Source organism: Choristoneura fumiferana, chromosome 16 (assembly GCF_025370935.1).
Source record: "Choristoneura fumiferana chromosome 16, NRCan_CFum_1, whole genome shotgun sequence".
Taxonomy (NCBI): domain Eukaryota; kingdom Metazoa; phylum Arthropoda; class Insecta; order Lepidoptera; family Tortricidae; genus Choristoneura; species Choristoneura fumiferana.
This window is the reverse complement of record NC_133487.1, coordinates 12761843-12833931: the sequence shown is the minus strand read 5'-3', so window position 1 is coordinate 12833931 and position 72089 is coordinate 12761843. Positions and strand designations below refer to the sequence as shown.

Sequence of the window (72089 nt, the reverse complement as noted above, 5' to 3'; positions counted from 1 at the left end):
TTTAAAATCTAAACTGTTGGGTGGAAAAATTCGATTCCCATAAAAATTTGCACTTTAAAGTTGAATAATTCGCAAACAGATCACTGAATTGAAAAATTGTCTTAGCAACCCTCAATGGTTTTAAAACACCTATTTAACGATACCCCACACTAGTTACAGGGTTAGTCAAGTAAAAAAAAAACACCCACACTACGTCTATGGGAGGTACTTACCCTAAAATTTTTTTTTACTTTTTTTATTCTATCACTTTGTCGGCGTGACTGATATGTATATTCATGGCAAATTACAGCTTTCTAGTACTAACGGTCTCTGAGCTTAGCCGCGGACAGACAGACAGACAAACATTCAGACGGACAGACATGGCGAAACTTTAAGGGTTCCTAGTTGGCTACGGAACCCTAAAAACGGTTAAAAATTCTTACAGCAATTGTTATATAAAATATAAAATGTCTATGAGTATCTATAGTAGTTCCCGAGCCTCGTAAATCAAGATATTTATTGCGCTCCGCTTGTTTCCACATCATAGACCTAGAGTTATGAGCTCAAAGGGAACAAAACTCCTTAATTACCACATAAAGCAGTCTTCACCCTTTTAATCATATCAAAAGAGCAATCTTCCGGCCGGATGGACGACGAACGACAGTTTACAACTCACTTCATAATAATCTGAAAATATTCTACCAAACTCTATATCAAAGCAGTAAAGACCAAACTGCTTCAGACAAACCCCAATCCGCGACCAAGTAGTAATTAGAAAAGTTCCAGAAATAACGCTGTTCTATCATATTACAAAATCGTTTTTGATTTTTGAAAATCTAATTTTGAGATTAACTCGTTTGCCGCGGCGACTTATGTTTTAATTAATCTTTTGCCTGAACATTTTCTGCGCCCTTTAATAGGAAGATTTTAATTACGTTTTATTACTAACCGTTCAATTTTAGGAGGAAAAAATTAGAAATTACCAACCCCGCGTATTTCCTTAATATAATAATTTTACGAAAATTTTGAAGCAGTTCTCGAAAAAATAATAACATTTGCTTATATATTTGTGTATAAGATTGTTATGTAAGAACATCACTTGTATAAGTACATTAGTAGGTACACTAACCCGATTATACGCGGTAATAAAATTACGAGTTCAAATTATCGACACAATAACGCATGCTATGAATTATAGTAGCGGCTGCTCTCTCTGTTTATAAACTACTAGTTACATGTCTCACTAACCTTATCCTCCTCTCTTTCCTTCCCTCCAATTATAAGCAGGACGTCATATTAGATCCTATATACATAATACGAGCACAATGCCGTTTTATTGCATCATAAAGTTAGCATTTTATCATGCAAGGCTTTACTACAATGTACGCCGAGACATTCATATTAATAAATATTAATATAAGGGCATTAATTTTATGAAGCCTAAGAGGTGGAAACAAACAGGAGGCAAGTGAATATTTATAGCTTCACGTACTTCCGAAGTATAAAACGTGTGGTATGATGAACTGCCTTTGCATTATGTGGGAGGTAAGATTGCTGTTCGTTTCTACACTTTTATCAGGAGAGAGTAAATTTTCATTAAACAGGTATCTACTCGACGTGAGTTATTTAAAGCTAAACATGACTTGGTATCGAATTTGAAAAGTATCTTTACTTGGTTTTATTCAAGACAAGATAATAATATTATTATTTACTTGATACTGGATTTTTTCATTACTTTAAAACGTTTTCCATTGATTACAAAACAACACAATACAGTGAGTGACTTTTATTTAAAAATACAAGATTTATTTTAATTTAAGCACTTCATTTATTGTCTTTAATTGCATTTTAAATATCATTAAAGTAAATACATTTTCGAACTCTGTTAAAACAAAGTGAACGCTTTAAACTACCTACCAATCTACCTGACAACAGTTTTGGTCGTTAAGAAACTCGGAAATAAAATTATGGCGATAAAGAAATTCGTGCTAAAAATACACTCGAAATGTCAATAGATGGCACCGAGGGAGCAAAGTTTGTAAAACTGCTAAAGAATAACGATGATACCCATAACTCAGACACGAATGAAAGTAAACTAAACAAAAATAAAAGGCACTGTTTGTGAATCGACGTCCAAGTTTATTTTTCAAAGGGCCATAATCATCGAGAGGCGAACTTTATTACGCTTTACGAGGATCCTTAGATGTGAAAAGTAAACAGAGGCTAAATATTGAGAAAATTACAGTGGGAAGTATTTAAATGGGTACAAAAATGGGACATCAAAAGAAAGTATATTTAATAATTTTTCGAGTAATAACAAGTTAAATGTATGAAATTGTTCACGATCAAATCAATTCATATTTACTGTAAATGGGTTTTTAAGTAAAGGTAGATTATTTTAGTTTTCCGGTCTGTAATGATGGTACTTACATTTATAGTGTGACTAGTATTGCTTTAAATATTATGTTTACCGCATAATCTTCGCTATATTTTAAGCATACTTTTTTATATTAAATATAATGACCCGGATAACTCACGTCTTAAATCGAGTTTAGCTCGACATGTTTCGGGCTAATCCGTAGCCCTTCGTCTTCGGAGCAACGCGACTCAGCGGCTGCTGCAACACGCGCACTGCGCGCCGCCGCTCTGCTCGCGCGACTACCCGACGAAACTGACACCAGCACACAACTACCCGCGTTTTCATCATCATTACAACTGTCAAATGTAGGGTAGCACACAACACTAACAACATCGCTCTGTAAAGGTACGTTCACACACACCGATGACGCAGCACGAGTATTTAACACCGTTTTCCAACTCGGAGGTACCGTCCAACCACTATCCCGGTTGAAATTCGGCCGACGACTAATCTCGATGGCTTCACGCACTTTCCGCGGAATGAAAAATTTCTCTCTCGCAAGTACAGATACCCTATCAAATCTGATATAGTGCGTCGAATCCGAGTTCATTGAGTGCTCGGCCACAGCAGACCCCTTGTCGTCCTGTTTCCTCATACTGCGTATGTGCTCCGATACCCTTGTGGAAACGTTTCGTCCAGTCTCTCCAATATAGCTCTTGCCACAGGCACAGGGAATCATATATACCCCGGGGCCACTCAGCCCCCTAAACTCGATTTAAGACGTGAGTTATCCGGGTCATTATATTTAATAAGAGTGAGTCTCACGGTAGTTTCATACTTTTTTATTCAGAAATAAATCTTTTCGGAGCAAAAAATTTCTAACTACCAAGGTACTAACAAATTTATTTTACAATAAAAGTGACTAAGACAAAATTAACATAACTAAAACTAATTAAAATAGCTAAATAAAAATTAAAACTAAAAATTAATATCTAAATTTGGAATTAAGTAGGGTGCCCTTCACGCAGGCAGCATTCCCACGTTGTATTGCTATAGCAAGTTTTTGCGCGAGAAAGCAGCCTGCGCGAAGGTCTTCTGTTGCCTCTCTCAGGCGCTTGCTTAGAGCTCTGCTGGCTCTTCTGGTGTTGCAGGTGTCCAACGGTAATCATTTACCATCAGGTGATCCGTTTACTTGTTTGCTCCCTATACCATAAAAAAAGGCTTTACCTGCGGCTACATATGCGTAATAGGTATGTTAGACTGTTGAATTAAAATTCCGGAATGTTATTGAATTCTCATGGAATTTCCCAAAAACTAAAACACATCATGGTTTTAACTGGAGTTGCATATTAAATGCAAATTTTATATAATATAATATTATAAAGAACCCGGTGTTGGAGATTTTAAGATTCTCTCTCGATCCTATGAGGATATTCGGATAAAAACAGCCTATGGCCGCTTGTAGATGTCCGTTGTTTTCACCGGACAACGGAGCGTTTCTTTTTTGCCGGACTTGCGGTGTTTATGGTTTTGAATGTGTGTATTGTATATGCACCGGACACTTGTCCGGCGACTTAATTTTGCCGGATGCCCCTCGGCGCGACGGTCACCGGGCCGGCGTAAGAAAGGCGGTCATCCATGCCAGATTATTGGGGTATGTAGACGCTACCGGACGTATCGCGTGTTCTCTGTTAATTACTTGCTGACATTCATCCGGTAAAAATATTACATGTACCTATACAAGGATATCCATTTATACACGGTCTGTTGTCCAGTGAAAACAACGGACGTCTACAAGCGGCCTATGTGTTATTCCAGACATCCATCTATCCACATATTATGTCATGCAAATTTGGTCAGCTGTTTGATGTGAAAAGATCTGTGTGATCGGGTAAGAAATATATTACTAATTCTTAAGATTAGATATGGGGTATAAATAACAGTCATCGTGACGCCGTCAAAATGTGTTACTGTGATTATTCACAAAAGAACAACGTTACAAAATAACATACGTTCCTACTATTCCTAGCGCCTAGCGCAGTCTCTGTTACTCAAATCACGACGCTGTGCTGTGACTGTAACTCGGCTCTAATAGAGCTCAGTCGGGAGTGTTCGGCAGTGGCGAACATCGAACATCGGATGATGGTATGAAAAATATATATTTTTATACAAAACAAAGTCGAATTAAATTACAAAGCATACTTACCAGAAAATGCCAAAAAATCAAAATTAATAAAAAAGGTAATAAAAGAACACAAAAAAATCAACTACAATGTGTTACAACCTTATTTTTAAATTTGGTACGTTATTAATAGGTCTATTCTTGATTATGGATGGTATGACAATATCATGTGGTGATATGAGTAATAGGCGTGACAAAGTTAGGGAGATTTTTCACTGTGACTTTTTTGGAACGCGATCGTCAGTCACTGATATTAAAATGTAACGCTTTTCGCCATGTCTACTTCAGATTACATTAGATTAGTGTTGCCGGTTTTTTAATAATAAAATGCAACAAAAGAAGTCTAGCATTTCTTACCAAATTTTATAATTTTGATTGCAAAGAATGTAGTTACCGTAAGAACACACTACTTTTACTACCACCACCACTACTACTACCACTACTGCTATTACTACTAGTACCAGTCGGTGCCCTAACTTAAGTATCCACTTTTGTAATGCAACTAGTATGAGAAAGTGGATAAATAAGTTAGGGAACCGACCGTACTACTACTAACTACTAGTAGTAATAGAACAACTAGTAGTTAGTACTACTAGTACTAGTATTGTTACTAGTACCTAATACTAACGCGTTTAAAAATTCGGCTGTATCTTTGTTTCTTCTGAGCCGCAAGGGGAATATGCAAAATGTAAACAAATTAACGGACGAGATACCCCCGTGTATTCACGAACATTGCTCCGGCAGCTTTCGTTTAATTTTTATTTTCGCGTTCCAGTAAATTAACTAGTTGTAAACTGTATGAAGATAGAGCTCATTTTAATTTTTAACGCCACTGCAGCAATCTACGCCGCGCCGGGCAGTTAAATAAAAATGCAACGGTTACCTTTGTGTGTAAACGTATTTTATATGTGTAAAGTAAATTAAGTTAGCGGAATGTTACGGAATTACGGAATGTAATCACGTTTCCAGGGAGCCCCTTAATTCTTAAACATTTGAGAAAAAGCCTGTAAATAAATTCATAAATATAAAACATAGATCGTCCTCGTCAATCTGAACAACATTAGTTAGTTCAGCAACTTTTAAAAATAATGAAGTCTTTGAATTTTCCTTTTTTCATATAAATTAAATACTGCTAGCAATGTACGCCATCCTAGAAAGCAACTACAACTGACGTCGCCAGTCACGCTACAAACATCAAGCTTTTTGCTTTACATTGCTTCTACGAATAAACTTAAAAGTGTAATAAAATGTAAAAGTCCCTGAACTAATGTTTTTTAGTTTGACGAGTATGATCTATGTTTTAATTATTTGCTCATATTACAGGCCACACCCGTTAGAAGAGTATAATAAAATATAAATCTAGAACAAGTTAATTTCAATGGCCAATTTACCCTTCAGGGCTAAAGTAACCCGATTTTACGGTAGACAATTTATTCAACGCATTACTTGCCCTAACGATAAAACTGTCAGCGCCAGAAAGTGATAAAAAGTGTTTTAAACACTGCGTTTAACATCTCCATCCACGTGTCAAGTAACTGTCAAGGCGTCAAAAGATTTGCAGATGTATTCTAAAGCGGATTTACACTGGGTCCTTGAAGCTTTACCCATTTTATATCATTTTTGCTAATAAGGAATTGTTAATTATTTGTAAATAATTAAGTAATAATAATACAAAATAGAAGGGTTTAATACATCATTTCTTATGATTTGTGATAGTTGCGATAGATGGCACTACACACCAATATTGGCGTATGAAAGCGATCAGTATTTAAGGATGGGTTGGTGAGTATTGTGGTGCTGTTGGTTGTGTAGCCAGGTAAGTGTAGCTAGGTTTAAATACAAAAAAAAAACTTGAAATAAAACTAAAAAGCATGTCTAGTAATCTATCTAAAACTTTTTAAAGTATTTTGAAGTTCAGCAGTGGGGATGGGTCCACTGCTTGCACTGTCACTCGTAATAATAGACTACTTACTTAAACTTTTCATAATAAGCGGGCAAGGAACTACATAACAGGCAATTAGGCAAACCTGCTGCGTTGTTAGACTATAACTTCGTATAAAAAACACGTTAAATATTGTTTATTTTACCTACATTGCGCATTAGTTGACGATTTCTTCTAAGATCGGGAATAAAAGTATGAATAAATCCTTACCTTTTATTTTCCTTATAGGCGGAATGGTAAAACGCTGACGTTTTCATGCTAAAATATGGAGATAAAGTCATTAGCAATTTTTACTTTAATGAGATGATGTCGCTCGGGTCCGAAGGGCCGCCATTCATTCTCTTTTATGGTCAGCAAAATATTATCATACAAATTTCGCTATCAACCGACAAGCGAATTTCGTAAGAATGTTCAAGTTTTCTTAAATGAAAGTCGGGTTTAATTTTTTGAGTAGTGGTTAGGTGGTTGGTTTTATGAAAGTTTTTCCACTTCGTTCTATTATTGGAGTACTTTCTTACTTTGTTATAGTATGTACCTATTTGCGCAGCAAAACCTCTTCTCTTGCCTATATACATCTTACTGCTAAGCACGGGCCTTTTTTCAGACTGCGAGGGCTAGAATGTAGTTACTTATCTTGCGTGACCAGCTGATTGGACAGTTTTGCAGGCGCAGTTCTCGCAATTTTTTACCTTAGCTCGTTGTAAATTTTCAAGTGTCATTTCACTCATATATTTCGAAGAACTTAGAAATGCGAGCCGATTCGAACACACGGCCCTCGGTTTAATAGGTCACAGTTCAAACAACTTGGCTAGGTACCAAGTCCTTTTTTTAACACAATTTTTTATTAACTTCAGTTGTAACTAAGTTTGTAACTAAATATGTATGTATAATGATCAAATCTTGGAAGTCAATTTAAACCTACTTCTACTTGTCATATCAATTAGAAACTGCGAGTATATGCATTGTTATAGAGAGAGAGAGCGAGAGAAAGATTTATATGCCTAAATGCATTGTCATATTGTACACGCAGGGCTTTATACTGCCAATAAGATGCACATTTCGTTAATTCAGTTTTTCTATCATTTCCTTCACGTTCCACTTGCACCTTCGATTCCGGATTTCATCAGATAAAAGAACGAAGACAAGTGAAACAGCAGAGAACAAGTGAAGATCGCAGATACGATACCGCGTGTAGGTACTTGCCGGAATTTAACCTGTAATTTATAATAATTTGATAGTATCGAGCTAATCTGATAATAGAGGGACGAGCTCTAGACGGGCTGGATAAATATGTCATTTTTACGTAAGTAAGATTAAGGAAGCACATGCTTACCTTCAACATTCATGTTCACTACAGACGCAGGAACACTAACAAAAGTCACAGTCCCACGTTTAAAAATCCACGGCACTGCGACATTATTTTAACTCCCAGGCGCAGCGTATTTTTGGACGCTCACTGTTATTGTAGCATCCCCGTTGGATGACAGCGCCCTCTTAATTTCCAGTAAATCGAGCCACTCTTTAGCGATGGGCTGCATCTGGATAAACATTCCACGACCGCTGATTAAGGTCTTGGACAGACTGACGATTAACTAACGCCTATATTAAATCATCATACTATGTAGAGAGATATTGACGCATTTTTGTGTGCGCCTCAAGAAAACTTTAACTACTTTGTAACATTTTTGTATTTTCTTCTTAACTTTACACTTAAATTAGCCTAATGCTAATCTGGGATAGTGTAACTTAATATCTTGGAAAGAATTTTTGTTAACTGTCTACAAAACATACAAAGCTAACTTATTTAATATTTAAGAATTGATTACTTTAAAGAAATAAATGTCAATGACTAATAATTTTATGATCCGAAGCATCTCCTTTGAAAACTCTCCATGAGAACTGCCAAAGCTGAGTTCAGATGTGCTATGTCAACATTTAGGTAATTATTTTTGAAATAAGATTAACTTCTTTATGGTATACAATATCAACTAAGTATTTGTTTATACAGAACATTCTATTTGAACATCAGCCTTAACATGGTAATAAAAGTGACTACCAAACTCACTTCTTAAAAAAAAGTCTTAACGATGCATGGTCTCAATGTGTGATGCGCACTTGTCTGATTCTTCATAATGACAATATTAATTGCACCTTTGCGTCAGCTCTTATAGCAGCAGTGGATAATCTCATCAATATATCAAAAGAGCCTGACCTGTCCGAAAGATAATAACGTACTGCGTCCAGACGAGTTGCAAATATTTATTTTACGGTTTTGAATCGGATGTTATTTAAGTGTTATTTAATTTCAGGGAAACGGATTGAAGTTGTCTGATTGTTCTGTTAATTTATGGTGTTAAATAAAATGTTAGAGCTATAACTAAGTACAGTAAATTAAAGCAATCAAAAGCTTAGACCCGTACTGTCTAAATAAATAGCGACAATGCATTGTCACCACTCGCAATCGGCATTCGGCGGTCGGGCGTTGGAATTGTGTCTTAACAGTGGAAATAGCTTGTGTTTTGACTGGTGGCACAAATAAATATTAAATTCTACCTATAAAGGCTTACATAAGTGTGAGTAGCCCCAGTGTAGATTATGTTATCAGTGAGTAGGCGTCAAATCCTCTCTAACGGTGAACTTTCCTTGTTATGGTAGGCGAGTTAATCTAAACACATTCTCGTTATACTGTACCTATTTAGTTACCCTTATCTATCATGAGTCACTACAAGTGTGAGTACTTTGATAATCACATATGAGGATAGGGTTTGATAACCCTTTGGTACTAACTTAAGATGTCGTGACGTGACTCAACTTGATCAAAGCAGTGCAGAAAAACTTTTAATTCCTAAGCTCTTTCGAAAAAAGAAATGGTCGTGTGAAAAAGCTGCAGTCTATGGACGCTAGTAAAACCAGAGTTCTGGCTTCGGCGTTGGTGATCTTATTTACAGGGTGACTTGTATTTGTATTTGCATAGGAAGCATTATATTCACTTGTTGCTCTCAAAATGGTTTAGAGACTTCTTAACGTTTTCAAACGTTTAAATAGGGAAGTGTCATCTAAAATGTGTTAAAATGACAACTTTGTTTGACCATTACATTTTTGAAGAATCTCCAAATAGGTAATAATCGAGAAAATGTATTTCAATAGTTGCGCTATATCTGAAGATTCTTGATAAGCAACCATGAACTGGAAGATGCAGCGTTGGTGGACTTCCCACTAGGTGGACCGGCGACATCGTGACAGTTGCTAGTAACCAGTAGATTTAAGTAGCCTTCGTTAAACTGTGTTTATTTTAGCTGATGATGGTGATGATCTTATTAATAATAATTATACCCACAAGAAATATAAAAGAGCCAACCCTGTCGTAGAAACAGAAATGAAAATGTCCTCTTTCTATCTTATCCACACACGATAGTTTACGGGCACTTTACGTAATGACCGATTTCATTAAACGCCTCGTAAGACAGTCTGAAGCACTGTATAGTGCATCTCGATAACGAAAGCTCATTCTCGAAATGGTATTGTTAAGGCCCATGACACAGTGATAAGAGATGGTAGAAGTAATTTCCATTATTTTAGTGAGACTATTTGTAAAAGCATTTGCCGGAAATTAGGTCTTAGGTAGTATCTTAGTGGCCGTGGCAGCCTAGTGGTTTATCTCTCAAGCAAGCAAGGTCGTGGATTCGAGTTTGGGCCTGAGCCCGAGCATCTCTGAGTTTTTCAAAATTGATGTGCGATATTTGGTGCATTTGAAATTTACCATGAGCTTCATAGTAAAGCGCAGTGGGACTTTTATAGGCCGAGATGATGGTCTTTAAAACATTTGTCGAATTTTGAGCAACAATCTAGGTACTTAAACAAATATCGCACCACCATATCTCTTACTACGTACTTTTACTTTATCACGTCTACTTCTGCAGGCCCTATTTATCTGTGGTCTTATAAAACACGTTATACATAAACAGAAGAAAGTATAATGAAACTATATGGCTTTTTTTTCTATCCGTCACACTAATTAAATCGTGATTTATAAATTGATTTTGTCAATTTTCATAACGTTTGATACCAAAGAGTATTTTTTTTAAATAATCACGACTTACAAAAGGATTTAAATTTAACTTACAAGCCCAAACCGCTCATTTCAAAGCGCTGCGCTCTGTCGTCTACCTTAGAGACAACTGAACGCAAAGTGAGTAAGCGGTAATCTGGTGAGCGACACGAATAAACACCTCGTCCCGTGACAAAATGCATTCGGCCAAGAAACTGATGGAACTAGTGAGCGACAGGTTCAGTGCACTAAGGTACTAAAGGGTATGATGTTCTAGCTGTCAGCTATTTAAGCTATTCCTTAGTTTGCTTCGTAGGTTCGTACAGGTTTTTTCACGATATTTACCTTTACCGTAAAGCTCGTGGTAAATTTCGAATGTAATTTCGCATACCTATGTATGAAATTTTAAAATCTCAGAGATGCAGACCCGGGTTTTGAATCCTTTGCTTCAGAGTCCATTGGTCAAGCCACAAGTCCAACACACCTAAGAAAAAATACACAAGAACTTAATAAGTATGCATAAAAATAAAGTCAGTTTACTAATAAAAGAAAATTGATAAATTGAGCAGGCAGCGAAAGCTGTCTAAATATTTCCGTGCGAGAAAAATATTTATAAAAAATTGAGTCAAATTGAAAGCTAGCTATTGTTAGCTATTCCAAAAAGCTTGGAGCAATTTTTCGAATAAGAAAATTTATATTATGTTTTCTGTGTGTTGTATGTATACAATATTTAACTTCAAACAGGTACGTTAGCGCAGGTTTCACATTATCCATTGAAAACGTATACATATATAAGGCAAACAAATTAATGTAAATGAACATTTCGATATTACCTCCACCAACTGTATTGAAAAACCATTTTCATGTTACACTGCGAACGCAAGTATTGGGCTTGTATGTAACTACCAGCTGCCCCATGTTGGTTTAAATGAGTACTTGTATACAGAAAATTAAACTTATTATTTAAACACGCTTGCCTTGTTAATTGAATTTACTTTAAAGCTCCACAATAATCAACTTTTTATCAACAAATGTCACGGAATAATTCACAGCCGATAGACCGAATCCCAAAGTAAGCAAAATCTGTGCTATGAGTACTATTTAGCAATGAATAAACATTTAAACAGATAGATGCAGTCGAATGCAAAAATATATATACAGCCATAGCGTCAAAATGTGTATACATACATCGACCTTATGTTTAGTGACAAAGGTGTATAGATATTTTTGACGTCTTAGTAACGTATTATTTGATTTACAATTTTATTTATACCAGGGTGGAACCTTTTCATCACCCATTTCGCTATGATTTCTTTGGCAGATGTATGGGATGTCAACATGGCATTAGTAGCACAAAGATTCCTACCTACCTACCTGCCTAGGTAACTAACTTGATTCAGATTCCTTGACTGTACTTAAAATGAATATTAAACATCCAAAAATCGAGAGCAAACATTCGTATTTTTCTTACATTATAATATACCCAGACAGGATATATCGAACTCGGGATCTTTGTCTAAAAAAGAAGTTTTCAGTTTCATTCAAAAAGATGATGATGGATTAAACGTGACAGTAGTGAAAGTCGCCATCATAAACATAGGATGTGTCTAGGTCAAATATATCTGATGAAAAATTCACATGATTGAGAACGCCTAGACAGCTCCGATGTTTGAATGATGGCGGCTGTACAGTCAACCTATTTGATTCCGGAACCTTTTCATCGAGACTTTTGCGTCATTCATTAGTATAATAGTCATAGAATTAACAAATATGAAGAATATTTATAATGATGAGTTTTTATGGTGGCTCAGGGATCAAATTGGTTGACTGTATAAAGTAATTCTAGATACTGTAGATATTGTAGATACATCTACGATTCTTACACCAGATAATTTCCGAGTGAATCTTTGGAATTGCACAAAGTCGGCGTCCCAGACAAACGTTAATGGAATGAAATGAAGAACAATAAGGAATCTGATATAAGTGGTCCGAACGAATGTTATTTCAATAGCACTGGTCCCGGATCTATAAGTGAAGTGGAGCTCTCTGTTTGTCTTACCTTACGTGTGAAACTCGCCGTTTTAGGCTTCTTATTTGAAGCAAGGGATAAGGCTAAGCAAAAGCAAAATGAAATTTGGAAAAATATTTTTTCATCTCTCCTGTTCCTCTCTAGGGTGGAAAGTATTCTTTTTTTAATTTTTTGATTAGCCACGGAGTTGAAGATAATTGAGTTTTGTCAATGACATTTTTTTTCACGTTTCGGCATGGCCATCAAGATGCACGTCGTGACCAAGGAGCTTATATACAACACTGGAGGTTGAACGCCGAACATCCGTTTGAAACAAGAAATTTGATCTTTATTACGTCACGAACATATTTCATCTCTTTCTTTAGTTAGGTTAAGAAAGAGATGGAATTCATTCGTGAAATGTGAAAGAAAGGGATGGAATATATAAATAAGTAATAAAGGTCAAACTTCTTCGTTCGGCGTTCAATCTCCACTTTTGTATATAAGCTCCTTGGTCGTGACCAACTCGATTTTTTTTATAGTCGGCCGTGGCAAGTGGCCAGATCGAAAAGGTACCGTTGGAGGTTGGATATAAGTAAATTCAATTTATTATGATTCTCATTTTTTGTACTTAGTATTTTACTTTCCTCACAGGCGAAATGAAAAGTATACTTAGTGTCTAACTCGGGTGAAATTACCCATTTCCCCTCGAACTAGTGGCGCTCGAACGAAGTGAGAGAAATATCTCGGAATGGGTCACTTTCCACCCTTGGTTATCAATCTACTATTGTTTGTTCTTACCGTATTTTATTTTCTGATCAAACACTACTTATTAATAGCAATAAAAATCATTTGTACTTAGTGATACAACCATGATATGTTTTGTTAATTAACAAATCATAAAATTATATCAACCAGTACACCAGATGATCGTTTAAAATTACTTTAAATACTTATCGCAGAAACAAAACAAATTTTGTCGTAAGTAATTCCGCAACCGTTGAGATGATACAGGCGGTGAGTTATTAATACATAAAAGCTAGCGCGTTATTTGCTTTGCACTGCTAAAATACACATCCTGTTACGGCATAATGAACAATCCTGTGATCCTTAAATTCTGACGATATTTTTAAAATGGTAAAAAGGTCAAGTACCTAATTGAAATAAAAAGAAACTATTTGGTAAGTAATTAACTAAATATAAAAATGGGCTGCATTGCTATAAAAAAAAATTGAAACATGACTTATTTCATATAATCAAAACAAGTGCTGCGTAGTTTGATCTAGTTAATTACAACATTCAAACATTACAAATAAAACAGTTCCAATTGGATTTATCGTAAATAATCATATCTCTAGACTTTGTAACTTGGAAGTTTCTTTATATCGGTAAAAAGAGGAAAAAAAAGTACAACGGATCCTGTTATAATAAATTATAAACAAAGTTATTACCCTGTTGTTGACATAGACCAATTAGCCAACGATCAAAGATTTATGTTTAGCCTGGGAACCTGTTCCAAATGTCCAAAGTGCTCTTTTTTGAGCAATATTTATGGCTCTAGATTAATACGTTAGGTCGAGTTATCTCCCTGGAGCCTTAACTAGGGAATTATGGGTCATTTTGTCCAAAGTTCAAGAGCCCACCTACAGATATAATGAATCAAATTGTCGGCCACCCGCGCATTCCAAATAGTACAAGAGTTTTGAATGATATCTTTTTAATCCTTTAAAGAAAATATTGTTATTTAATATGGTACTGTGTACGTTCCTTGATTTATAAATGGTGTTTTATTTTTCTTTATAAGGAAGGTTCTCGCTAGATGGGTAGATTAAGGTTAACAAAAGGTGGTTAACGTTATTAAAACTAGTCAATCATTTGGCAAATAGAAGTCAAAAAGTATAAAAATCTCACATTACCTGATTTATAACGTATTGTGACCATGCGTTTTCTTTACAACATTTATCTTAAAAACACTGAAAGATACGAAGGAACTAGAATGTCGCTAAAATACAATAGCGATAAATACCTAAGTCAATTTGCATGTTTCAGTAAACAAAACCTTCCAAAACCATTTTCCGTTTTAACTTAACGTTAATGTCGCACTAAATAAACTTCAAATTGTCGATAATCACGAGCGTAGATAACAAGTATTCTGGGGTCCAATCAAAGTCCCCACTCTTGTGAGCTTTCCTCCTAGTAAAGCGTGGTTCACGTCATGTAACTCAATACACGTGACTTTACCATATCAGCGACGATGAAATAGAAATTGTACACCCTGATCAATGAACTACGCATTAAAATTCGCAATAAAAACCTTCTTCTCCTAAAAAGCAGGGTACAAATTTAATTGGTAAGATAAGTTACGTAAGGTGTTTCGAAGCTGACGAGTGACGAACGTTATATTGGCTCGAGAAACAAGCTTCAAAGTTTTGATGTGGCGTATTAGCTTGCAAATATAGAACCCATACAAAACACTTATTGATCGAATGTTACGTTGGTGCAAGTTGCAAACTGAAATTTATGAGCGTGCAGTAAGTAAGAGCTCTTCGAAAGCGGTTACTTCACTTCACTTGAGTTGGAAGTCTTTGTTTATTGCTTGGCTTCACTTCGCCTGAGAAACAGCATCTTGTGTTTATGAATATTGATAACTGCATTGCTTTTCGTTCCAAGTTTTTAAAACAACGGTATTAATATTAAATATATAGTAGTAAGGTATTGGTTACCTTGTTTATTCTGAGAACGGTTAAGATACGGTTGTTATTGGACGTTTTAATATTTTATCAAGCATATTGCTATCGATCAGAAATACGTAACATACTATAAAAGTTATGCAAAAACCTTCATTCGATTTGAAGGATATAACGTAAATTCTGAGGCTTCATATTGAGCTATGTATTTCGTTTAAGTATAAAAATAAAATAAAATAAAATAAAAGTCATTTAATTCGGAAAACAGGTTCCATTCCATATGTTGTCAGTTAGTGACGTTACATGCTTAGGATTAACAGCTTTAGAATAGTTTTGCAATAGGTAACCAATGACGCTCTACCAGATGGTATCAGATAGATACAGAATTGGGCTTCTATCTATTGATCGCAACATTATATATTCAGCAACAAGCACCCTTGTTAAACTTAGTGGATATCTGACTCCCCTTCCTTGATGTAGCTATCCCGTTCATTGCCATTTCACTTGATCTCGTTGGCCTCATCAAATATTTAGGCCGTTTAATCTTGAGTGAGATATACGTGGTACAGATAGATTAGGTGCACTGGCTTACAAACGTGATGTTTACTTCAAACAATTTTTAAGATAAGTAACCGTGACCTAGTGTTAATGTTTTTGAGAGAAGATTGCCTTGTCGTACATTGTTCTATTTTTGATAGTTACTTTAATTAATTTTATCGAGTTTTATGAAGGAATGTTTTATAAAATTAACTTCATTATTTTTTTAGGGTGCCGTATCTCTAAAAAACGGAACCCTTATAGGATCACTTTGTTGTCCGTCCGTCCGTCCGACTGTCAAGACCCCTTTTCTCAGGAACGCGTGAAGGTATCAAGCTGAAATTTATATCAAATACTCACGTCTACTGTCCCTTGAAGCTGTGAAAAAATCAAACTTCTAAGCCAACGCAATCAAAAGATACAGCCGTGTATGCCGCACCGCAAATTTTCGAAACTCGCAAGGGAATCAAAACCTACCGGTTACTTCCCGTAAACTCAGAATCTTGAAATTTGGTACGAAGCAACGTCTTTTAGCACAGATAAAGGAAAAATTGCGAAAACCGTAAATTTTTATTAACATCATCTAATAAAAATATTTTAAATAATTTTAAAGTTACTACCTACAGGTTTGTATGGAACCCTCGGTGCGCGAGTCCAACTCGCATTTGGTCGATTTTTTTATAACGTTCATACTAAAATAAGAAATTGTTCACATTTTTTGGATTTTGGCTAGAGCTCCCATGGAAATTTTGAAAAATCCCTTCTCAGTGCACCTCTGTGACCTTTTTAGGAATATACTCGTATGTCCGACAAACTTTAGTACATAATATAGTAACTGAAAAATATATTGTTCACTCCAAGGAAATATACACACGTTGGAATCACAAAATGTCTGCCAATTACCCGACCCTTAGTCCCTTTGCATGCTCATACATACTCTAACCCATTTAAAAGTTTTTCCTCGATGATAAAAATCTGGACCCCAAATGCGAGTGTCGAGTAAATTTGTTAGAGTCGTTATCCAGACGGGTTCAGGGTCTTTATTGGGCTAATTGCCACATTTGCATAGTGCGAGTGTGCTTCTATTAGGGGATCATCACTAACTCTGTGTTTTAAAACAAAGGGCTGAGTAGCCTCGAGCTTGTATACTAGCTAGCTTTGGGATTTGTGAAGTCAGTTATGAAATAAAAATATTTTGTTATCAAAAAGTGTCAATGTGACTGATTATAAGTTAATCCTTTGTGGAATTTAAATGTTAAATGACGTTTAAAAGGAATAAGTAGTTTTCGTGAACGACCTGATTGTTGCAAAAGTAAAATAAATGTTAATAAACTGCTAAGTAAACTTCACAAAACAACTAACTATCACAATGGCCGTTATCACATTAAGTTTATATTTCAAAGTTCCGACTATAAATTTATCAAGTGCAGAATCCCGGCAGTTCGGGGTTCGCCTAATGCTTTTAAAAGTTAATAAAAGGTGCAGCGCTATTCAGTTACCTCATTAAAAATATCACACGGGAAATAAAAATAAGGCTGGCCGGTATAAATAACCACGACCTCTGTATAAATCTTAGTTTGCAGTTACCAGGGCTGCCGATGGAAAAAGATTTTGGAGCTCGCTTTAGAGACCAGTACTCGAAAGTCCACAAGAAGGGTTTCGTAATACGCAAACGATGTTCAACGGAACACTATATAACTAAGCTTCAGTTGTGTGTCTATCAGTCCATTTCATCAGTATCTTTTGAAGCATAACTAGCTGATTTCAAATTTTCACACAGTTAGTGGCCGCTATTACAACAAATAATAAATATGAAATAAAGATTTTGTCTTCAGCTCGCACTTAGTCTAATGTCGTTTTAAGGAAAGTAAGTATCACCTTATATTTATACATAACATTCTTATTAAAATAAATGTTTCAAAATTACATTACAGGTCTATTTTTACTCACAAAATAATTTACCAGTTTAGTTGTATAATTACGTGGTATTTATGGTAAAAATATTTTCGGTAACGTGAAACGTCACGTTCGAGGTTGGCCTTAAATTACCAGGTGTGACATCCCTAACCAGCCTAGCTTGGCTACCCGCAATGAATACACGAGTTTTCTGCCTCAACTCTGGGGTGGAAATGTACGGGAATATGGGAATAAAATCCAGGATTTAATCTTCGCCCAAGTCGCCGTTTAATCTTGCAGTAGATATCGCAAGGGTAAATAATAAATGTATGATATGCAATCACGTTAAATTGCATTGTGGGGAGCGGTAGATACGTGAGCTTGGCCGTTTGAGGGTTAATAGTTAGTAGTTTGGTTAAAACTTATAATCCCTAGTGCACTTTGCATGAGATTGTTTCTAATTATGATACCCTATTATTTGTGTTTTTAGAACACCCTGCGGTGGAGTTCGATGTTGTGTTAGTTATGAGCGTTATGGTATTAGTGTTAATATTAAATTTTCACAACCGTTACCGAGGAATTATGAATAATAAACTTCATTCAACGATTAATTATCTCATGATCAAGTTCTTCCGAAAAGGCCGAAACTGGTCAGACCGTTCCCGACTTATGGTACGAAAATTTAAATGGGTAACATTGTTTTTTAATTATTTATTTATTTAGGTATAAATTAAATTGTACAGCTATGTTAATGGGTGGCACAATATAGTAATGTATTGAATGTCTTATAAATCTAATTAACATTACAAATAATACTTTAGGAATCTTCCAAAAAACAAAATTAATTATTTCTCAAAATAAATCATTAATTTACACAATAGTTGTGTGAAATGTATAAGAGGTGTGTGATTATGACTTTGATACTAAATACACTATCTGTATATTAGTTACTTTCACTTTTCTTCTATTTCACTACGAGTATATCGTTTAAGTAATCCTATCTTAAATTCTTTTGTTCACTACTAATTTGTTCAGTATTCTATTTTTGTTCCAGCTATTCACACACAAAATTTCAAAGAGTAAAAAACACACAATCTCAATTTTTTGCATTTACTTATAATAAAAGTAGAATTTAGTCCATGATATTTCTGTAGAACTTCCCTGGTGTCGGTACAAGCATCATCACAAAATTTCTTAGCAGAAAAAATCGGCCGGCACAAAATTAGAGTGTATTTGTCATTTAAGATTCGTTGTTCCTTGGGGCTGAGCACTCATTAGGAATTCCTTAGTCGGTATTTGTGTCACGAAAAGACATGAGCCGGCCAAGACACTGAGCCAACGGGAAGGGAGGGATAAGACAGCGAAACGAATGTTGGGATTTTTACCCATTAATTATCAATTTGTTTTGGAGAATGAGAAAAAATATGCCAAAATAAACGCTTATATGATAAATATATTTATTTATTTATTTGTAGCTACGTCTGTGCGCAAGACAACGTATAGGTAGGGGAGACCGAGGAGAGTTGTGACAGAGGAGAGTAGTGACAACGTCGATTTTTAGGAACTTATTTACTGCTAGCGAGCTCGCAATAGCGCGCGTTTTTTAGTTCAGTGCCCTTAGTGTAAGTTTTCGGTTACAAAATACGTCTCGACCGCGTTCGCGTTAAAATCTCAATTTTTATGGAAACACGAACATCGCAAACGTTCCGCTAGAGGCGCTGTTCGTGTTTGCATACAAATTGAGATTTTAACGCGAACGCGATCGAGACGTATTTTGTAACCGAAAACTTACACTAAGGGCACAGGTCTCGAGCTCGAGCTAGCAAACGCGCCTTATTGCGAGCTTGCTAGCAGTTAAGAGGTTACCAAAAATCGACGTTGTCACTTCTCTCCTATGTCACAACTCTCCTCGGTCTCCCTTACAGATGTCGTGAATAATGTTTGGCCATCGTATTTTGTCGGTAAAGTTCGTATTTACATATGTTGCTTTCTCAACTAGCTTACTGAAATTTACTGAAGCTAATTGAGCAAAATAAATACGAACTTATTCGATAAAATACGATGGATAAACATTATTCAATAGATCTGTATAAACTACAGCCACTGTAATAATGTCATAGGACATCGACGGTTGAAAGCCTAATAAGCCTAAGCGACATCTTTGTGAAAAATTCGAAACATTAGACACACAACTACAGAGAAAAATTCACTGATTCCGAACATGTAATAAATAACTTAAGTATCTCAAAATTGTTCAGAGCAAATAGCCTTTTAACCGTTGGCATGGATATCTATTAAAGTAATGCATAAAGTACTGACGAAGAAATTTAATCGCGTGTCAAGGTAAAACCTCTTCGCTATAAAATGTCTGTGCCAAAAATGTACCAAAGAAATTGTCGTGGAATTTATTTTATAATGAAAATATTCCCCTTCACGCGATTTAGATTTCCAATCGGTACGCTGGAAAGTATAAGAAATATACTGGCGTTTACACAAATGATATTAAGTATAACAAATTAAATTATAAATATTTCTATGAATCATTTACTAAAACAGTATTATAACGAACGAAAATTATCCAAGTAGGCCGTCAAATCTTAAACGCCCACACATGTGGCGTACGGCCGTGGTTGGTTTACACGACGCTTTTTAAACGCGTAATATATTTAACCAAATCAACTGAACAAGCAATCCCACCAACCGAACCAATCTCCAACCGAAGCAACTAAAGGTATATGTCCAACAGTGGACGTCCTACAGCTGACATGATGATGATAAAGATATTTATAGGCACCCCGGTGCGTATCGGGCAACGCGAAGTGTCAATACAGTACAGCCCGCGGAACGTAATTTTAGCGGTGATTTATTAAGTTTTGGCCGACTATTACAAAGCTGTGATATTTTTCCTTTTTACCGAATTGCAGCGAAGCCCAAAAAGAGGGTCATTTTGTTGATCTGTTAATATGTACATATGTACAAAATGTATGTCAGTTTCTAAGTCCGCTCGTAACTATTAAACTGCTGAACCGATTTTAATGGACGATACTTCATTAGTTCTTGATGACGCAAATGTCACTAGGTAGATATACTAACTTTATATCGAACATCTTTTAGACCTATGAATCGTTATACGCCATGAAATTATCTATTTTGGTGTTATACGAAATGTTGTATATCCAGTGAAAATATAATTTATATCTAAAAAATAAACTTCCGATGCTTATACACCCTTAGTAAATAGTATAATTAAAATACATAAAATACAGCCATATCAAGAATATTTTTTTTATTTTTTCTTCAATCAGTTATAGTTTAATGTTTAAAAACATTTATAAACTCAATTATTTTATACCGACGAAAGCATTGATAAAAGACATAGTGACCAGGCTCCATGAAAATTATTATTGATACAGTCGGGCTGACCGTGATGTGTAAACGGGACCTTATCACGAACAATACTCAATTACTTTTTCTACCTACTTAGATAGTCGAATCAGGCTTTATTATCTAAGTGTTGCAATAACTCGTTATAAATAACTTTTTTTTAAGTACGAGCAGGTAGTTTGTTTTTCCAAGTTTTTAGCGTATTATTTACTCGTACCAACTTGAAACTGCAATGCGTGAGTTTAGAACTTTCTCGGCATAAAAGCCGTAGAAAACATTACATATATCAAGCATAGGTAAACGATAACCGACTGCGGTGGAACAGGTGCCTAAAATTATTAATTCTCTATACAATATAAGGCGCAATCGAATTAATGTGACTAGGTAACTACGTAAATAACAGTTGCCTAATGATTTTAAAGCTATAAAAAGAACAAATAAACCCAACAAAGATTTATCTCGGCCCGTAAGATAAGTTAAAAAGTAAAACGTGTGCGGTACATGTCTTAAAAGCGTACAGGGTGTTGTAAAAAACAGCACCAAAATCAAGGATCGTGTTACAGAAATCCATTAGAGCGACCAATAAAAATAGATTCCGTGCGTGTAGCATTGGCCCTAAATTCAGTCATACGAAATAAAATGTCGATAAAACGGCGTCTCACTGATTTAGATGATAACGTGTTTTTAATGCTCGCTTAGAAGTTATTTATTAAATAAACGTTTGATAAAAATGAAAGAAGTGTTTTTTTCGTAACTTTTTTGCAGGTAACATTATTCTGTCTTATTAATTGTTAGCATACTGTATATTGAAATAAAAAAATATTAGAGATAACTGGGAAAGTCACATATTTTTATGATAGGTATATGTATTTTGGAAAAGCCGCCAAATACCAGTTGGATTGTTTTAATTATGTTTGTTACCCACTTCCAGTGATCGCTTTGACTTGTAATTTGGTACGGATTTGTACTTACCTACTTCGGACGACAATCCCTGTACATTTAACAAAGAGTAGGTAGGTACAGTCGGCAAAATTAACTTTTTACAAAACCTTATTTCGTATAAGGTATGATTCCTTATATCTCAATAAGGGCATAAACGGATTTATACAAGGCTTATCTTTAGAATCAACATGTCGCCGCCCACATCTCCCATAATGTTCCAGCGACGGACCATCGCCGTGATATGTACGTAAAGATACAAATTCAACAAGAAAATAAAATATATCTTAGGATAACTTATAATAATAAAAACTTTATTATACAATACAACAAACGCCATTATGACTACTATACAATGAATACAAGAATATGTATACCTATACTGTCACACACACCGATAAATACGGTATATTTCACCCAAAGGTTAACAAAGTCCGAATAAATACCCCTGCAACTACTAGAGGTACGACAGAGAATGATTCAAAATAGGGCACCTACTAAAAATAATCAAGAAGAAACGGATTTTTTTGTTGTTAAATACATTTCTTACCCGGGTCAACCTAACAAGTTCACCTCGGTGGACTAAGGACCTGTTCTGGGCACCGCTACAAATCTTATTCCTCTTATTTTGTGGACAATCATTTAAATAAACTTTGAAAGTTAAACATTAACTAAACAAATATAAAGGTATATATTTAAATAGAAAGAAAAAGATAACGCCCATTTTGCAAGTTCAACACTATACCGTTGAACAGAAATTCTAATGACAGAGTTATCGAAATTACTAATCTTGTTGTGCGTGAAATTTACACACCAAAAACAACCACGAAACTCAAAAACACATGTTTTCCCAGAAACAGGACCAACCTAAATCGATCGAGTGCTGTACGAAATTCAAACTCCTAATCCTGGTAGTTGATATCAGTCAGTTAGTTAGTCATTCAGTCAGCTTCTTCTTGTCGGTCTATAGTATATAGTATAGTATGTATTGACTCTATCTAATCTATTGAATACCTTTAAACGAGCAATTCTTGTATCATAATGTCAGCCAAATAAACACCACTGCTGGACACATACATATACATATACATTCTTGTATATAATATATTTATATATTATAATAATAATCTTTATTTAGCAAAATACAACAATCATTATAGGATTTTGCAGGTGGAAGGACCTTGTGCAAGGTCCGCCCAGATTGCTACCACCATCTTGCTCGCTAATCCTGCCGTAAAGCAGCAATGCTTTCACTGTTGTGTTTCGGCGTGGAGAGTAAGACAGCCGGTGAAATTACTGGCACTTGAGGTATCCCATCTTAGGCCTCTAGGTTGGCAACGCATCTGCAATACCCCTGGTGTTGCAGATGTTTATGGGTGGTGGTGATCTCTTACCATCAGGAGACCCACTTACTCGTTTGCCATCCAGTCGAATAAAAAAAAAATCTGTACAATATAAATGTAGGCTCCAACAATTTCGATGAAATTTGGTATGAGGGGGCTTTCGGGGATGACAAATCGATCTAGCTGTCTTATCTCTAGGAAAACGCTTATTATCGAGGTTAAGCCCGAGCAAAGCTCGGTACCAGGTACTTATTGTAAATAAAGATATTTAAAAAAATAAATTTAACTACAGAAATACTTGTAAGGGAAATTCTTCTTATCTGCCTGATTTGTAATCTGACTCAGTGTGTGCCAAAATTAGGCTCAGCCCTAGTTCGGTAATGCTCTTTCTTTTTGTAATCTTTTAATTTGTATTAAATAAACTATTCTATTCTTAACTACACTAAGGGGCTGTTTCACCATCCATTGATTAGTGTTAACTGACGGTTAAATGTGATGCCGTCTCCGTCTATTCGAACAAAAAAAATAGAGACGGCATCACATTTAACCGTCAGTTAACACTAATCAATTGATGATGAAACAGCCCCTAAGTTTCTTATTTTATACTTAGTTATCTCCAGATACATCGCGGACTACCTAGTGAGTGACTGAATTTTTACGGCTCACCATTTGTGAATGTTGACAGTGATTGTCCGACCAACAAACGGACAGCGTCGAACGTGTCGAATATTTAATCGGCGAGATAACAGAGATAATGTGAGCACTTGGCTATAATTTACTTTTTTGTCTATTTTAAGTCATCACCATCATCACGACGTCCACTGCTGAACAAAGGCCTCCCCCTTAGAACGCCACAATGAACGACAACTCGCCACTTGCATCCACCGGTTTCCCGCAACTCTCACGATGTCGTCAGTCGACCTGGCGGGAGGTCTCGCAATGCTGTAACAATACATAAAATAATTACCTAGTAATGTCGGGGCAGATATTTGTATGAAAATACGAATGTTTGTTCTCGGGTCTTGGGTATTTAATATTTGGGTATCTGTACTTACATTGATTTCTAGCAATAAATGAATTGAATTGAATTGAATTGAATATGTATTTAAGTATGTATCTATCTATATAATTATATTTATCCGTTGCTTAGTACCCATAACACAAGCTTTGCTAAGCTTACTTTGGGACTAGGTCAATTGGTGTGAATTGTCCCTTGATATTTATTTATTCATATAAGTAGAATGAATAAAATGAATATCATGGGCTACTTGACACCAATTGACCTAGTCCCAAACTAAGCAAAGCTTGGACTATGGATACTAGGCAACGGATATAAGTACTTACATAGATAAATACATACTTAAATACATAATAAACATCCAAGACCCGAGAACAAACATTCGTATTATTCATACAAACCCCCCGGCCGGTAATCGAACCCGGGACCTCAAGCTTCGTATAATTAGGTTCTCTAACCATTTGGCCATCCGGTCGTCTTAGATAGTTGGAAAAACTAGACACTGTTGTTTCTTTCAGTTTGTATCGTGCATTCTTTCTCTACTAGCGAACTATAATGGTGGCACTTCACTTGGTATTGCGTATTCGCGTTGCGTTAATGACATCTCTGTCACTCACGCTATATAAATATTTCTGCGAATATGCCAAGTGAAGTGCCAGCATAATAAGCAATTACTTTGCTCACCCGCGACGCATAAACGTAGCTATCATAAGGCCGCGGGTGAGCAAAGTTATTGTTTATACTTAGTTCATTTATGTCTTGGAATATTTCTCTACTAGATTCAATCAAAATAAGAAACCAAAGTATTGAACATGTTTTCTTTAAATATGTTCCGTTGAAGGAGATTTGAAACAATTAGTTACTCCTTTATTTTAAGTGGATAAAAGTTTTAGCAAAGAAATTTATGTTGTCGCTCAAAAAAAATAATACACTTTGCTTTCTAAAACAGGTCAACTGATATAATTTCACGATGATTGCCCTAAATAATAACGACAAATATCGTAAATAACGACATTTTCCCTTTAAAATTGTTTGATGTGAACGCATCCAAGGGTAAAAAGTTAATGGCCAATATTGATAAAAAATTGGATGAACATCTTTTTATTCCGAAACGCGATTCTTTTTTTTTATAAAGGTTGTTTTATTTGAACAAGTTTACCTCGGCTAAAGGTTATTTTTGTTTAATAATATAGGTATTTTAAGCGGGTGAGGTCCGGGTCTTTATGAGCCGCTCTTACAATTACGAGTAAAATTCCTATCTTCTTTCTATTATGAAAGGTTACCTAGAAGAGATCACCTCCTATTGCTTACTTAGTAGGTACTTTGTTTCTGTATGTACTTGTTTTTCTGCTGCTAGCTGCTATACGAGTAATGTCGCATTCAATAACGAGTGTTTGTAATTTATTGTATTATATTATAGTCTAGAGCTACTATCAATTAATATACCAATTCCCACCAGCGATATTATGCTGAGCCGGGCCTTTTTTATAACGGCAGCACTACTTATGTATTTTTTTTAACCTGTGTAATGTGTCACTGCTGTTATAAATAAATTATTTTCTTTCTTTCATTTGGAAATTCGAGTAAAAAATAATAATAATAATTTATTTATTTATCAGACAACATAGTTCCATTCATTTGTTAGTACATACACACTTTTAAACTAAGTTAGTTCTGTTTAAAATTAAATTAAAAATTAATTAAAAAGCTATCGTTATTAAGTATAATTTGACATCCATACCAGGTTATGGATGTAATACCTACTTACCCATTTTGCTTGATATGTTTCCTGCAAGACTAGTAGATACGAGTAACTTGACTTGACCACGACATCGTACGGGCAACTGGTGGATACAAGCGGCGAGTTGTCGTTCATTGTGGCGTTCTAAAGCCTTTGTTCAACAGTGGACGTCTTTCAGCTGATGATGATGACGGTGATGTTGTAGTAGATTAACTAAGTGATAACTTTCGAACACTTAACTAGTATAAAAAGTCGAGATAAAAATAATACTGTTTATTATCGATGACGTCATTTTAATGGATTCTGAGCTAAATTGGAGAACTATAATAAGATGACATACCAGTTAGTGAAAAAAGCCAAATTTAATATCGATTTGGTCAATTATTTAAGTGTTTCTTAAAATAATCGTGATGGTTACAGAAATGACGTAAGTTTGTTTGATCGATGATGAAACAGAAATAGCATCATGAGTCAGCAATAACGGGCTAAGTACTGGAATGACACGCAACTTAATTAAAATAAAGCTCACTGATGGCTATTAACATTATTTTAGTTTAATTCTAGCAGGTAGCGGTTAAGTTGGGAAAATTAAAACAAGTTTTGAATTAGGTACTTAATAAAGGGTTATTTTTATAATTATTGTCTAGAATTGTAATAGTTAAAATTGCGGTAATTTTTACCCAAATGCCCGAAGGAAGGAATATTATTGAAACTCATATCATAAACGAGTGCGATAGTGAAATAATTTTAAATATTGAAGTTACTTTGACGACTTTATTATTTCAAACGTATTTTCAAATTCACTTTCAATTTCATAAAATGTAATTAGTGAAGTCATTAACTAACTACATACCTTAAAACAATAAAAATATGCGCGCACGCATCGCAAAGCAAAATGGCGGCGGTGGGTGTGGTGATCATAAGGCGGGCATCCGATTGGCGGTTCGTGGCGTTTTATTATTTAATTATCATTCGTTACGTGAAGATAGATTGATAAACACGGTAGCCACTAGTGTATTTTTTATGTTTATACCTACTAACCATATGAGTATGACTTCTGCTCGTTTGTTGATTGTTAACTAATGCATAATGGAATTTGAAGTTAATTAGAATAGGAACTTATTCCGTCTAATCAAAGAATCTGTATTATGCAATACTTGTAGATTCTCTTTAATTTGTTTAATATGGTCCTGTGCCCGAATGGTCACCAACTTAAATCTTAATGTCAGGACGCTGCCCGCTTGTGTCACAATTTAAGACTGCAAGGAAAGCATATTAAAATGTTAGTTTTTAATGTGTACGTAGTTATACTCGTATTGTTGCTTTAGGTAATAAAACATCATCATGTCAGCCGAAAGACTTCCACTGCTGGACATAGGCCTCCCCCAAGGCTCTCCACTCATACCGGTCTCGTGCTTTCCGCATCCACCGCGATCCCGCGATCTTAACGCAGGTCGTCGCTCCATCTTGTTGGAGGCCTACCGACAGCTCCTCTCCTGGTCCGCGGACGCCATTCGAGAACCTTCTGACCCCATCAGCCATCAGTCCTGCGAGCAATGTGCCCCGCCCACTACCACTTCAGTTTCGTAATTCTTCGGGCTTTGTCGGTAGCCTTAGTTCTACTGCGGATAGGTATATGTAATAAAACATAATTATTCAAATTAAAAATTAACCAATAAAATTACCCCACATGGTATATTTATAATAGTATATTTTGCTTAGAAACAGGGATCTGCTAAACACTGGATATTTATAGATAACTGGATGTTTATAGCGTACTTTTTGACAATGTAGGTGCCGCATAAGTTTTCTCGAGAATTATTATTAGAATATTATACATAAACTTGGAATATTCCGTACAAAATACGAAATCCTTAGAAAAATATTACTTAATTTTTTCGAAATAGCTATGGAACCCTATTTCGGGCGTGCCCGACACGCTCTTGGCCGGTTACATGATTGGAGTTAACTTTAGTATTACGTTGCCATGTTCGATTGACTACTTGTAACGCATTGGCTGTCCGATTCCGCAATACAGGTATTTATACTTATACAATTTTTCCAACTGTGTAATTGCTTTATACTCCAACTACACTGGAAAAGACGTACATTTTATTGAAGTAAGTAATTATTTACTGAACCAAACGAAGACAAATAGTCTTTCTATTCATGTTATTTGTAAAGCAAAAGAATTGAAAATGTTAATTAACTGCAAGGCGGTGTTTTAGCTAATAATAGCTTTTAAGATCATTGACACAGAGTGCTAACTGTCTCGGTAAAAATACGGTTGGTGTCGTAATACAAACAAGACTTAACTTTACATTAGTTAATAAGTGTGTATATAGAAAGGTTAACAAATAAGGCATTCCTACGAAAAGATTCGTTTGTAGGCATCCATATATCTAAAGGGTAAAAACGGGACCCTATTACTAAGACTCCGTTGTCCGTCCGTTCGTCTGTCACCAGGCTGTATCTCATGAATCGTGATACCTAGACTGTTGAAATTTTCACAGATTATGTATGTATTTCTATTGCCACTGTGACAACTAATACTAAAAACAGAATAAAATAAATATTTAAGAGGGGCTTCCATACATCGTATATTCAATTTAAAAACAAATAATTAAATTAAAATAAAATAAATATTTAAGGAGGGCAACAAACGTGTTTTTTGCTAATCTCTAATTTTGTACAGATGGTACGGAACCCTTCGTGCGCGAGACCGATTCGCACTTGGCCGGTTTTTTATACTTTGAATTTAAGATAAATTGTACAAACCAGTGCAAAACTGTGACTTTTCCTAGTTTTTTTTTCTAAAATTACCCTTGTATTATGTATTTTAGAATAATAACTTAGGTTTCCTTGAGCATTATGAATTTCTAAATACCCATTCGTTGCAAGTACCTAGGAAGTGTTCCGATTATTCTCTTACTTTTGCTTTGCTCGCGTTAACGTTTAGACCCGTTATTAAAATAAAAATTCTGAGATTTGACATAATTCCCGCGGTAATTCCAAAAAAAAACATCGTGGACATATTTTATACATATCAATACAAATGACTCTACTTTTATTCTATCTTAACTCACCAATTTTCATTTACATGCAAATAACATAGGTATACACAAAAAAGAAGAACACAAAAACAAACCATAGACCGTACAAAAGCCCTAAAATAAAAAAATAAAAAAATTAAGCGTGTAGTTTTTTTTATTCCCGCGATTGATAATATTGTTTTAAAAAGTCCAACTTAATCATCGACATCTAAATATGCTTAGACTGCATGTAGCTTACATCAAAACGGTGCACAAAATTTGTTCACAGCGCGGATTTGTGAACCTTGATTGTTTGCGTCCGTGACAGGGGTTGTGTCAAAGTAGTCAAAGTAATATTAATGATTGATGCGCCGCGCGTTTTGTTCCAAACAGCCAGTCTACTGCTTTAAGGTAGGTACATATATGTCAACTAGCTTTTGCCCGCGGCTCCGCCCGCGTGGTATTCGGTTATCGCGCGCTGTTCCCTCGGGAACTGTGCATTTTTCCGGGATAAAAAGTAGCCTATGTCACTCTCGCTCGGGCCCATAAACTATCTCTATGCCAAAAATCACGTCGATCCGTCGCTCCGTTACGGTTTGAAAAACGGACAAACACACAAACACACTTTATATAATAATAATATTAACACACTTTAGTATGGATGAATTTATTACAATAAATGGAACGATCATATTTTTAAACTAAAACTGTAACATAATTTATACGGAACCGTTATTTTGTGTAACAAGTCTCAAACTGACCGAATTTAATATTCACGAAATCTCATAAAGAGTTCACTTACCTTTGAAATTGTTTACATCACGTACCTACTTAAGGCAGTCGTACTACTAGCGGAAACTAGCTTACGTCTCAGATACCATACTTATCTTGTGGGATGTTTGTGATAGTAAAATTCCGCGTAATAAATTTAACAATAAATGGCAGTCACTTTCTTTATGAGTAGGTAAAAAAATTGCATACTGAGACAAGGTTGTATGTACTGCAAGTCGAGCTTACAGCTATTTGCCAAATATTGCCGCATATTAATTTATAGAGTTCACCTAACCTAGAGCTGACCTGCAATTAAAAGGCAAAATACAACCATTACAGAATTTTATTTCATTGCAATGGCAAATATTTGTTTTCGCTGAAAATAAAGTTGGCTCATTGAATTGCAAACTTGTTAAATCAAAATCACATTAGTTTCGAATAATTTTATGACTCATTGATTCGATTAATCGGATCATTCACTCGTCGAAGCTTAAAATATTACAAAATCAAAACTATAGCAAGGTCATAACAAGTTCAATTAAAATCTGATTTATTAACGACTTGATAGACCGGTCAATTTTTAGTCCGATACTCACGCGCATCCAAAAACCACTTTAAAATCTAAAAGATGTCGGAAATATCTGTGCACTTGACTAGATAAAATGCATGTCCCCGCGCACTCCTCTGTACTTTGGCTTGTATTCACGTATACATTATTATTAAAGCGTAAACGCAGACGCAAGCATGTTGTATTTGTTTTATAATGGCAATATTTGCAAACCTTTAATTTACTATGATTTAAAATAAAGAGATGCACAGATATTTCCGACAAGTTGTGCCTTGAGATTAAATTTTCTACAATTAGCTTTAGGTAACTCTTAACCGGTGCGTAGCTTGTTACAGTTTTCGAAAAACGCAGTCCGGTCCCTCGGGCGGAATTGATAATTTACTCGTTCGAAGGGCTATCATTAGGGTCGTTATACATAGGATGATTAGTGGGTGCTGGCGTACCCACAAAGCATTCCGAAGGCAGTTTAGTTTGGTAAGAAGAACAAACAATGTCTTGGGTCGTTAACAACAAAAAATGCGGCGCGCACGGTTATTATGACATAACCCGGGTATCCGGATGAACCGATGGCCTTTAAATGGGTTTTTAAGAACAGTCTTTACTCTGGTTTCGCAAATTCTGGGAGATTATCGTGTGTTTATTAAGAGATAACTATGATTATTAGTGTCTTTGGGCTAGAAAAAATCAAACCAGCTTTATCTTATTGCAAACTAGGTCGTTGACTGCAAATCCGTTTACGATCCGCGGGTATAATGTTAAAATTAACTTTTTTTTTAATTCGTTTCGTTATTATATTCCAGACATTAAGGGGCTGTTTCACCATCCATTGATTAGCGTTAACCGACGGTTAAATGTGATTCCGTCTTCGTCTATTCGAACAAAACAAATAGAGACGGCATCACACCTAACCGCCTGTTAACACTAATCAATGGATGGTGAAACAGCCCCTAAGAATAAATACATAAACAATCAAAGTTTACCTTTCTATTATCTTTATATAAACAGACCAACTTAATATTCAGTTCCTTTTATTTTGACAAGATAATTGTTATTTTATAATTGGGCGTTTTCTTTAAATATTGCAAGTCGAATTTGACTTGGACTTTGGTAGCTACAAATATTTAAAGCATCTAAATTCAAATTCTTTATTGCATGTCACATTACAGTAACTATATGATCTATGTAAGATGACGATACAGGATAGTCACCCAAAAGTATAGACAGCAAAAAAAGATAGTCAGCATGGTATTAAGAAAAAATTGTTATCCGTACGTCACCGAGCAAACCATAAAATTATAGAGTCGTTTGTCAGTGAATTTCAGGAAAATAATAGATATTTCAACCGCAGTACTCAATACCCACAAAGTATTGTGGCGAAGCAAAAAGCTCATTTTTTCCGCGATGCTCGTGATCCCTGATTACACTGCCCGTAATAATAACGGTAATTTAAAAAATAAAACACAGCCCCATTCTAAGAAACGATTTCGCTCGTTGGCTTCTAAACTGCATGTGATTAAAGCTTTTTTTTAACCAGGTAGTGTTTCAATCTATTTTGTATTTTTAGCATAGTGACAAGCACCTATGTTTTTTGTATGTATACATTCGCAGATGGTATTTTCACATGTTGTAAGTCATTAACGCAGTTTGTGAATATCTTATTATGTAATTATAGTGTATTATTTACAATAGCTCTGCTCTTAGGCGATAAGGTCGCCTATTGCTTACCTTGTAAATTTCTCTTTGTATCTGTTTTCTGTATCGCTTACTATTTCTCGTGTATAATAAAGAGTAATTGTATTGTACTGTATTGTATTGTACATAACGAAAATAAATAAATATAGATTTTTTTAACAAAAAAGTAAAACCGACTCCAATAAAATAAAAAAAATAACGAAAAATGGAACCAACTACAAAACTCTTCAAAATGTTTTTCTAGGTACCTACTAGCTCGAAGTCGGTGCCTTAGCACGAGCCAGCAGGGAATGGAACAATAGTCGTCTACCTCACCTACATACTATGGGTTTCAATCCATCCTGCTGGCTGGGTCGTGCTGAGTCTACCTTCCGGCTTCAGCATCAGATCAGTTCGAAAGAATCATTAACTTAAAGCTCCTTCTTAGTCGCTTATCTAGGTATATTAATCATGATCGTTTATAGACGAGCGAGCATTACTTAACTTTGACGAGTTCCATTGGTCATCTACGGTCTTTTTTAACAGGTCCAGTTTACCAAATGATACTTTCTGAATGTGAATGATTATTTTAATGCTAAAAATGCCAAAATCGCCATAGGTGTACATATAAAATTTGAGGTTTGCCCTCGATTTCCCTAGGATCCCATCATCAAATCTTGACTTGGTGACAATGGGACCATCTCAGAAGAGTATCCTTTCGAATAAAAAACAATTTTGAAAATTGGTCCACAATTGACAGAGTAATCGGTGAACATACGTAAAAAAAATACAAACATTGGAATATAAAACCTCCTCCTTTTTTGAAGTCGGTTAATAAATATCACACAATTAACACCAATTGACCTAGTCCCAAACTAAGCAAAGCTTGTTTATGGATACTAGGCAACGGATAAACATACTTAAATAGATAGATACATACTTAAATACATATTAAACACCCAAGACTCGAGAACAAACATTCGCATTTGCATTTTGCATTTATATACTTAATAAAAAACCGGCTAGGTAGTTTGAGTAAGACTGGCATGCATGGAGAGGGTTTGGAACTTTCCTAGACATTCCAGATATTTCCTTGTAAAATAAATAAATAAATATCATGGGACACTGACACCAATTGACGTAGTCCCAAACTAAGCAAAGCATCTACTATGGATGCTAGACAAAGGAGAAACATACTTAACTAATACAGATAAATAGATACTTAAATACATATTAAACATCCAAGACCCGAGAACAAACATTCGTATTATTCACACAAATGTCTTCCCCGGCCGGGGATCGAACCCAGGACCTCAAGCGTCGTAGTCAGGTTCCCTAACCGCTTGGCCATCCGGGCGTCTAACCCCAACATGTTATCATCATCATGTCAGCGGTTGGACGTCCACTGTTGGACATGTTTCCCCCATAAACCTCCCGTATCCCGTTGCTTCGGTAGTCAACCCGCGGCTTTAACCAAGTCATAATATATGTCCACCTTATATATACCTACGTCAGTATGAGTCTAACATTTACGAATCACTTACGAACCAATATTATGACGTTGTACTCACTTTGCGCTTTTAGGAACTTGTTATATGCAAGAAAGCACCTAAGCATCAAAAAGAGGTGACGATCATAATTATTCCACCAGCTAGAGGCAAAGATATGCTACGCCTGCCACGAGTGCGATTGGCGAAAACTAGAAAATGTTTTATTTCCCAAAGTTTAAAAATGTACAACCATCGACCCGTGTCAGTTAAATCAATGAATGATGTCAAATTTAAAACCTTCCTTAAAAAGAAGTTGCCTCAAGAGGCTCTGTATAATATTAAAGACTATTTTGACATAAAATTTTAATCTGAAATAAATATTGTGTAAAAATGGACATATCTGCCAATTAAATTCATGTTATTAATTTTATATTTTAGAATTTTAATTATTATTATTTGACATCAAATTAAGATTACATATTTCGTCCAATTGTAATCAAATTTTTGTAATTTAAATATTTTTTTTCCTTTTGTTAACTAGGTACTTTAAAAATAGGTAGGTAAGACTTGTTCTAGTGCCTAATTTATTTGTTTCAATGGAATAAAGAGATATGACTATGACTATTTTTAGCAACTCAAACTTCGTTACTTAAAGCACGTAACATTATTTTTAGCTTATGCACTCCGGATATGGTTTCCGATGAATGGCACAATTGTAACCGCTTTCCTGTAAAGTGATACTGGGTTATCGTGGGTGGTGCATGTATCACATTGCCTCTAGGCCGGGTGCCATTTAATACTGGTTAATGCTAGTTCGCTATAAATAGGTGCAACTGATTGGTAATGTACGTATAATAAATGTTTTGTTGGAGACTTAATTTTTAGGGTTCCTTACCCGAAGGGTGACAAATGGAACCCTGTTACTGTTGCTTCGCTATCGGTCTGACTGTCTGTCATAGAGCGGTATCTCAAAAACCATAATAGATGATAAACAGTTGAAATTTAACCATAATGTGCATTTTTATTGTCGCTACAAAAACGTTTATTTTTAATTTTATTTACACAATTTAAAAACCTAAGACTGACCCTCGCTTGACTGGTTTTTTTATTATTGATATGACAGAAATAATTTTTTTCAAAACCTAAATTATACTACAATTTTAATCAAAATAAATTAGAAATAGGTAAAGATAAAAAAATAAAAACTAACGTAATTTAGGCACACACTTTAATAGTATTTTAACTATTTAAACTTTAGTACTACTGTTAACTCTTAAACATTCAACATAAATGATGAAACGTACTATGACACAAGAATTACAAAAGCCTCAGAATTACAAAGGCTCGCTTTACACTGTAGCTAGTTACAATGCAGTATTGTTGCATTTGTCAATCTCGAAAACTTAGCCTGTATTGTTCAATTATATCTTAAACTGTGTAACCACTGCAAATTGCTGGAAAAGATCCAAGATTATTGATCTTAAATTGTTCGTATTTCTTTGTGTGAAACTCTACACGAAATCTAATACATTTTGTTAGTATCACCACTTGCATTTTTGTATTTTTTTTTGTTTTACCTTATGATTATAGGGTAATATTTTAGCGAGCTTGCATACGAGTACAAGTGACAAGGTATAAATTACGATTGTAGAATTAGACATCAAGTTGAATTACTGACTTAGCAAACTGTTCGATTTTTTTCAAGTAGCTAGTTAAGGTAGTTATTTCAAAATAAATGCAAAAAACTAATTTAGAATAAAAAACGCTTTTGGGATGTCTCAAGTTGTAATTTTTTTTTTAATGTTGTATAAAAGTACAATCAACTCGCCCTGTGAATTTACGGGTGAATTTTTAGTATAGAAGTTCTGCATTTCTTATTTTTTTTTAAATTACACCCAGACAAGTTGCTAGTAAACTAGAAATAAACGAAACTAAAACAACCGGCATTCACAAAGTCAAACCTTGATTGCTCTCTTAGCCAATAACTACATAAAAAGTGCATCTTGTTATGCATATCGATGCAGCAATGGCTCAAATGATACGATGTGGTTTGATGCAACAATGGCCCCTCGTTAAGAAGCTACAGTATAGGAAAGTCTTGAATTTGGTAATCATTGTAGAGTATGCAGTCGCGTGTGATGCATTGAAAAACATAGGCATGAAAGCATAGAGCTGTGGATACCACATTTTTTATTACGGAACAAAATAGAAATCTCTGTGTACCAAAGGATGCCGTAGAAGTTTTTAATTTACTTTTGATGCTTTGGTAGGTAATCTAGTTAAGGTCTTTACCTAGACTATATTGTTAGGAGAACAATTTTTTTCTAGTTAGGTAGGTAAGTACATATTTTGTAATAACAATTCATAATGAACCTGGCTAATAAATTACATATTTTGAAGCACCTCTGTAAAAACTTGTTTATTTAAATTCATTTGTGTAGTAACATGTTTAAGTTTCACCTAAAACATAAAAGCTTTTTCAAACTAAAGCAGTATCACAGCGCAGCCACTCTATAAAACACGTCATTACAAATCCAGTAAAGCACCGCGTGATACAATAGGCCAGTAACAATATTTTGAAAGCTCACTAAGAATCACATTCATCGGATGGCACAATGTGTTGCCATTCACGGTCACATAAGCCTGGCAAACGGAAGTTGACATTTATTTTGTGATGTGGTAACTTTTATCTCCACTGCCTTTGTGTGTTGCCTTAACTAGTGACGTTAAAACGGTGTCATTGAACGTCGCTGCTTCTTTTAAGGAACAGTGCACTAATTGGACCTCTTTAAGATGTGATTTATGCTTGTCAATCTAATGGTTAGAATACTTAGGCACATAATGATACGAGACATTCGATGTACCTGCACAATGAATGTCCAGTGTTTTTTTGTGTTTGTGTATCTTGACCACTACTCTTTCAAACTAAAATTTGGTATTTTTAGGGTTCTCTACCTCAGTCAGCAAAAACGAAACCCTAGTAGTCCATCCGTCCGTTTCTAAGATCGTTTTTCTCAGGAACGCAAGGAGGTATAGATCTACTGAAATTAATATGAAATACTGTGGTCAATTTGAAAATTTAAGTCATCGCAATTCAAATTTATAGTAATAAAAAGATTCCACATAATATTAAATTGCCAAGGAATCAAAACCTATAGGGTACTTCCAGTAGTCCTAGAAGCTTGAAGTTTGGTACTTATACCTACAACCAATATGAAAAATATAAGAACCTTATTTTTTATGTCTGTGTGTTTATGTCAGTAACTAATATAAAATGATCCCACACTGAGTAAATTTTGCTTAGGAACAGGGCTCTACTAACACTAAATATTCATAGATATTTACAAAGTACGGAACGCTCGGTACGCGAATCCGACTCGCACTTATTCAGTATTCAGTATTTATTTATTGCAACACCTTTTACAAAAAATTATAAAAAATGATGCCCTGTTGGGGCGCGGCAATTTTAAAATTAATTACATGAATTAACTTATACATAACATATTATGCTATTTTAACCTCATGTATTTTTTAGGAAGAGGTTTAAGGAACACTTATAAATTAACTTTATATAATTAACGTATCTAAATAAACTACTTATACATTTATCTAGAAATAACACAAACTTAAAACTTATGTGGTATCACAGAATGAATAGATAATAGGACAAGTAATACCTAGTGTAATGAGATCACCTTAATGACAATAATAATAACAGTATAACTATTTTTATTTATTCTTCTAGATATTCATTTATACTGTAGTAACATTTCTGAGTTAAAAAATCCTTTAGTAGTCGTATAAATTTTTTATCTTTTGTTTCTGATTTTATTTGGGTAGGTAATTTATTGTATACTTTTACAGACATGGCGTAAGTACCGTATGAATGAATTTTGAGATAGGATGGAGGCAATTTTAATTTATTTCTGTGGCGTAGTGAGTAGGTGCTTTGTTGATTATCTCTCTGTATGAAATAATCAGGGTATTTGTGAACAAACTTGCATATTTCTAGTATGTAAATGGAAGGTATTGTTAGTACTTTATGTGCTTGGAAATGGGGCTTGCAGGTTTCAGTGTTGGAAATATTTGCTAAGATCCGGATCAGTTTTTTCTGTGCAGTAAAAAGTGTCTGAGCATCTGTACTATTACCCCACAAGATGATACCGTAGCTAAGCCACGCGTGGGCATAGGCATAATAGGTTAAAAGAGCAGCGTGTAAGTTAGTGGATTTCTTAATCTCTCGTAGAGCGTACGCAAAGCTAGATAGTTTACCTCTTATCTTTTTAATATGTGACTTCCAATTTAGATGGGTATCAACTACTAGTCCAAGCAGAGGAAACTCGTCAACCACCTCTAATTTAAAATGTTTGTAGGAATAATTTATGTCTAATGGGGGTTTTGCCTTGTTACTTAGCCGGTTTTGAGAAATCATTTATACTTATATTTGTAGAACAACGAAGGCGATAGAAATTTGCTAAGTTGTGATTCATTGGAGTCATTACAGGTGGTCGTTCAACCTTGCACTTTTGTGTACAGTCGAGGGCATAAATATCTATACAGCCATAGCGTCAAATATATGTATTCATCGACCTTATGGTTAGTGGAGTAAAGGTGTTCCTATAGATATTTTTGACGTCTTGGTAACGTTCATATATTTATGCCCTGGTCTGTATCTACCTATTTGTTTAATAATTTTCCGTCATGGATCGCTGTTCCGGCACTATCGTTATGTATGTACATTTGATACATTTTCTTAGTAACTTTTTGAATAAAAAATAATAACTAAGATTTTTCAAAAACATGTTCCCATGATAGATTGATGTTTAATCTATCTAAAAATGTAATAAAACCAAATTGCATTTTTTGGACATTCGTTCATCTGAATTAGGACGGCAGTAGGTATATAGCATTCAATGATCGACCGGAACCTACTTTGTTCCATATCGAATTGCTTCTAACTTCACACAGTCAAGTAAGACAAACATGAACAAACAAACCGAAACTAAACCAGCCCTTTTATCGTCGAACTACGGGTTAAAACGGCATACACTTTGTAAATTGTCGCGTATACGGGCGTTTGGGAGATTCGTCCAGAGATTGTAGTTCATCCATCAAGCCGAATGTCAAAACTAATACGAAGGTGGTCCCGCGAGAGAGAGGCTATCGTTCTCGTAATTATGCGTTTCAATGCAGCCAATATTATCAGATTAAAATTGGCAGGCGATAGGGGATGACGCGATAAATTAAATAGATTTGGAGTGTGATGCTTGGTTGGGGGACAGGCCTTTACTTAAATCTTATTAGAAATGTATATCAATTAGAATTTAACATTCTTTCAACTTCCTATTTAAAGTTGGTTAGTGTGTGCGTCTGCCTGTGAGTGTGTATGTTTTGTGCTATGCCTCTCTTTCAGGTTGGACGAATATAGGTAAAATTTATTTTGGTATGTAGGTAGCTGCATAATCACTGTATTGACACAGATTTTTTCGATCCCGATAATCCTTCCAAAATCTCACTCGCTGGGGTACCTAAGAGACATAAAATTTGGCAAGAGCGGGAGTTCTTTATGCAACTATAATGAAGGAGACGATGTGTAGTGTTTGGAGATGTCCATGATAAATTAGCGAAAAAGATCAACAAACAAACTCAAATGCCAGATTTACTGGTTAACGCGAGTGAAATGGCAGGTAAATGCTAGTTTCTAATAAGATTAATGTAATACGTCTCCGCTCTTCCCTCAATTAAGCATTTCACTCCAATATCATTATCTCCTCTTAATGAAAATACCTAAATAAACATTTTGTAGGCAACTAGCTTCTAACCGTGGTTTAAAGTTCTTTTCCTAACATTTAGCTGTAAATATGTACCAAATTTCATCTAAAGTTTGTCTAGATGTTACAACGTGATAGAGTAGGTAACAAACATACGCACGCACACATTATTACAAACTTTATTATATCCATGAGGTGCCTAAAATTAAAACCTATTTAAGTAGGTTCATTTAAATTAAAAAATCTTAGTGGATATCTTGTTAAAAATCAAACTTTGGAAACCGTTTCGATAGAAAATATTCACTCACCAGATTCTGTCTTAGCGCTTTTCCAAATCAAGAAAAAGTAACTGGGAAAATGTTCAAACCTTAGTAAACCAGTTACTTTCATGATATGAAAAAAAATGACATTTAACGCACAACACGATTACACACGACCATTGGCTTTCTATTGCAATTTCGTGAGTCACATTCAGCTGGTTTTTGTGATATCTCGACAAACGTTCATTCACAAGAGACCGCTAGTTTTCCCAACAAAATGTATGTCAAATTAATTTACGCTTCTTTACACAGTTTCGTTAGCGTAGTGTAAAACGCGTCTCTATTTGTTGAAGAAAATAACGAACTTGCATGTAAAACAACATGTTAAGGGGCTGTTTCACCACCCATTGATTAGTGTTAACTGACGGTTAAATGTGATGCTATCTCTATTTGTTTTGTTCGAATAGACGGAGACGGCATCACATTTAACCTTCGGTTTACACTAATCAATGGATGGTGAAACAGCCCCTAAAACTTCGTAAGTACCTAAAGCTTAGTCTTATTGTAAATACAAACTGAAATATAGATGCACAGAAAAACCAGAACAATAAGACCATGTTAAATAAGAAACAAACAAGCTGAGATATGAGGTGCATAGGGGAAATTCGTGTCGGTACCGTTGACCATCAGTGGTGTAGCGGTATAGCACGCGGTACGGAATACCGAGGACCTGGGTTCGATTCCCACCCCATACATCCCTGTATTTCTTTTATTATTATTTTTTTTTCTTTAATTGTATAATATAGTTTTTAAGTATTTTATTTGTAATTATATTTTTATGAAAAAATGACTTTTTGCCAAGTTTCTTGCGGCGCATTCTTCTTGGCAATGATGGTCTTTCCGAAAGCGCCGGTAGTTTAAAAAAATGACGTGTAAAAGTGCCCATTGCGGCCTATTTACTCAGTGTATTTACTGAATAAATCATTTTAATTTGAATTTGAGTGATGGTCTTATTTTTCTGGTTTTTCTGTGCATCTATATTTCAGTTTGTATTTTCAATTAAGGTTTTTAAAAGTAAAAATTTGGAATTGAAATAAAAAATACAAAAAGATTCCAAAAAACCAATCTTAGTCTTATTGTGCCTAAATACTTTCTCTTGCCTTCACGAAGTTAATCCTAAGGCACTTTATTTATATTAAATATATTTTAGTGACAATTGTATTTTTGTTTACCTGCTGGCGAAAAAAAAAAACAAATAAAAAAAAAGACAGAAGCAACAAGTTTTCTAGTGTGTTCAAATAAGATATTTATAAGATTCATGTATATATTAGGTCTTCATTAACAAGCGTGTCAACCGTGCAATGAATGTTTATGGGTGGTGGTGATCACTGATCACCAGGAGACCCGCTTGCTCGTTTGCTAACCAGTCGAATAAAAAAAAATGAAAAAATAATATACGTAAGTCGCCTGTAAAGTCTTACGTGAGATTTACAGTGTCCACTAACCAATGAACTGTGGATCCATAAGGATAACAAAACAGTTCAGACAATGGCTGATGCTTAATGTTATGATAAGCATATTGACTTACTATTAACATGAAGTTTGTCATAATATTATGATTAGTCATAATTTAATTACTGACCTAATCGCGACGTCAATGACCCGTTCTAGGCAGAGAACAATGATAATGTAGTTATAATATTTCTTTTCCTTATAGACATAACACGAGGAAGGAAACTGATACTCGGTTTAGTTTAATGATACATACATTACATTTGATATTTTAATCTATACACTTAACAGTTATTATTACAGAAATCGTTTTTAATAAAATTGGCTGATTACTAAGTAATAAAGAGAGAGAGTGATGAAACGACATTGCGTCAATGTTGCACGACTTAAGGCGGTTGTTCGTCCTGAAGCTGCATGCTTTACCATCGCCTCAACCTTGCTGGATAATGATTCCTTGAGGATAGCCGTAGCACCAAGGTATCTGATGGTAAAGCTTCTTCACTGCATCAACAGCCTCATTATGGTGCAAGCGAAGAGTTGATAGTACTTAGGCAATGCGACGTGCGTGAGTAATCTCACTTGGGTTGTACGTCGAGGTCAGCTGGAGCCGCGGCTGAGAATGCGATCTAAGAGTACTCAGCTTTGTATGATTGGTCCTTTAAAGGCTTGCGATAATACAAATTATTATATGAACGCAGGTTGTAAGTAGTTTACGTTAATTTTTCTATTATTTGATCACTCTTAATAAAGAATTTTGTATATGACAGTAACTAAGTAATAAAGTCTAATAAGAAATTAATTTAATGGAAATCCAATTAGATTTATACAAATTTAAATTTGAAACCTCTATGAAGCTTTGTCACAGTGACAGCATTGTTTAGTATTAACAAGCAAAATGAACGCAATTTGCATAATTCCATTTGTATCTATTTTAGAACGCATAAAATTAATACGCGTTATAGTAACCACGAGTAATTATAATACGAAAATCTTATGCATAACTTTAATACGCATAGATTAATTATAATTAAGCATAATATTAAATAAGCATGAATTTAATACTAATTGTAACGTTGATATTCCTAGACATCAAAAACTAAACTTTAAAAACATGATTATGACGTCAGTATCATAATATCAGTAAAATAGAAGTATACCTATTTAATAAGATCATAGGGGGTGAACAATGATCCTTACGCCCTTTGGCCTTTGAAAATATTTCTTACACAGTGATTAAACAGTAAGTAATGAAATAAAATAAAGCTATAAAGCTATTCAATGCAATTCAATGACTTATAAATTATGCGATAGTAATGATTGCTTTGGCTTATCTTGTATCTTTATTGACGTTACAATCAGCCAATTAGCGTGTCCACACACAAGTGGCATTGTCGACGCTTGTATCAATACAAGATTTTGTTTGTCTGCATGCAAGTTATTACCCTGTATGCATATGAATAACATGCGCATTTTAATACAATGAGCCTGTTGCCTTCTTGAATTCATTCAGCAAGGTTTATTGGACACCTGTAGTAATACCGCCTGACTCCATACAGCGGTGTAAAATGTTTCGTCATCAATTTATCGCTCATCGTTATCATCAACATTTTTAGTAGTTGCACTCTTGTCGGTGGAATAATTGAAAGTTATCTCTTTCTTCTGCCAGCGTGTTGTCTTCTTCTAATGACCTGGTATTACCGTTCTACTAAATTTAGAGGATGTAATTAAATTTTGTTTCAGTATAAATCTTAACATCTATGTAAGTCTAAACTGTTTATTTTGAAGTTTTTTTTTTCATAATATGTGTCGAATAAATATGCATTGCTGGAGAAGCCTCTTTTTAATATGAAAACCGACCAAGAACGTGTCGTACACGCCCGAAATAGGGTTCCAAAGCCATTACGAAAAAATTGAGTAACATTTTTCTAAGGATTTCGTATTTTGTACGGAATGTTCCAAGTTTAGGTATATTTTATACCTTAGGCTGCTATTTACTATACTTACTACCATCTAGTTTGATATACTTACTACCATCCTGAATTTTTTGAAATTTTTCCACTTACCAGTTTAGATTTTAGCGGGGGGGACGCTCGATTTTAATGAACATTAGCACTTTAAAGTTGAATATTTTGCAAACGAATCACTGAATCGAAAAATCATTTTAGCAATCCCGCAATGGCTTTAAAAGACCTATCCAACGATACCCCACACTACAAGGCTGGATGAGAAAAAAAAAACCACCCCCACTTCACGTCTATGGTAGACTAAAAAAATTTTTTTTTAAATGTTTTATTGTACCATTTTGTCGGCATAGTTTACATATATATTCGTGCAAAATTACAGCCTTCTAGCATTGTTAGTCCCTGAGCAAAGCCGCGGACGGACAGACGGACAGACATGGCGAAACTATAAGGGTTCCATATTTGCCATTTTCGCTATGGATTCCTAAAAAGGCTGATTGGCAAAAAAAAGCTGGTTGATTGACAGACATAAGAATTTTTTTATCCATCATCATCATCATCTCAGCCATAGGACGTCCACTTGAACATAGGCGTCCCCTGTAGACTTCCAGTTGCTTCGGTTGGAAGCGGCTTGCATCCGCCGTGAACATGCGGCTTTAACCAGGTCATCCGTCCATCTCGTTGGTGGACGTCCTACGCTGCGCTTAGCGATCCGTGGTCTCGATTCGAGAACTTTTCAGCCCCAACGGCCATCCGATCTCCGTGCTATATGGCCTGCCCGTGCTCGTTGCCACTTCAACTAGCTAATTCGCTTAGCTATGTGGAAAAAATCTTGATAATCCACTTTAAATAGATAGTTATTGTAAACGGCAATGAAAAGTAGAACACGGCCTTATTCAAAATAATTTTACATGAAAAATGTGAGAGCACAAAAGAACCAACTCATTTTTTTAACATGAATATACCTACAGAGTTATTTAAATACTATTATTTTTTTGAGTATACTCAATATTCAAATTTTTTATACATAAAAAATATTTAGTTGATTGGCATGACGTGAAAGTTAATAATGTTTTGCAAAGCCACACCACTAGAATCCCTCAATATAATCCAGAGTAAATTGTGTGGAATTGCAGATGTCAAAGCGAAGTTAAGAGCTCATATTTCACATTCTCACAGGCGGAGCGAGGATCCGTTAGGTACATATAATCTTTATAACAAATATGATTTTAAAATTAATCCGGATTTTTCTAGATCCGGATCGGATTAATCCGGGCACTCATATAAAGAACTATCCGGACCTTTTTTCAAAACGTAATGACGCCTTAGGCACAATTTGAACAAGGGAAGGGTATGGGAACATTTATCGATGACAATAAAAAAACAAACCATGAAAAACAATTAAAGCCATGTTCGGTCAAATTAACCGAACAATCTGCTGTACCTAATGTCCCAGATAATTTTTAAAACCTATGACAAGGTTAAAGTTCACAAATACAAGAAAAAACTAGCAAGCGACGAAATCTAAATCTTGTAATATTTATCACGATTCAAAAACTTTTTAATTTGGATTCAAACCTCACATTTTAACTTGTTTTAGCATTACTTTGTCTATACTCTTTTATGATTGGACCAATAATAAATTCTACTAATTGAATACCTACGTGAATCAAATACCCCGAATTGTACACAATTTACGAGCTGAATTAGCAATTATTTCTCAATTTGTCATACTGATAATACAATGAAAACATTTTAATTCGTTTAATAAGGGAAATGAGAAATTAATTAATATTTTGTTCTCCCATTCTCTTCGCAATTTAATAATTTTTTGTATTACCAAAATGGGATAAATTAAAGGCATTATAAGTATCAAAACGTCAGTATAATTTAATTACCGCTTTAAGATATCTTTGTACATATTTATACAAAACAATAATTTTTATTAAGACTAATAATTACAATCCAAAAATTACATTTATTAAAGTTTATAATTGTTAAATCTAGTATCACGATTTAGCTTAATTACAGAATAATAGGTACATAAAGCGATTACACCTAAGCCCATTAACTTTAACATCGCAAACATAGATTATATTACTGTTTTTTTTTTCATCATTAAGTTAGTAAGCACATTAATTATTTGCCAACATACACTTAACTTGCTTTTAGCTACAAATAATTTAATTAGCCATTTCCAATATAAAAAAAAACTTCTTTAAAAGCGAATAAATAAGAGCGACATTATTATTGTTTTTAATTTATGACTAAGTAACTTAAGCTGTGATGATAAATACATTTGAAATAAAGCTTTACATTAAATTATCAATAATACTACATCTTAAAATTTTAATATGATTACTATAGGAAATCAGAAAAATTATCTTAAACTATTTGGTGTTGCTTTACAGTGGCTGCTCAGTGAAAATTTTTCACAGCTTCAATAAACTTTGTAAATACGATTAATATTAAATTTAAATATTTGAAAAGTTTCTTCGTAATCAGACTCAACATTTTCACGCGATCTTTGTACAAAATATTGTTTCATTATTATTCGTACTACACGATAATATCGTACCATAAGATGCTAGATTACGTATGTGAGAAATTGACAGAATGGTACGTTAATATTTACAGTGTTATATACAAAGTCATATAAAATACATTAAGCAGCTATATAACAATAAGTAAGAACGAAACGAATGCGGGAATAAATAACAAGATTGTGTCTTAAACAAAATACGTGCGGCCTTTAGCAGAAGCGCTGGCCGTTATAGAACGAGGAACAGTAGGAGAAATATCTTCTACCCTAGAATATACGTGACCACTGCTGGGAGACAGCCGCAGGTCATAATTAAACCGAGGACATGTCCGGTTGTCGATCGACATGTAGCTATTGTTCGAATTGTTTCCTTCCCCATACGTGTTATCCGATGAGGGAGAGCTTTCGTTGTGCGAAGATTCTCCGTCGTTCCTCTTACAATACTGTAGAGAATTCGTGAAATTCTGCTTTGAGCAACTATCGTTTGTAACCGGCATTGTAGTATACCTCAGCGTTGGAGTCTGACGCAAAGATTTCTTGAAAACACTCTGCTCTGAACCTTTTACTGTAATAATAGTATCGGTTGAATTGAGGAGAGCAATGAATCGGTCCCAAAACCGAGGGTCGTTCCATGAAGCATTTTTGAACTTATCTAATACAAAACAGAGTTCGTCGTTTATTTGGTTGTTGTCCACTAACTTAATAAATATCACTTTGTTCAAGTCACTCCTATTTAACGATTTTAAATAACTATAGAATATATTTTTGAAATGAATATCGCATAAATCGCCACATATGAAATTTGTAGTTATGACAATGATTAGCCGCTTAGACAATTTTGACGACTTGGAAAAACTGTCAATGGTGAGTATATTGAGTGGTGACTCATTCCTAACTGGCTTCTTGGAAATCATTTTCCTAAACTCTAGTTCTGACATTATGTTATGATTCACAAAGTTATTATCTTTGGTATTACATATCACGTAATAATCGTACATGTGGTTGGGATTTCCATCCAAGACATGATCGACTTCCGGGCATGATTGTTCTTTGAACAAAGGTACACCATATTTTGTGTAAAACCAGTCACCGACCTCATACCGGAATGCGTAAAATATAGCACCTATAAGACAAATTACTACAACAATAATTATTATGCCACAGACGACAGCAAAATAATTATTTGGAAGAAATATAGATTTTGATACAATTTCATCTCGAGAAATACTCGGATCGCTTATAGATCCCATATATTCTTTACAGTGGCTCAGAACTGAAGCTATAGTTATCTTAGTAGGCTTGCCATCTGTGTCAGTGCATAACATTTTTTCCGGGTCTCCTGGATCTCTACGTAACCAAGAATCTAACTCTGCAATACTTTTACAGTCACAAGAATATTGATTACCTTCTATAGATACGTGAGCTAAACTTTTGGAAGCTGATGCTAACAATTTCCAGGGGAAAAAGTTAACAAGTTTGTTGTCATCGATTCTAAGGACTGAAAGAGATTTCAGCGAAGAAAATGTATTGTTCGCTACATGAACAATAGCGTTATGATCTAAATATAATTCATTCAAATTATTCAAATGTAAAAATTCGTCGCCTTTTAGTTCAACTAATTTGTTATTTTCCAAATGCAAAACTCTAAGTGAATCCACGCCTTTAAAAGTTTGATTGTTAACTTCTTCTAACTTAGTGTTATTTAAGTACAAAACTTGTAGCTTCTTTTTGCCTATAAAGACATGATTACCCAGATTACATATATCATTTCCGTCCAAATAAATCTCAGTAGCATCCATCGGAATTCGTTCCGGAACTTCCGTATAGCCGGCATTCGAACAGTCTACTACATTCGCATTCCAAGTGATATCGTGATAACATCTACAGTTATTCGGACATATCATTTCACAATCGCATGCAACAAAGTCACAACAATGGCAAAGAGCGAAGCAATGACTTTCGTAAGGACAAAGAAAATCGGAAGGTGACATATCTATTATAGTCTTTTTCTCCTTAGTTCGCGAGTATACGAGCGAACACATTGATTTATCTAAATCTAGCACTCGCGGGTATTGTCGACTGTGGCTCAAATAATTAATGCGTTGAATCCATTCCATCGAACAATCACAAACAAATGGGTTTTCACTTATAAAGAACTCGGGCAGGTCGCTATCTTCATCTATTTGATCTAACCTAAATGCATTCATGTCAAGTTGGACTAGTTTGTTATTATTTAACGTCACAATTGATAGTCTTTGTAGTTTGGAAAACGTGCCGACTTGGATATGCTGTAAGTTGTTATGGTTCAAATAAAGCTTCTCCACTGATTTAGGTATTGACGTTACAGTTAGTTGTGATATATTATTGTAACTTAAGTCCAATAATTTGATATTTACGTCTGACTGCATGTCATCGTTAACAAAATTTTCAATGAAGTTTTGATGCAGATCTAACCATTCTAAACTGTTAGGAAAACTTCTAAAATCGAACGACAAGATTTTGTTTTGAGACATATTAAGCCAGACTAAACTATTTAATGTGCTGAAAATACCATCAAAAGTAGTGATTTCATTTCCATCCATACGTAATAGCTTCAAATTTACATTTTTACGGAAACAACCAGGTGCCACATGTTTGATGCTATTGGAGGCTAAATTTAATACCTGCAGCTGAGGCAAGTACTCAAAAGTATCCTCATTTAAATATGTAACTTTGTTATCAACAAGACGTAAACCAAAAAGCTCGGACAGACCGCGAAAGTTTTCCCGGTTCAGATGGGTTATATTGTTGTTTCCGATGTCCAATGACCTCAGAGAGCGTAGTTTGCGAATCGATATTGGAATGGAAGATAAAAGATTATCGTTTAAGCCTAAGTCTTCAATAGTAGTAATATTTTCAAATGCATTCTCTTCTATATGTCTGATCAAGTTGTTGTCAATAAAAAGTTCATGCAAGACATGCAAATCGGTGAACAGGTGAGAATGAATATGAGTTATTTTATTGTTCGATAGCGTCAAGGAATGCAAATTTCTTAGTTCTTCGAAGGCATGTTCATCTATAGAAGTAATATCATTATGATCCAAATTTAATTTTTGCAAACTGTATAAATCATGAAACACATAACGCCCAATCTTATTCAGGCGATTATGCGAAAGGTTTAATATAACCATTCGCAGTAATCCAGTAAACGTATCCTTATTTACCCATTGACTTGTAAGTAAGTTACGAGATAAGTCCAAGATTTGCAGGTGTTCTAAACCATTAAAAAGTGCCGGCGGCAAAACGTTCATAGTATTGTTACTAAAATATATTTCCTTCATCGATTTTGTTTCTAAAAACAAATCAGGTGGAACATCATTTAAAAAGTTACTGGATAAGTTAAAAACCTGTAGACTTAGAAGTCCTTCCAAAGCATTATCTTCGAGGGTAGAGATAACATTATTTTGCAAAAACAATTTTGACAATGATCGCAACTTTGACAAACTATGGTCAGTTACAACAATCAAATCGTTATAAGACATGTCAAGAACTTCTATAACTAAGTTACAACTTCTTACACTTAAATTTTGCTCTCGAAACGAGTCAGAGAATCCGATCGTCTTTATATTTTGCAAGTGATTATTAGTCATATTTAAAGTTTTTAAACTGTACAGTGAGCAAAAAGTTTCGGTTTTAGTGCTCCAGATGTTATTGTCACTTAGATTTAATTCAATTAATTCGCTTAGTCCTGCGAAGGCTTGCTCGTGAATCTCCATCGTCATAGCCGACCATTCACTGTTATAAGTTGTCACGTGCAAGCGCTTGAGATCTTTGAAGTTCTCAAACGCACGTGCCGGTATCTGCCGTAGCTTGCACTTATCGATGAAAAGTTCTCGCAACTTGGACAAGTTTGTGTGCTTGCTGCTTTTTTTCTCCGTTTGAGCGGTAAGAGTGCTCTCAAAAAACAAAATTTCGCTGCATTGAACGTGCAGTGATGTGGCATCATCGTAATGTGTCCTGGAGATATTCTGCAGCAGGAGTTCCAAACTGCTTATGGTTCGGATCTTGCAGAAGAGCACCACATCCTCCGACGTTTCCGTCTCGGGGCTGCGGTAAGCGCATTCGTGCGGCATCTCTGCCGCAGAGTTCCTTTCAACCACATGACAATAGACTAACACATACACTATCAGACGGTTAAAAGTTCGGCGTTCTTTCGCGACAGTTCCTTTTATTGGCATTTTACGGTCATATGCGTGCGATGTGGCATGGAGGTCGGCTCTGCCATTTATGAGGACGCGAAGTGGTTGATCGCATCATAAATATTCACGCGGTGTGAACGACATCGCGAGTCGCGTGGCATGGGACCTTGCGGCGCGGGCGCGGCAGGCGAGTGGCTTGGACGGCGGCTGCCCACCGACTGAACGGGTTCGGTGGCTCCGCCCCGCGACGCCGGCCGCCGCCCCGCATGCCGCCCGCCCCGGCGCCTCTAAGAAACTTCATCTCACATTATCAAGGGTGCATAAGCCGTTGAATTATTCCCTTGCGGCTGTATCGGACATTAATTATAAACAAACTGAGACAGAGTGTGTATTAAATAAGCAAATTCCTGTTAACTTTATTAAAACGTTTATTGTAAATAACAATAACTTGAAAACAACACTGTTTTGAAATTCTGAAAGTGGGGTAAGGTATACTACGTAAGATATTGCATTGAATAATAAAACGAACTTTTTCTAAACAATACTCCTTAAAAGGCTAATATCGTCACATCGCGAACACCTGTTGTGTTCTGAACAACTTCTCCTAACTTTTTACTCAGGCTCGTTTCCCTCGAAAATGAGATAAAAGCCTTGCAAATAGTTTTGTGCGACACCCCACCACATGTTTTAGAAGTTACCGTTCTTGCTCCGTGGTCGACAAGAACCGCTTAAGACGGTACCTATAAAATTGGCGCATGAATTTGTGTGACTTTATAAAATGTAGAGCCCGTCCATAGGTACTTAGTTTAAGTAGGTATGTTGAGGGTAAGAGTTTTGAAATGAGGTCCTATCTAGGTGAAGAAAATAATCTTAGGTGAAATGGCTAGTAGCATAGGCTATTTATTTAGCAATAACACAGTTGCAGAATTAAACTATTTCGGACTGCCGGTCGGAACTCAAAACCGAAAATAGGTTTTCTTTACTTTCTCATATGAATCTTCTGGAAAACGAAGACAATTTGATGAGTCCCGAGCGACATTAACATTCTATTTGTATTGTAAAACTATTTTACATGAACAATAGTAGTGTAGGAGGATGTCTTACAAAATATATAATATATTATTGGTCTCCTTCAAACCATATATTACTCGTATGAAATTGGCATTCAGAGTGTCACTAAATAACTTGTCTGACTAACTTGACTCTATTTCATTACAACTCGACGAGGGTTACTTTTAGCCCTTATAATTTATAATTGTAACACCTAACTTTTGTTCGTGTAAATGTTTAAAAAGACTCCTTATTAACCTGAGGCCTGAGGCCCACACCTATTCATGTTTTTACAAAATTTGTCAAAGCAATTTAAATCTAACTGTTTCGGGAATAAATATTTTGCAAATCCAATAATAATAAATAGCGTAAGTCGGTGTTAAGAACATCGACCGTTTAGCGGTTTTTTTTTCTATTAGAGATGTAAGGAACACTCAATGCGCAAACCGGACTCGCACTTAGCCAGTTTTATTTCCTAATATTTAGATGTACGTAAACCTCGGCGCGCGAACTCGAATCGTACTTGCCGGTTTTATATTTTTCTCTTTAACTACGAGTAAATTTACATTTATTATCATCACCTATGACGAGTCTTCTTTCAAAAATTTGTTTTGCATTAACAAACAACCACGAATGACCTAGCCCAAACAAAGAAAAGCTTGTACTATGGGTAATAAAAAGACAACGGATAAACATACATTATATAGATAAGTATATACTTAAATACATATTAAACAAACACTCGTATTATTCATACAAACATCTGCCCCGATCGGGGACCGAATCCGGGACCTCAAGCTTCGTAGTCAGGTTCTCTAACCACTGGGCTATGCGGTCGACGAAGTTAACCGATAAATCGTTTCATTCAAATCATTCGACTTAACGCAAGGAAGAGAATTAGGTCATAACAATAAAACCTTGTGGAGCCGTGGTGGCCGAGTGGTTTGACCTATGGCCTCTCAAGCAGAGGATCGTGGGGTCAAACCCCGGCTCGCACCTCTGAGTTTTTCGAAATTCATGTGCGGAATTACATTTTAAATTTACCACGAGCTTTACGGGGAAGAAAAACATCGTGAGGAAACCTGCATAACAAACCTGCGAAGCAATCCAACGGTGTGTGTGAAGTTCCCAATCCGCACTGGGCCCGCGTGGGAACTACTCGAGGCCTGTGCCCTGCAGTGGGACGTATATAGGCTGGGATGATGATGTTGAATAAAACCTTGAACCACAAATTAAGGCTTATCCAATGTTTTCCTTAATCTGTATTCAACTTAACCATCCAGTGGGTGGTCCAGCCATCAGGTATCACGAGCAGCAAATTGCCGTGTACTTGTTTGTGCATACCCATGGCTCAATTGCCGTACAGGGCCAATTATTAAGTAAACTCTTCCCATGGGCTAGTTGGTCTTCAAGCCTTATTGAGTCCAAGTATGTAATTACGTGAGCTAGCTTTTTTGTTTTTTTTTAGATATTGAATTATTTATAAGTTGGTAAGTAAATAGTTGTGTTGTTATGGAAATAATGAGAGATAGTTCTTATCTGGTATTTGATGCATACTAACTTTACTGTCATTATTTTAAATACATAACACATTAGTTTACATTTTGCTACATGTTTAGGTCATCTTATTTTATCACAGTAATCAGTTCTTGTTTCTAAATTATCATATAGTTTTATTTTGGTCATTTTACTTTTAATTTACTTCTTTTCCCTTCAGCCGGTAATTCAAAGTCATTGCAATGCTCAATAAGCAGCATTAAAAATACATTTCATGGCATAGTATTTAATTGAAAATTTTCCAGACTGAATTGTGATATTACCTATAGAACTAACTGAAACCCAATTTGAATTATAATGAAACTTTGTGTCAATACGTTGTGAGCTGAAGGATCCAATACAGCAATATGTGACCCTTTCATCTATAGAAATCCACTACAACGATCGTTTGTCAATAAGAGGCATGCAAACATGGAAACTGACTCGATTGTGAGTACCTCCAGCTATGCAGATGCGTAGAAGTAATAGTACAATAGTATATTGTGTCTTAAGGGCGGTAAATACGTAATTACGAACGAGAGCCTATTAGAAGCCCGAAGTCGAAGACTGTGGGCACAATACACAATAATTTATTGTTACGTATATTGTGCTGTGAGCATTAATGAGTTGATGTTCGTAAAACCAGTACCGCCCAAGTGACATACAATGTTTTTCAATGTTTCGTTTAAAAACGTACAACACGAAGGCGTATACAGCCAAATTGGCTGAAAAAATTTGCAATTCCTTTATGGGTGAAGACCAAAAAGTTGCACACTGTTAAAGCCGAGGCGGGTCGCTAGTTAGTTATAATTTAGTCTCAGTTACTCTGACATAGGTAGGTACTTACCCTAATAAAGTTTTGTGCATGGAAAACGAACAAGATAATTATAAACGTAAAGTCGGTTTTACGAACCTTATTATTTAAAGCTCTGTAAATACCTAAAGCAAAAACTAAACGCATCGCTGATCACAAGCAAGCTTATTTGGGCGTTCTTTGTTTTATTTTCCCATGAGTTGTTTTTTTGGTAATTATATTCACCGCTGGAACGCTGTAAAGAGCGGTTATCGAGTGAGCTCGTCCCGCCCCTAGCAATAATCACCTTGTTAGTGTTAAGGATGGGCTAATCATCGATAATATTTAGAATATTTTTGTTATTATGCAAGTATAAATAAGTAGTAGGTATGTGAATATGAATACGAATATGAATATTAATATGAATATGAATATAATTTTATTGTTTTCGTAGACTGTATAAACAGGAATATTAGGCAAAAAAAAACAGAAATGTCATGAATAAATAATGATAAATTGAATAGAAGAAAACTCTCTGAAAATTATTTCAATTTAACAAAAACTGAAGAGACTAAATAAACTCCATTACAAATCTTTCAAGTGAAATTCGATCCACTATGTAAAGAACTCCGATAACAATACAGTAATTGAGTGATGCCAGCAAATAGACTCGCGTTAAAAAACCTTTACTTGTGTTACATTTCTATCACAAGTGTATTACAAAAAGTGTCCATTGCTGAAAATAATTAGGTGATGGTACATAATTCAATAACCCGACAAGAATACATCATTAACAATATATCGTTAGAAAAATTCAGCCGAAAAGTAAAAAAAAAATGTCGCTACGATTTCATTTTATCGATATTCCCGTCCAGCACTCAATGAAAGAGGCTAAACGGTATGCATATTAAATTAGATTCGCGTGCTAAAAGCGTATTTTTTTAAACCAGCAAGTGGATTCTCGCTTTATTTATTAACCTTATTATTAACTGGCGCCAGCGAAAACTTTGAAGTTAAACTTCGTTATGTCACACTCTGCCGGTATCCTCAAACAATATGCATTTTTAAATACTACTCAAAACTTTTAACTCTCGAAATGCATGAGTTTTTTCCTTAAAAGCTTACGTGATGCAATATTTCATGGTTAATGTTACATTACTCGGTTCTTGTAAGTTATTTTCTTTTAAGATATTGCTGAAACAAGTCAAGACCAAATATTCCCAAAAGGTTTGCTTGTCGTGTAGAGTTCTATGTTGTTTTTTGTAATAATTCTTTTCAGTAAGTACCATCCTTTATTCGTTTGGTACTTGGTTGCCTTGGGTAAAAAAATTACATAAGCCTTCTATTTTTTTCTCATAGTGAAGACATAGAGTATATAGGAGTGGGACGTATATGGGTATGAAATAGTGATGATATCATGCAACAAATATCGAAAGCGAAAAGATCGTTAAAAATAGGAAAGTTCCCCTCTAAATGTCGTGTTTATACTACAGCTACCCTTGACGGTGAAAAATTAAATCGTATGTCAGACTCGTAGCTAAAATGACAACGCAACGTGTGAGCAACGTCTCTGGCTTACCAACCGATCTGCTCCATTTTGAGAGATCCCTATTCCGTATTACCATTACACTATAAAGACAATTTTCCTTCGATAAGTGACGCATTACATGTAAACTTAATTGTGTATATTGTAAAATAAACAGTGTAAATTAGTGCTAGAAGCATTCGGTACAATTAACATATAAGTAGAAGAGAGGCAGTTGGAATCCGACAAGTCATTAATCATGTTCTGGTGATAATCTTCGAATAACACCGTTTGTCATTTCGGTGTAACTGAACTATTGTGTGAGGCGGGAGTTACAAAGCATGCTACGTATTTGGTATGGCTAAAATGCGTAACAGTATTTTGTTTCAAAGATAGAACTAACGGCGTGGGTGGGACGTTAAGCGAGACCATATATAATGAATTTGATAGTCTTAGGTATATATTACTACAAAAACAAGCAGTTAAAGTAAAGATTAAATTGAGGTAAATTTTAAATGTAACTGTCTACTTAGAAGATCAAAGTATAATACATCTTTAAGTGAAGATGAAAATCGATTCGAGGAAATCATGAACAAAAACTAGGCAAATAAAGATAAAAATACACTATTATACTAAAGTACTATCTTATAATAGAAATAATTAATTTATAACTTATTCTTATAATCATCCAAAGTATTACTGAAGACTTACAAATTTTTAGTGAACGTAAAAACGAGATTCCTCTTTGAAATCATACCCTTTTAACATGCTTTGCGGATGAAGATAATTTAGAATAAGATCACGAGTAAAAATTTGTATACCCATTAACATTGACTATGTACCTTACGGCACTAGACTGGCTGTTTGGAACATAACGCGCGGCGCATCAATCATCAATATTACTTTGATACAACCCCTGTCACAGACGTCAGCAAACTATAGTGAAAGGTTCACAAATCCGCGCTGTGAACAAATTTTGTGCGCAGTTTTGATGTAAGAAACATGCAGTCTATACCATAGGTACATAAATACGAAAAAACCATTTCATCATTATCAACATCAGCCTATAGGAGACACCTGCTGGACATAGGGCTCCCTCACCCCAATGAGTACCATTGCGTTCTGCCCTCGACTCGACGCATCCAGCTTCTACCAGCAGCCTTTCGCAGATCGATGAAAAGTTTAAATGACCAGCATTTATAATCATTACTAAAAGCATTTAAATAATTGCATGTAACGTTGCCGATCGCAATGCAACGATAAAGTCAAATTATTGTGTATTGGCTTATCGGTGCTATATCGATAATTCGGCTTATATATTTCAGGAAATCATACGCATTGTTTACATATTAAGCGAATTAATTGTATACGTAAAACTACATTGATTTGTTTAAACGACGGATAACTATTTTGTTATTCATTCAATTTAAATTATGAAACATAGATGTGGCGCCCAGCAGCGGGTTTTTTAAGGTTGATATTTTATAATAAACACTATTTTGATGCACTGAACATTTCACACCATAAAAAAACGCATTTAAATAAAATGACGCTGATTTGTCACGCCTTATAATGGCATAATAATATAATCAAATAAGTACTTTGATTTCGTAATCAAAGCAGTTACTTTAATCAACAACTTACTAAAACTGGACATAAATTAAACAAAAAACCATCAAACCTTTCATTATAAGCTTTAACAATATTACTCCTTATCTATTCGTTTAATTTTATTTTTATGGGTACCAATAAAAAAACTCGACTAAACTCAAAAACTAACGTGCAATAAAACGCGGTTTATTTTCTAGTCGTAAACAGTATCAGATTTCCATATTATTATGTGGCGATATAAGTGTGGAGAAACAGTTTCAAATGTCATTCAACCCTGGATGATCATTTGACTCTACTTTGTTTTGCTATTTTATATATTAGGTATTATTATGTAGGCTGAAGTCAAAGATCGATTTTAGAAACAAATAAGATTTTTTATCATCATCTCGGTCTATATACGTCTCACAGGAGGGCACAGGCCTCCTCTCACAATGAGAGGGCTTGGGCTGTAGTTGGCATGCGAGTTCAGTGTGAATCGGGAACTTTACACACACTATCGATTTCTTCGCATATGTTTGTAAAGGTTTTTTTAACGATATATGTATATTCCTTCAACGAGCTCAAGGTAAATTTTAAATATAATTCCGTGCCTACATAAATTCCGAAACACTCAGAGGCGCGAGCCCAGGAAAGAACCCATAGCCCTCAGCTTGAGAAGCCATAGGTCAAAACACCAGACTACCACCACGCCACGATTTGAGGATTAAGTTTTCACGGTCTCGTTGTTGGAATCATAATAAAATTGAATTTATTATTGAAGTTTATCAAAAGGTCTCACTTTTTTCCACGTATTTCTTCTTCTTTAACTTAAGAGTTATACTCTTGTCAGTGTAGTATCTTCCACACATCCCTCCTTTGAGCCATCCTCTTGACCTCTTGATAAGACGCGCCGCCGACTTTCTCCCTTATCTAATCGATGTAGCTGCGCCTAAGGTCGACCTCTTCCTCTCTTCCCCTCGATGATTCCTACCGGAATTGTTTTGAAGAAGTCGTCGTGTCGCATCAAATAATCACAAGGCTTTTATCCCAGGCCCAGGCCTTCTTAACGGAGGCTTAGGCTGGTGCGGAGAACTTAGTCTCCAGTCTCCACAGGGGTGGAGTTTAACAAAATTGGAGGTGAAAGTAATAGTTAAAGTGGAGAAAAATAAATTCATGGTTTATCATCGTAGATAAACCCGTAGGTTGTATAGAACGGTTGTGTTCAATTCAATTAAATTCAAATTTTATTGCATTGCTCTATTGTGTTGCTCTAAGGATGAACTCTGGTTGAGTTCAAAACCCGTCAGTGTGTGGTGGAGGCGAAAGTTGGTTTTGTGTGATTTCTGTGTGTTCTTACAGAGGTGGGTGAGCTACATGAACACACGTTAATTGCGTAGCTACTTATCGAAAGATCGCAGCAATAGCAGTGACCCGTGGATCTATTTAAATAATTAGTTTAAAAATTATTTAGTTCCATATCGTTTTACCTACAGAGAAGGGGCTTTACTTAATCATAACTTCTTTTATACATTTCTTTGAATTGCACCCGCTAAAGGATTAAGACGAAATTTCATAAAGCGAACCAGCTAATTGTGCAGTTCCCAGTGACTATTGCAGCAATATTAGCTAGAGGCCTACAACATAACATCACAATGAAATCGTTACCGACGCCAGAGCCTTAAATTAACTACATTAAAACAAGCTACTCTCATTCAAGATAAGACCTTTCGACGGGGGAATAAATTGGACCGCATTATGCCTTAAAGTCGGGAAAAAATTTAATGCATCTTCAACAAAAAAACAAAGCTTGGACAAAAAATTGTGCAAAATGTGGTTCTTTTTTTTTCCATAATCGTCACAGGTGAGTACCTCGTGCTCGCCAAGTAAATTATAATATGATCTTTTATATTGCTAAATAGGTATGAGTTAAACAAATAAACAGCTCTATATTTTTTACCACTGTCGTACTATTGCGTTGTTGGACCATTGTCTGCATAGAAATAATATCACTGCAGGGCTCGAACTTTACATACTGGATGATGTGGTAAATAAAATAACATTTATGAAACTTGTTATCGTAAAGTACTATTATTTATAATAAAAGTAGATGTATTAAAGCCATAAAATACATTGATGTTGTCAAATGTGTTGCATAATATTTAATTCAGGGCATGTTTGGTTGTCTCCAAATGTCTTTTGATATTTCTGATCTTCGTTGTTATATTTTGATCGCAGCAAGAGCAATACACGTTTTTGTCACGTACCTACAAAAACGAAAAATTGTAAGATTCTTGGAAAGATGAAATTTTTAGCAATCGTACACATAATTGTGAAAATACAACAACTACACAATCACAACGTCAATTATTCATTGTTAATCTGAATGACAATGTGAGTCAAACACGTTAGGTTCTGCTGCTCATTTCAAGTGGCGATACCGTTTAATTAAAGAGGTTGATAAGTGGTAATTGTGTACGAAATAAATGTTGCAATTGCAAATAAAAATATTTGAATTTGAATTTGAATCTGGAAAGACTATTTGAAATCATCCTATGTGTGATTTGACGTCATCCGCACTCAAATGTTGAGCCCTGAATATCAGCCGTAGGACGTCCACTGTAAGACAAAGGCCCCTCCCATTATTTTCTTCTAGTGCCGATTTAAAAAGTCTCTGATCTGATCTAAAGTGGTGATTGATGGGTTTGTGTAATTTGTGTGTGTTCTTACAGTGTGGAGGTGGAGGATCTGCATGAACACACATTTTTCGCATAAACGACCAGACGACGACCAGATGGCCTAGTGGTTAGAGAACCTGACTACGAAGCTTGAGGTCCCGGGTTCGATTCCCGTGTCGGGGCAGATATTTGTATGAAAATACTGTTTGTTCTCGGGTCTTGGGTGTTTAATTATGTATTTAAGTATGTATCTTTATCTATATTTATCCGTTGCTTAGTACCCATAACACAAGCTTTGCTAAGCTTACTTTGGGACTAGGTCAATTGGTGTGAATTGTCCCGTGATATTTTTTTTATTTATTTATTTAAACGTCAAACGTATTTTGCCGAAGCCAGAGACGAGTGGAAGGAGAAAGGGGAGGCCTTTGCCCAGCAGTGGGACACTATATAGGCTATTAAAAAAAAAAAAATTAAACGTAGCTATCATAAGGTCGTGGGTAAGCAAAGTAATTGTTTCAGTTCATTGATATGGACCTCCACAAAATAACGCCTGATTCAATAAATTAAAATGTCTCTGTCATTTGGACGCATATGTGCGTTCGCAATAGGTAAGTACTTGGCAAAATCGCAGTTTTGTGTGTTTCTTCAAATGCTTTTTATATGGTGTGTTATAATTATCAATTAAAAAACCTAAATCGATTAGCGTCAAATATATTGCCGAGCCAGCATTAAATTGTTGTCGAATACGAACAGACTTACGGCATACCACCATCCACATTGTTGGTGTATGATATTCTTAAGGTCCTCTTGCAAAATTACCCCCTAACTCGAGTCACGTTCGGGCTATTAGTCCGCGGTACTTATATTAAAGTTTCATCGCGAAACGATCAATGAACCACTTTACCGTTTCGCGAGGAAAATATTTTATGAGTGTAGCAAGTGGACCGTGCTGACTGGCCCAGGCAGGTGGCTTAACGGGCGGCGATTGATCCCGGCTCAAAGTCGATGCTTGAGCTTGCAATCAGAGTGGTCATTGAGTCGTGCAGCATTAAGAGACTCTCGAAGAGGCCGATGACTGAAAGGTATTGCGGGTTTTGACCACTCCGGGTTATGAGCTGCGGCTGGCGTGATAGAATCTGTTTTTTTTTTGTTTTGAAGTAGGTGGGAGCTGCAAGTGGTCATTTTTGGTACACCATGCAAACAATAAAATACCACAAAAACGATGTTTCTGTTCAAACAACAACAAAAATAGGATGAACCCTAGTATGTCATGTCAATCAACCTGAATTTTGGCATCTATCTGTAGACTTCTTGAACAGAAGTCTAGTAAAACTAAAAAAAAAATTCAAATCACTATTTTAGGTTAGGAGCGGTCTTACTGGTTTTGATCTTTTCCGATGCTCTTTTTCAAGGGTGTGTGCGTTCACGATGATGGCGTTCCCTCTGCTCTGGTATCTACTTTTATTAACCCCCGACGCAAACAGAGGGTTGTTATAATATAAGTTTGACCGCTATGTGTGTCTGTATGTCTGTGGCACCGTAGCTCTTAAAATGGTGGACCGATTTGAATGCGGTTTTTTTCTTGGAAAGCAGGTTTTCTAGCGATGGTTCTTAGACATGTTTTATCAAAATCGGTTAAGCCATTTTTGAGTGCTACATATTTGAATATCTAAAGTTAAAATACCTACGGGTAAAATGTCGATGTTCAAAATATCGAAAATTAAAATATCGACTGTATCGAAATATCGAAAATTAAAATAACGAAAGCTTATATTGTCGAATGGTTAAATAACCTACGTCCAATATATCGAAAATATATACATCTACAAAAGTGACATCGACAGATATAAATATCGAAGTCCAAAATGTCGAAGTACAGAGTACCGAACGTCCTATGTATGAACTATCATGTGACAGGGTCGACGGAGATCCGCTTCGCGGAGCTCCTATTCCGCTCAGTTGATGCGCTTCGCGCCCTGACGCAATACTAACCTATTGAACATGAATTACCAAAAATGTTTGGTTCGGTTAGGTTAGAACTGTGACCACAACACCGCACGAGCCGAGCGAGCGAAGCGAGCGTACCGCGGCAGTGGCCGGCGAGTTTTAAAATTTACTAGAGTATGTAAAATAAATGATATTAAGAGAAAGGAGCATTAAATAAAGCAGATTTGTATGTACGATATTTTAATTTTGGACATTCAAATATTATTATGTTGGCATTTACAACTTAAAATCGCTCTTAAAATCTAAAGTTAGTGAGCTAACTTTGGGGGCGGCAGACGTGAACTTGCCTTCGAAATCCAAAAGCTTAATGGTTACTTGACCTGAAATGTATATTTCAGAACTAAATTATTGTTATTATTATTTTAAAATTTATGACGGTGGAAGCATTCTACACTTCCACTGAACGTAGATATAGTTTAGATACAGTTAGTGTTTAGTATTGTAACTAAGGGACCCCATACATCCCTGTATTTTTATTATTATTATTTTTTGTATTTTTTTTTCTTTAATTGTATAATATACTTTTTAAGTATTTTATTTGTAATTATATTATTATGAAAAAATGACTTTCTGCCAAGTTTCTTGCGGCGCATTTTTCTTGGCAATGATGGTCTTTCCGAAAGCGCTGGTAGTTTAAAAAATGACGTGTAAAAGTGCCCATTGCGGCCTATTTACTGAATAAATCATTTGAATTTTGAATTTGAATTTTTAAACCGGTGGGTGGTAAAATTTGAAAAAAATCAGGATGGTTAAGTATATCAAACTTACAAGGAAAACTATTACGGTTAAGTTTTCTTGAGAATTATTAGAAGTTTAAGAGTAAATAGCAGGCTAAGGTATAAAATATATATACGTCCCACTGCAGGGCACAGGCCTCCCCTCAGAATAAGAGGGCTTGGGCCCAAATAAATATACCTAAATTTAGAATATTCAGTACAAAATAGGAAATCCTTAGAAAAATAATTATTACCTATTTTTTTCGTAATGGCTACGGAACCCTATTTGGGGCGTGTCCGACACGCTCTTGGCAGTTTTTTTTTGTTGGTTAGGTTATCTTCTTCGATCTATACAGAGTATTAGATACATTACATATTACAAATTAATTCATAATATATTTAATTTTAAAATACCAAATGACGTATGTATCAAGTCTATTCAGTAGGCATACAAAGTCTACTTTAGGTTTATAAATGAAATGTCATGGCAACGTGAAATAAATCACAATTAAAACTCCAATTAATTTCGCTAGCTCATACCAGAATCCTCATAGGGGTAATGTGATCCATACATGAATAATCCTTGAGTTTAAATTGAGCTCATAACTAGTGACTAGTTAAACAGTTTACATTGAACCTTCAAAGGTCCCTTTATCTACAAGTTCATAACAGATCCGCTAATAAAGCGTATTCACCCCAATTACGCCGTGTACATATCGGACCTCTCGTCGCGTTCTGCTAACAACCAAGTTCCGTATCTGATGCCTTGGGCGCTTTAGGCTCGAATAAAAAGGGTTTCATCACGTGTGGACTAATTGCTATCGGGATTGCCGAAGGCTGATTAATGAGGGATTGAGCTTAAGTATTTGTCATATGCGTACAGGCTGTGGTTAAAAGTGATTGCGACCGACCCGCATCGTGGTGTTAACATCGCTTTCCAGTCAGCAATCTAGACTCTTATTAAATCGAACAGCTGAGGCCTACCCCCTGCACCACAAAATTTACAAGTGCTACAAATCGTCAAAATTACTAACTTTCTTATACTAAAAGTAACAATTATATAGAATTGTAGCATTTGCGATGTAGGTATGTGGTATACAAAAGGCTTGATTTTTGAACTGAAATACCATTCGAATGTGATAAATAATTCTGGGTTATTCTTTTATTTATTCTGGTTTCCTAACGTAATGTATACAAAATTTCATAGCAATCGGTTCAACAGGTGAAACGTAAAAGCGGAACAAATAAACAAACTCACTTTCGCATATATATGCATAATGACTTTAAATTATGTAAGTTGATGCTTTAATGTCTTATTTCCATCAATATACGTAATACCGCAATATAAACCCCACCGCAGAATATTGTAAGTGCATATATTATAATGTGCTTCCCTTAGGGCACCCTGCTGGTGACATTTCACTGTAAGAGGACAAAGAATATATTAAAAAAAAATGATATTTGAGTTATCCCCATTTATCAGGCATTTAGTGCCCCTTTTCTTAAAGAAAATAATCGTTTCTAAGTATAAGAAAAATGAAAGCTGTAGGATCAATAAGAGTAACAAATTTTCTTCCTGTTTGTAAGTGCTAATTTTGAATGTCATTACTTTGACCAACGGAAAGGTATCGCTGAAGAACTGACATGGTCACTGACATAGTTTGAAAAAGGGGTACTTTTTTTTAGTTTTAGGTTCTATTTTTATTTCATATAAGTTTTTTTTATTTTATGTAGGTAAGTTTGTTAAGTATAGGACTGTTTTTAATTGAATATATTTAATAAGTTTGAAAAATATGCAAATTAAAGTGGCGTATATCCTCGAGTGGTGACCAGTGGACTTACGACATCGCGAGAGTTGCGGCAAACCGTTGGATGCTAGTGGTCAGTTGTCATTCATTGTTCAAAGGCAAAGGCCTTGGTTCGAAAATAGACGTCTTCCGGTTGATGATGACTTGGAAAAAATCGCAATTTTTTTACTAACACATTTTCCTTTTCCGCACCTTACAGGCATTTTTACAAGATAGCTAACAAAATACGTATACCCACTACCAAGCAAGCGCACACTATAGTATTCTCATTGCAAGAATGTGTGCTCCATTGTATAGCGTAATCGTTGTCATTCCACGCAACAGCCTTTCCACGGATGTGCAATTTGCAATGGAAGGATGAACAAAAAAATAAGGGTGACGAAGCTTGAGGCAAATCCTGTTGGGGTTGCGTTCATTTCACGCTCTAACTCTGAATAGGCAGATAAGTTTATGTGAACAAAGCCTAATACGCATCCATTCTGCAAGAAGGCAAAGCGATGTAACGGGAACTAGGAACGAGTCGATAGTTTTGAAATACATTGAGTGATATCAACAGCGATGAAACAGAACATGCAGCACTGGCCAAGTAGTGTATTGGATTTTTTTGTTTCATTTCAACTGTTCATGTTTCGAGGGGATAATTTTTGCTGCGAGCGCTTATGGATATTGCTATTATTCATAGTGCATTTAGATTATTGGCGCGTGTTTTTGTCGTTGTGTCACCGCCAGTGTATTTGCTATGTAGATTTATGCAGTCTTTAGCTTATCATACGGTCCGTTTGCTCAGTTAAGCCACGCTCCATATCTTTGAGCTTGTCGATACCATGCATTTGGTACGTACGTAGCGCATTTCACATGCATTGTTTTGCATGTGATAGTAATTGTTCATAGTTTGAGTAGATAATTAAATACGTATACTTAAGTAATGGTTTTCTTTTTGAAAACAGATGCTACAGATCATAATTATATCAATGACATAAAAAAATATTTTTTTTCAACTTGCTAATTGCGTGAGCAAGTTTGTAGAGCCTTTGTTAAGAAAAATCTAGAATTTTCTATTGTTATTCCAGTAAATAACAACACTGATGTAATATGTGTGTATGTTGGTTGTTTGGTGTTTGCTCTACATAGGTACCCTAATCCTTTAGGTAACATTTACCTTTATAGCTTGAGCTTTATAGCGGTTTTTTCTACCTTCAATTAACGAAAGGAAAGTGGTAAATAATTGTGGACCATTCATTATCAATTCAACAATCGCGCTGAAACAAAGGGTGGGTTGTTTACAATTAAATTGTCTCCCGAGGGATATCACTCTTTGTAACTAGTTCGTTAATTTATCTAAACCAATTACAGAATTGCGTCGCGACAGACTACACTTTATTTCATTATTTTATATCTGAATAAAGATTACATTTTGAGATGTCTATTCAAGAAAAAAAAAGAAGAATTCAAGAATTAAGGAGATTTTTCATGAAGTTTTTTTTTAATATACAAGAAGAGGATCTTCGGACTGGATTTGAACCCATTTCTCCTGTGGCTTTACGCGCCAGAGGTGGCTTGCCGTCTGATCCACCAGAAAATCCCACCAAGCAGGCGAAAATCTTAATGTCTTGCATTCGCTGATACCCGCAGTTAACCACCTAAGACCTAGTTCTGACCTATTGAATAAATATTAATAGGTTAACCCCCTAATTCATTGATTATTTTTTTGTGACAGATATCCGTGATGCCGTTTCTGTTTGTTTTGTCCGAATAGACAGGAGACGGCATCTGTCAAATAAAATTTATCGATGAGTGGTGAAACAGGCCCTAAATGTTACTAAAATCACTGGATAAATACCTATGTAATACGTCTAGGGTCATCTACCAGTAGTATCAGTAGTAGGGGGGTACCTGTCAGTATCATAACGTCGTAACTACTCTATTCCCATGTGTAGTTAGTCGCGTTCGCGTGTAAAAGTCTGTGCAGTCGTGTAGCTACTTGTTGTTATACTTACAGAACTGCATTATTAACCACCTATTAATTATCCCAGGAACTCCCATGTCCCAAATTACGTAATAAACAACAGCAATATAAACTGAGATTTAGACACATTGGTATCTTAATGTCAAAGTTAATACCAAGTTTAGGGACTTCCAAATTGTTTGAGTTTTCAAGTATGCGGCAGGGAACGTGATGGGTCGTTATATTAATGTCATATTTACACAAAACTATTGGTGCCTACGTAAATATGTACTTTGGGAACTGCGTTACAATGGATTGTTGGTCTCAGTTGTCTATTACTAGTACTATATTATGTATATTGGAATGTTTTTAACATCATTAAAGTTTGGTAGTTAGTAATACTTATATCTATTTACAAATTTAAAGCGGGTGCTAATAAAAATTATAATTAACACTGTTTGTAAGTTTATCCTAGTTAAATGTGAAACAATAAGAGGTTTATTACATTAAACATAATTCGAGTTGAGATATAGTTTTAGATGCTTCAATATCCAACGTGATGGGTAACAACTTATAATAATTTTACTATTTTAATTTTATTTTACATAATATAGGTACATAGATAGCATAGGTTTATGTATTTAAACAAACGCTTGTTTGCGAGATTTTATTTATATATAAGAATTATTAAAACTTCGGTGAATGTTCGTCACGAGTTCATAATCCACATCATTATGTGTTTTAAGAGATGTGAAGAAAAAAAATCGCTTACCTATACGCAGTGTTTGAATTGTGTTGGATTGTACTTAAGTAGATTTTAAAAATCTATCTCTCTCATTTTTCATCTCTAATTTTCAGTAACAAAACTAATCCCGCTCTTGGCTTGTGTAATCCGGCAGGAAGCAAAATGGGACGTCCGTCGTTTGGGAATTTTCTAATTACGTTTTCAAAGACACCTCGTTTGTTGAACTTGTGACATTCGAGTAGAAAAGGTCACGTATAGAAAATTGGAATTTCGCCCGGGTGAGAGAGGACGTCGGTTACCAGAATTTGCCTTCTGATTTTCCTATTAACGAATCTCATTTGTTAGATCGTTGAGGATTGCCGAGAAATGTCCAGTTTTGGATTGTGACAAATGAAAAGCCATAATATTGAAGTTTTAAAATCTAATTTATACTATGATATCTTCGTTTGTGTTTTATTTCTAAGATCAAAATAAAACCAAATTTTAATGTTTATCATTAGCATTAAGATATTTAGTTACTTTAAGACATTACTTAGTTCGAAGTAAAAATCCTTTGCTGCAATATCGACACAATATTTTGAAGTACTTATTCGCAGTTATATTAACTTAATTACAAAACTTATCCCAAAGTTCATTGACTGAAAATTTTCTTAGCTTAACCCCTAATTTTAATACGACATCTGCGCAACCCTATTGAAAAATAATTACCCAAAAGTAAATTATGCACCCTTTAAACTGCACCAAATTTGAGCGAATAAAGCGAACTTAAAATATATTATATTGCAGAGATGGAGCCACATGGCGAGTGTTTTAAAAGACAATTTCTTATGAGTTGCATCACACTTTTCCAAATGAGAAAGAGGGTCGGCAAAGTATGATATTGCGCGCTCTAGGCTTTATGCAATTGACTTATTACGTGAGCTTGGGTAATCGCTTTGCTATATTTATTTTGTTTGATTAAGAACACACCCATACACACACCACACACACTAACACACACACATTTCGTTTGTATACTGCTGCATGTTGCATTTGTTATTTTATTTGTAATGTTGCTCTGCTTGCCTTTTTGTTTTATATTCATTAATAATAACATTTTTGTAAGTAAGTTTAAAACCTATAAGGCAAAGTGTAATTAATAAAATTGATAAATTTGTAAACCGACTCAGTTGAGTGCCAAGATACAGGCTCAGCCTAGTTTGGTACTCATGATACATCTGGTATATTGTAATAGTGGTCATTTTTAGATAGATACAAATTATTCTTATTCTTAGTTATAACGATTTAGAAGCATAAAAAGTGTATTTCTTGCGGAATGGTACTTTTTTCAATAATTTATTAAATTAGACGTTAATTTGCGGAGGTCCATATAAATGAAGTGAAAACTTATCACAGCTACGTTTATACAAGAAATGTGGATGAAATAGTGGGATATATGTACGTTGCTGGGCGTCCAAATATCACAAAACATATAACATCATTTATCTTGAAGTTCTTACGGCATCCACGCAAAATCTAGACTCGTGAAGCATCATTCCACGGATATTCGTCACATAACGTAAATAGAAAATTATAATAATGTCATTTTTGGAAATCCTCATAAGAATTTGACTAATGCTTTACGGGATCGAAGCCATGGTGAACGTTAGTTAAGTAAGACAAAAACTCCTTCCTATTGCTTGTGCTGTCGCTATGAATACCAATTGCTATCACACTTAATCCGTCAGTTGGCGCAATACGCTCCAGAAATCTATCAATGAAAACACTCAGAATGGCACGCGCCAGTACCATTGTCGATTGGGCACAATAAAATTACTCGACCCACAGAAACCAGGGACGCGGGTGCGCAAAAAAGAAATACTTTTTCACTCCAGCAATCATCGTGGCTATAGCAATTAGTTCTATGCAGTTTAGCAATGGGACGTTTTGTGCTTTGAAAGAGTTTTAGTGGTGCTGGAAACCAATGCATTTGATAACCTATTGTTGAATAGCCACGCTGCCGCTAAAGTTCTTCTGAAGTACTCGTAACCTCTAAAAAGACCCCTAAAATTGGTTTTTGGAAAGATACAAAGTCTTATTTTTGGGATTACAAGAAACCTTTGTGGTTTCGGCATGTCCATCCATCCGTCCGTTGAGAGGTTAGATAGTGCTAGAAAGTTTACTGCGCTGACAAAGTGGTAAAAAAAATGTTGAATAAAAATATTTTTTTTATTACAGGGTTAAGTGGGGACTCTTACTCATAGTGAGGGGTATCGTTAGATAAATATTTCAAAAACATTAAAGGTTTTCCTAGATTTCGATTTAAGAACCCAATTTGCACCTGCAGTGAGACGTATATAAACTGAGATGACAATAAAAATTTACGTAACTGACAGAAAACGCACATCCTAAGCCACGGTAGCCAGAGACTTTATATTTGGTAGTATATTCCTTGAGGGCGATAAAAGTACACGAAGAAGAAGAATTCATTTTTGGAAATTCCGACGGAATAAGTAGCAAGCCGTTTTTTGTTTTATACGAAAGCAGCATTCATGGCTGGGGGACATTAGGGAGTGGATTGGGATTAGAACTGCAGAACAACTGTTCCGGAAGGCATGACAGGGAGTCATTTTAAGAGCTAACAGTCAGCCAACCACCAGTAAAGGAATGGTACTTTAGGACGGAGGCAAAGAGTCGAACATAAGCAAGTCAATTATTGTAAATGCGAAAGCTTGTTAGTCTGTTTGTTTGTTACCTCGTCACGTCTAAACCGCTGGATTGATTTAGATGATGATGATGAAATTTTGTATACAATAATTTGTGTGTGTATAATTTTGTATTTTGGATGTGTTTTGTAGTTTGAGTCCCGGGGAATTACATAGGATAGTTTTAATCCCGGAAAATTGCATAGCCCCCACGTTACATCGATAAACGGATTCTACGCTGACGGAGTTACGGACAACAACTAATTTTTAATTACAATCAGTTGTTTATTCAAAATCAAGCATAATTACGAACTAAACAACGTACGAACGGTTTTTGAAATTTCATACTGTTAAGCAAACCTTGAAGCCGTGGTGGCCGAGTGGTTTGACCTATGGCCTCTCAAGCAGAGGATCGTGGGTTCAAACTCCGGCTCTTACCTCTGAGTTTGATTTTTGAAATTTACCACGAGCTTTACGGTGAAGGAAAACATCGTGAGGAAACCTGCACAAACCTGCGAAGCAATTCAATGTTATGTGTGAAGTTCCCAACCCACGTTGGGCTATCGTGGGAACTTACGACCCAAGCCCTCTCATTCAGAGAGGAGGCCTGTGCCCAACAGTGGGACGTATATAAGCTGGGATGATGATGAAAAAAACCTTTAATATTCAACCAGCACAACAGTGCAAATTTTAATTCCGTTGGCTTTTTTGCCATTTCGTTCTCACAGCATTACGACTCACGAGTGAACAAAATTCCATCTAAGCAATTACTTTCCTTTTAGGCAAATCAACAAGCTAGCTGTTACCGTAGAAATTCAATCCGACCAAATCTGTATGTAAATGTATTGTAATTGCGGGGCCGATATTCGAATTACAATTTCTATGTTGATTAGCCGTGTTACAGTGAAATTTATGTTAGCTCCTCCGACGCCTGTTTCTCTAGTATAATTTTGTTTTTATGTACCATTAGGATGTGGAAATATTATCGAAAGTATGCGTATAATATGCGATATTGTTACAAGAGGAAAAAATACACTGGATGGGATCTCGGTCTTATGATAATTTTCCGACATTTTAGATGAATTTTTAGCAGTAAATTTATTTCGATTTAGATAAATACTGCTAAAAAGATCGTTTCAGTTTCAGTGAGCAAATATAAACGTCGTACTTTATGGAGATCTATGAATTACTGAAAACCTAATTACTAAATCCGCAACGTGTATTTTCATTGAGTACACTTGAGTTCCACATAAATTAAGAAAATTTATCACGGACCCAACTATCATAAACACCACAAAAAACCTGGGTGGTGTTTGTGTCGAACAGGCGTGGCTATCTCGCACGTGTAGTTACGAAGTAGCAAAGAAAACTTTCGTACTTAATTGTGCTGTTATTTTGTAGCCAAAAATCCTCATCCTTAAACTTGATCGTATTATAAATGCGAAGGTGATTTTGTCTGTTTATTTAAATTGTAGAATCAAAAATATTAAATCTGGTATGATCGTAGGTAGTTTAAGACTGCGAAGGATATAGGATAGTTTTTAAGTATATCAGAAAATTGCAAAGTTCCCGTGGGATCGCGATATTCGCAGAAAGAGTCGCGGGCAACAGTTAGCTAGGGTTCTTATTACTTTAATGCTATATAAAACTTTATTAGTTATTTGTAAAATTAGTAAACAAAATAAGAAATGTGATGCCAAGACCTCGTATAATTTCACCTAATGTTGATATATACTCAGCCGGAATTATTTTATGAAATAGAGACAATAGCTACAATACCTTTTAGGCTTCAACGCTTTGAAAGCATAATTGAAGTACTTTAACGGGCCTTATCTCGGTTCTTAATGTTGATACTCCAATCATAAGCTCGGCTGCAAAACAAAAGGCTAAGATTTTCTCGAAAATATCCCTAAGCCTTTGAAAACAAGGAACCTAAGATAATATTACTGTTTGTGCTTAAATTATTCATATTTAAGAGCACGCTTTTTTACAAAATTTCTTATGTGATCATCTAGTTATAATAAGCTAGCAACGACATATTAAAGTTATACAAAAACAAAACTTAGAATAATTATGTCTTCAAATGTATTTTGTAAGTGGCCTTTCTTTTATCGCTCCTATTAAATGCCCTTTTTATTGGCACACCCACTTGAAAATTATATGCTAAGAACACAACACGTTGTTGGGACCTCCCACATGAAAATATTCATCGTCTATCTACGAAATAGTAAGAGTGAATTTAGTCTCCGGTCACACTTAAAATAAATGACAATCCCTCGCGCAATTTCACACCCCTTTCTATCCCACTAATTGAACCAAAATACACTTAAATTTTCTTTGTGCCTAGTGTAATTTTAGCATCAGTTAGGGTCAGCAGACCACCCCTAGTAATTTAATGGGCTCGAGGATCCTTTTTGGTATGTCGAAATGGAGTTCCTTTAGTTTAATGAACAGATTAAGTTACACCAGAAACAGATTTGTTGTAAAATATTTCTGCCTTTGACCAAATATTTGGAGACGATAGGGACGCCAAAGTTTATCCTCCTATTAGGTAGATATTTATTTTCTTAAAACATTAAATCATTGAAATAAGACTCTTTATATGATAAATGAAAATACATAAATACTATTAGTTTCGAAATAAAGTGTCTATTTTTTGTTAACTAGATACTTACTAAGTTTCTTGGCTTTGTGTCAGACACTCTACCAGTATTATTAATTTAATCTTTTTTTTTTTTTTACTTACAAATTATTTATTTTCAGAATATTACAGGTCCAACTAAAAAAAAGGTATATTAGGTACAATAAAATTAAATAAGCTAAAACTATAATAAATCTAAAAATGGACCCTGTGGCATGGCAGCATTTCCCCGCTGGATCGCAAGACTGATGCGTTGAGCGAGGAAACTGCCAGCTCTCCTGTGGTATCTCTGAGTCTCTTTGATAGATCTTTGAAGAGACTCAGAGCGCCAGGGCCCCACGGACCAAGGGTCTCGACGCCGAAAGGTACAAAATCATATTCGGCACCGAGACCACTGTATTTTCCTGCTTTGGCAGTTTCTGCCATTTCTGCAGCTGCTGCTGCCCTTATTGATGTTCGGTGGAGATGAGACGGGGCCAGTGTGTCAACACAAGTTGCATCCCACACTAGCACACGTCCCGTCCTTTTTAAGTTAGTTGAAAAAATAATATAAAA

The 72089-nt window shown here is 35.3% G+C and overlaps 1 protein-coding gene across 1 annotated transcript; it reads right to left on the bottom strand.

Annotated features, from left to right (window-relative positions):
- Positions 1 to 44969: 44969 nt before the first annotated feature.
- On the bottom strand, positions 44970 to 50033 carry LOC141436492 (toll-like receptor Tollo). The gene has a single exon (XM_074099500.1). The coding sequence runs from the start codon at positions 49856 to 49858 to the stop codon at positions 45830 to 45832; it is 4029 nt and encodes a 1342-aa protein (XP_073955601.1). The 5' UTR covers positions 49859 to 50033; the 3' UTR covers positions 44970 to 45829.
- Positions 50034 to 72089: the final 22056 nt, after the last annotated feature.

Excerpts from the sequence above, each read along its gene's own strand:
- LOC141436492 (XM_074099500.1), bottom strand. The coding sequence starts at position 49,858 with ATGCCAATAAAAGGAACTGTCGCGAAAGAACGCCGAACTTTTAACCGT.